The sequence below is a fragment of the Pleurodeles waltl genome, chromosome 2_2, assembly GCF_031143425.1.
Source record: "Pleurodeles waltl isolate 20211129_DDA chromosome 2_2, aPleWal1.hap1.20221129, whole genome shotgun sequence".
NCBI classification, from domain to species: Eukaryota; Metazoa; Chordata; class Amphibia; order Caudata; family Salamandridae; genus Pleurodeles; species Pleurodeles waltl.
The window spans coordinates 840192896-840264984 of record NC_090439.1 but is presented as its reverse complement, the minus strand read 5'-3'; positions in this window follow the sequence as shown (position 1 = coordinate 840264984).

Here is a 72089-nt window from a genome sequence, read left to right as displayed (position 1 = left end):
CACACCCAGCTCTGCACACCTTTCAAGAACATGTGCAGCATGTGAGGACCACACCCAGCCCTGTCTATAAAAGGCAGCCCCCGACCCTCACCCAGTGCTTGTGCTCGTCTACCTCCCGCTTACCTGAGGACAGATCCCTCGGCGCTGGCACTCCTGCTCTCTACAGACTTTCATTGGCTTCAATGGGCGCAGTTGCTGGCTCTTCCTTCTTCCGGTTTCCGGTTCCTCCTTGCCTCAGCCTCTCTCCTACAAGCAACCTGCAAAAGAGAAAGAAGACAAGGTTAGACTGATCAGTATCTCTTGCCAGCAACAAGTAAGTGCAAAACTTTTATTACCTGAAAGAACTTTGACAACAATTTCTGGATTCGAGTATAGACAATTTGAAACAAGATACCTTCCACGAACATTGTGATTCAAACTCTTTGTTACAAGAATACTTTGCGGAACTTTGTGAAGCAAACATTTTTTTTATGGAACTTTTAAGAATCGAACCGTAGAAACCATTAACAGCAAGGCAAACAGTAAATCAAGGACTTGCACAAATTACATGCTGTATTTTGACGTGAAAGTACAGTATTTGTTTTATAAAAGATTCTGGAAATATGGGAAAAGTGAGTCTGCTATTGGCAATTTAGGCTTTAGTTATATTAAGATGAATGTTTGATATTGATATTTCTGATAACGGTATTTGTTTAATGTTTTAGAAGCTTTAGAGTAATAGAAAGCACATCCCAGAGCAGTAACACATTCCAAACCTGGAAACTAGAGACCAGGATCCAAGAGGTACTTTTAGAAGAACATTTCTAATAAATAAAGGGATAGTCAGGAACCCAGTTAGGAATAGGATGTACTTATCTGTTCTTTGTTTATGTTTCATTAGGCACCAGTTTCTACAGAAGTCAGAGAGGGCCACAGATTTGTGCAGCACTTCAACAGTGGAAACGCAAGAACGCTGTTGTCTCTTTATTTTATTTTATCCACTTCCCCCCTTCCCTTGAGCTTCTGTTCTTAGTACACTGTTTTAAAAACTAGTGTGCTGGAACAAGCAGTTTCAGGGTGGGGTCGGATTATCTTCAACCTCCATCAGAACTGAACAAGGACTCAGGTGAGCTGGGCTTTGACAGATACTTGGCCCTGGTCACTTCAGGGCTTAAAACTGAAGCACTCAGGTCCGAAGCAATGAGTGATGTCCCCCCTCGTCACGAGGAAGAGGGCCTCAAGGTACCTTTACCAGGCTAAAGATGTCACACCCACAGTGCTGTGACTTCTCCAGACCAGAAAAGCTCAGCTCAGGCATCCAGGCGTCTGCACATTTAGCCATGTCTAACTCCTGGCTTCCTGACCTGAACAAATCAGCCTGACAGATACTCTTCAGGTCAGGAAAAAGGTAGGGGGGGGCGTGTGGCCCCTCAGCCCTTACAGACCGGACGCTGCTGTCCTAGACTGTGTGGAAGTTTTCATCTTCTTGGGCTCATTCTGGCAGAACAACACACATATATTTTGCAACAGTGTAGAAACTCCTTATTTGTTATATAGCTCAGGCAGTTATACCAACATACAACATATGCATAGTGTTGTATCACGCTGAAAGCCTGGATTCACAAAGTGATATTTCACAAAAACATGTTTCGGAATGAAGCCATTCTCACTTTTTTCTTTCTTAATATTCTGACATACTCTACTCTCTAATCTATCTTTTTTTAATAGTGCAATATATCTCCCCTTGGTGCATTAATTACAGTAGAAATCTCACCAAGATTACAAAAGGCGAATGAAAGATGCACTTCCCTTCTGGATCCTAGAGGATGGACCTATCAGGCAGCAGTGGTGAAAACGACGACATCACAGAATCACATAAGGCTCCGACTAGAAAGTTATTTGCACAGGGCACACAATTGTATTTGGCTGAGGCAAGGCAGGATCTTCCAGGATTTTTCACCAACACCAGCCATCTAGATGCCTCCGGCCAACTTTCCAAAATGAACTATTTGTACAGATATCATAATATAAACATATTTATGTGCATTTATATTTGCACACAAATGTTCAATAAAATACCGCAGGTCAGAAGACCACACCCGTTTTGTGTGTTTAATACAAAATCTGCATTATATGGGTATCCAATCATGGAAACAATGTTCCATGTGCTCTTTTGGTAGTTACTGATGCAGAGTTAGCACTAGGTGTTTGCTGACCTGAAGTACCATGGTTTCCAATGCATGCTTTAACTTTTCTTCAAACCACAAAACATATTTAAGCAGTGTAAACTGCTGCAGTAAAATTAACAAACCTTTCTGACACTTCTGAGTAGAAAATCTCTTCCAGCAAGCTTTAAAAGTATAGGACATTCATTATCTCTGTTCCCTTCTAAGTACAAGTATTGGAAAAGTTTAAGGAGGTGCAGTTTTTTGTTAAGGGAAAAGGAGGATGCTTGTTTCTCCTTTTATTATTAAATTTTGCATTAAACCTTCAAAGAATGTGCTTCAGAAAAGGCCTGTTCACATAGCCTTGATTTTTAGAAGTAAAATCACTCTAGGCTAACTTCCTTTAGCACCGAAACACACCTACAAGAATATTGCAACTAGCCTCTGAAACACCCCCTCCTTACTAAGAACAAAACCAGACCTCTTTTGTTCCTTTAACTGTTAAAAACACATCTGTATTGTCTAAATCTGACCCAAACTCAAACCCTTAGGTCTTGACTGTAGTCTCTTTCCAATTTGGGATGGTTTCTCAGATAATTCTTAAAATGTAAACTTTCCACTGATTACAATTTCCCACAGTGTCAATAGTAACTCTCCAATCGTACCTACAGCACACTAATCAGTGTTTAGTTTATAAATTAACAAGTGCAGAGGTACCAAGGGGCATATTTATACTGCATTTGCACCCAGTTTGCGTTAATTCTTTACGTAAATTTGGCGCAAAACTAACTCCATATTTATATTTTGATGTATAACGTCAAAATATTGGAGTTTGCACCATTTTTTAGATGCGTGAACCTACCTTGCGTCAATGAGATGCAAGGTAGTTGTTCCTATCTAAAAAAGGTGCTAACCCTATAGCCCTATTTTTATACCCTGTGCTAAAATGATGCACGGGTGTAAGGAGGGGCTACAAAATGGTGCAAAGCTTGCTTTGCACCATTATTTAACGCCTGGGTCAGACCAGGCATTACGGGACCTTTGGACCCATTTCCACGGTTAACCACCATGGAATGAGTTCACAGGTGCCCTCCTCAAGCCCCAGGAACACCCACACCAAAGGGACACAGGAGGATGGGGGACCCCAACCCAGGTAAGTAGTATAAGTATTTTATTTTTTTAATTAAAGTGCCATCAGAGTCCCAACTTGGGAGCCCCTGCATGGCAGGTCCCCTGTGCTGGCCATTGAGGGGGTGGGCATGGTATGGATGGTTCTGCATCAGAAAATGACACTAGGCTGGTTAGAGGCATTTTTTTGGCTCTAACCAGCCTAGCATAATTTTTTTGGTGCAATACTCCCTTCTCCCATACTGCAACTCCCACCCGGCTAACGTAATTGTTTTTACGCTAGCCCATCCTTTGCACCGGCTTGCACCATTCCATAAATATGGCACCCTGCTGGCACTCAGGAATGGTGCATGCCGGTGCTAAACCTTTTGATACAAAACTGCATTAGTACAGTTTTGCATTAAAAAGTATAAATATGCCCCCAAGTTTGTTTAGTTAGGAGTCGCCTGTCAGCAGTGTTGAATGCTGTGGTTCTGAAAATCAAGGCTATCTATTCATTTTTCCACCTCACCTTCCTTCTTCCATCCTACACTTTCCTTCTTTTTATTTTCCCTCTCACAAGTTGTTTTTCATCCTTGCTTTCTCCCTTTGCCATTATATTGCTATTTTTCCACTGCTCTTTCTTTCTCCACTGTCTGTTCTCTCTTTTGTATTGGGTCTGATGTAGAAGTCATGTTATTGCTACTTTGACATCACAGTAATCACCTACACGTGACCATCTTTGCATTTTGTTATTTGAAAAACAAACAGAATAATTGTAAAGTGGTCACTAAAAGCCTGTGTTTTTTTATTACTTTTACTTTACTTTTTGATTGAAAAAAAACAGACAGCAGTATACATGATATCTGATGCATGATCTAGTAGGTCACGAGATAGAGAGACATCGAAATGAGCCACAATATATATATGTGTGTGTGTACATACATCATTTTTCTGCATACCTTTTCGGGTAATGTTCATGATATACTATTCTTCCAATGAGTCGACCTCAAAAATCAAGCCCAAAGCCCCACAATTTTACTTCTTCCTCTGAGGACCCCCCTGGGACTCTGGCTGCAGGAGTCCATCACATAAGCCCCTCCAAACCTCGAGGTCTTCCACCACTTTTTCGCCCCACTTTGATTGCATTATGTGAAGTTCTTCAGCTAAGGTCCATTCTCTAATATCACTGTACCACCTATTTAGATTAGAAGCCGTCTGTCCCATCCACGTGATGGCTACTCAGCGGCTGGCAAGAACCAGTGCCACTTTCAGGAATTTACACATCTTTCTTTTTGGGTGAGGTATGTTCCATAGGAAACAACATTGTGATGTTAGTCCTAACTGGGCGTTCACAGTTCTCCTCAAGTCCGCCAACACCCATTCCCAAAATATATGTATTTCTTGACAGTGCCGTGCTAGATGGAAGAAACCTGCTGCATCATCTCCACATTTGGGGCACTTATCTGAGTGGAAGGCTATAATTATGCGAAGAGCCACCGGGGTTACATATGCCCTGTGTAGAAAATTGTAGTGAATTAATTTAAAGCTAGCGTTACAAGAGACTGTGTGCATGACAGTGTTAAACAGGACCAGTCTACCTTCCCCAATGGTTCAGTTAAATCCAGCTCCCATGGGGCCCGTGAACGTGGGACATGTCCCCACTGTCCAGTCTCATCGCATTGTATAATAGTGTGATCAGGTGGTGACCTGCCCCACATGTTAAGAGTATCCATAGGGTGTGCATAGTTCTAGGGGGCCTCTGGGCATGTAGGCAACATTCTCTTGACTTCATCCCCCAGCCCTGCATGTTGTAGGAAGTGACCCTGATCTAATGAGAATGTTGTGCATGCCTCCTTGAATAAGATAAAGGTCTCCCCAGGGTAGAAATCCCTGAGGGTGTCACCAGGCCAGGGAAGATACTTCCTCCAGTAGTTGTCTGATGGGATTCAGTGTCCTTATGGAGAGCTTCCAGTGAAACAGGGCTATCTTCAGCAATCTATGAGCAAACTGTTGCCCGAAAGATGCCGTGCTTCCCACTATGCATGGGATGGTCAGTGGGAGACCCGACCCCCCCCATTAGGAGCTCAAGTAGGTTCATCCTCTCCACACTCCCCAATAATAGGTGTTTCTCCCAGCTATCCTCAGGATCCAGCCAATGAGCAGCATGCTGTAAGAGTGCTGCTTAATAGTATAGGGAAAAACTGGGTGCCTCTAGGCCCCCTTCTTCATATATGTTCTTCAACTTCGACAGTGTCACCCTACAATCCCTTCCTGCCCATAAGAGTGATGAGAGCAGGGAATCCAACCATTTGCAAATCTGTATTGGGATGGGGCATAGTGAATTTTGCAGAGTGTAGAGACACCATGGAAGCATCACCATCTTTGATATGGCTAAGCGACCCATCAGAGAGAGCAGCAGTGTGTTCCAGAAGCAAATCGAGGACTTAAGGCCCTCTAGTACCCATTCCACATTCAGGTGGATCTGTTGTGCAGTTGTATGCACTACTTTTATGCCCAGGTATCCAAACTGCTCCGTTTCCCACCTAAGGCCCAACAGAGGCAACTTTGTTTAAGGGGTGGCTGAAAGCGAGGCGAGTGGAAACAGTAAGTACTTAGTTCTGTTTATCTGAAGCCCTGAAAGATCACCAAAGTCACCCATCAACTGGAGCAACCGTGGCACAGAAATGCAAGGATTGGAGAAGTAAAATAGGATGTCATCCACGTACAGAGAAACAATATGTTGGGCCTCCTCTAGAGGTGTGTCCCACCTCTGTAGATCCTGGCTCACCCAAAGTGCTAGTGGCTCAATAGCGAGCACAAACAGGAGTGTCAATAATGGGCACCCCTGTCTCAACCCTCTACCCAGTGTCCACACCTCCGAGCAGGTACTTTCCCCACCCCATTGCCTGCAGGACCATTTGTAAGCATACCCAATCCACAGTATCTATAGCCTTTTTTAGATCGATGGCGACCAGTACCATCTTCTCACAGCTGTCTTCGACCTCATGCAAAATGTGTGATAACTGCTGTAGGTTCAATTCTGTATTTCGTACCAGTGTAAACCCGCATAGATCTTCTTGGATGTGGGTGGCGAGCAATGCACATACCACCTTCATATCAGAATTGATCATAGTGATGGGTCTCTATGCGACCGGATTCTCTGCCCGAAATAGGGTCGCCCCTATTTCAGGAGCAGGCAGACCTCACGCTCCCTCATGGTCAGCAAGAGCATGCACTCCTCCCTCACCTCCAGGAACACTTCCAGCAAGTTCTGTGTCACTGTCGCTGAGAATGCCTGGTAGAATTTGGGTGGGAAACCATCGCCTCCCAGCGTCTGAGCGTATGAGCATTGCAAGGGCTGCCCTGATCTCCTCTAGGACTAGATGGGCTTCCAGGGCCTCCACTGCCCCCAGGCTGAATTTCGGGATATCAAGTCCTTCCAGAAACCTCAAGCATCTCTGTACCTCAACACTCCGATCGGCTGAGTACACAAGTTACAGGTGCTGTTTGAATGTTTGCACTATGCTCATCCTGGGGGTGACACTATCCCCCTCTGGGGTCAATAAGTGTGTAATGATTGGGGGGGCTGTCTCCGTACGTAGGATCCAGGCTAGGAGTTTACCTAATTTATCATCCTCTCAGTGTAATTTCTGTCTACAGTGCTGTGTTGCATATTTATCCAGTCTATCTCAGGTTTCAGCGATCCGTTGCAGAGTAAGGTGTTCCCTGTTATGTGTCTCTGCCAGTATGGGCTCTCTGCTTCGCACATGTGAGCTCTGCCTTCACCCAATGGAGGGCCGACCGCAATTGCCTACGGACCTGTATGTTAATACCGTCAAGTGCCTCTCAGCACCACCTTAAGAGCTTCCCATTCTGTGGACCTACGTGTTGTTGAGCTCCAGTTTGACTCAAGAAAGTCAGTGAGTGCTTTCAAGTCTCCTTCCCTCTGGATTCCCTAGGATATCTATTTGTATCTGCCATGATCTCAGCCCCTGATCTGGTCCTTTCCACATAAGCCTACATAGAACCGGAGAGTGGTTGGATAAGAATCGTGCTAAATGAGTGATTTTGAGATTCTCAAGGCCAGGGACTCCTGACACCAGAGCCCTATCTAATCTAGTCGACTATGGGTGTTGTGAGTCAGTGAGTGGCATGTGTATGCTCCTTGTGCGAGGTGTTGCAGTCTCCAAACATTCTGCAAGTCAAGGTTTTGCATTACCCTACGAAGAGTCTCAGTCATAATTGGTTTTTGGCCCGTCCGTGGGGGATTCCTGACCAGGGTGGAGTCCAACATGTAGTTGAAGTCTCCTAACCACAATATTGTCATGTCTAGAGCTTGAGTCAATAGGTCCTGTGTAGTGGTAAAGAACCCCGGGTTTTCTGAGGGGGGGGGGCGTAAATATTCAGTATGGATAGCAGTAAGTATGGATAGCAGTAAGTTGTCCAGAGTTCCTTGCAGAAGGATATAACGCCCCCCTACATCAGCCTTGGAGTAGGTAAAGAAGAACGGAACCACAGGGGCAACCCATATTAGTGTCCTCATGGCATGCATGGAGCAGGAGGAGTGATATAACTGACCTCACCACTTTTTTGCCAGTTGTACAGCCTGTGTATCATATAAGTGTGTTTACTCAGACAGGCAGTGTCTACATTGTGTCTCTTCAGGAAGATAAACACTCTATAACACTTTACCTAGGTGCTCAAACCCCTGAAATACTGAAAGCCAATGTTAATGTGTATTCACTGTACAGTAGTAATTTTAAGGGATCTGGTATAGCTCTAAAACTTAATGTATAACCAATTAATTCAATTCCATATAATTCTTCATGATGTTATTTAATACTTTGTGCTGAAATGATAATATGTTACTGAAGAGAAATTTTTTAAATGGTACATGCAAAAGTCCAAGATTACAGTTATGCACCATACTGAAAGCAATGTATTAACAAAGTTGTTTCATTTTAAATCTACTAATACATTAACACTGACAAAGCTTATTAATGTTGAATTTATAATTTGCATATTTTATTTGCCTTGCTTAATATAATTGAATGTGCTATTTTAATTCATTTCACTTAGGTTTTCCAGCGTCTTGAGACCCTCAGGGAGAGTAGCCATGATTTACAAATATTGATTGGTTGATTGATTGCGCTTAAGTGAGGCCTGCAAGACCCTGTTTCCTGACTGTGTAGGACAATGGGTAGTCATTCTCGCCAAAGTCATGTTTCTTTCAGATTTTGTTCCCATGAAATGCTATCTTGAAAATAGATGGCCTATTGTTTTATGCATAGTAGGCCTGAGAATGTAACCTTGAGCCCATTGCATTGAGGATCTGTGGAAGTAGACTGTATACAATTGTTTCAACAAATATCAATGAGCTTAGATGGATGCCTTTCCCATGTTGGAAATGGGATCTCTCCTTATTTTGCAGTTCAGTGTCGCATGATGGACTTTGATTGGACAGTTACATCTCCCAAGTCATGTGGAGTGATAGATGAGTGAATCATCTTGCACTTTGGACTTTAATTTACTGCTCCCCTGCTGGATCAGCTGCTGTCTTCTTGCCCTTCCTTTTAGGAGTAGATCTCTTAAACTCTGAGAGGCACAGACCTCCCTACCCTTATTCCTTTATTTTAATGCTTTGCTGAGACTTAAAAACTTTTCCTCTGCCCCTGAGAAGAAGACTCTTTACCAAGCTTCTGCAATGTTGACGCTTTTCCTTTTCTTCTACCTTTTGCCAACTTTGGTTAGTCACCTTTTGCCCCAGATGTTGTTTTTCCAAATTCTTTTTGTCCTTTTTATTTTTACTTTTTATCCACCTGTTTTAGCCCAGCATGTTAACATGTGACTTGCTAATCTGAAGGGATTTCCCTAGCTAGCAAAGTTTAGATGACTTTTAATGCTTAAAAGAACTTGACAACACTTGTTTTCCACCCATCAGATAATCCTTTGGATGTTTTGAAGTTTCATTGTCGAATGTTTAGTTCTTTTGATGTTAGTTTGTTTTAATCTGTTTCATCGCCTTGGTCAACCCATTGTGATTCTGTATCTTTATGACTTTTTTTTTTAGAATTGTCTACATGACTTTGAGTCTGAGCTTGTAATGAAACCTCTTAACTTTAATTCAGACCGGAGTTTTCCTTGTATGGCCACAATGGTCATACCTTCATTTCAAATTGTGTTGTTTGAAGGGATCCGGATTGAACTATTTCTCTACCCCTTCATGCTGGATGAAAAGATTTATTGACCTTGTTTAAAGCATAACTGAAAACAGCTTTATCAGGTCAAAGTCTGATTTTGGAAAATAAGTCCCATTGCCAAAAATGAGTATTTGTACCCAGCACCTAAAACCACCAGCTCACCTAAAGCACTGATGCTAATGAAATTAATTTCTAAACACTCTCATAAGTGGGCTTCAGTGCACGTGCAATTCAAATGAAATGAAATCCATAGCTCTGATTCTTTCTTTTTGTATAATTCATACGTGAGGTGTTTTAAGCATATATCTATTTGCAAACCATAGGGTTTTCTGGAGAATTCAAAGTGTTTGATTTGCACCTAACATTGCCCAAGTAAGTTCACTGTAGAAAGCAGAAAAACAAATATTTGACTTGTTGGCTGACCTATGTTCTGATCAAATGAGTGATCTACCAACCACTCATTGAACGTCAAAGGTGTTTACATGGTCACACTACCTTGGTGGCTAATGCTATCACTTCCAATTTTTATAATGCTGAAGTTGAATTGGAGCTTGCCGTAGTTTGCAAAATGCTTTAATTATCCTCATGCCTTTTAATCTTAGATGCTTTATTTTTTTATATTTTCTTCTCTTTCGTCCTGAATGCTTTCCACTCGCCCAGCCTTTCCTGCAATGTTCTTGTTTTAAGCATGCACACTGTGCAGTTTCTTATGTGTTCTTACTGTGTTTTGTTTGAGGAATAGCCACCCACACCAGATCACATGCGTTTCTTGGGTGATAGAATAATGATGTGAAAAAGTGCTTGCCACCTGCTGGGACCAGGCAGTCACCATAACACAGAAGATGTTTTATTTTTGTTTGCGCTGGAAAAGTCAAGAGACACGTTGGGGAGCTCATTGGCCAGGCATAGTAAATACTAATCAGGATAGCAAACTTATGTAGTTCCCAAAGACCCAATCAAAATATACCCATGATAAAGCAATATCTTTGCACAATGCACCATTCAGATTCTTTCAAACAGTATAGCGGACACCTTAAACCTGCTAACATGAAAAGTAGTTAAATTAACAAGAGATTGGAGATGCTTAAGTGGTTGAAGGATATTGCCATATGTTGCGCTTCTATTGATTGGATCTTTAAACACACATTTTTTTTATTCAGAATTCTTGAATTTCATGTTGCTGGACATTTCTCAAGATTTTGTATTATCTGATTTTGCATAACATTTTCTGAGTAAGTGACCCTCTCATAAACAAATGTTGCAAGGTACCAGTGCAAGTTTGGTTCACACAGAAAGTATTTAGCCAAGAGCCATTTTCTGCTCAAACTAGTCTCCTGCAGGTAGTCAGTAAGACTTTTTAGGTATACTGCTGGCTTGTTTAAAAGAATCAAACAAAATACATGCAAACCACATTTGCTATGAAAAAAATATTTTGTAAATGTTTGGGAAATTTCACAATTATGTAATTTCGCATATCCTAGTTATGGTTGTGAAGCCACCTCTTGAGTATTAGGCTAAGGGCTGTAGACCACCTCTTCTGGCACTCTGGGGGTCATTCTGACCCTGGCGGTCGGAGATAAAGCGGCGGCCAACCCGCCAACAGGCCGGCGGTCAAAAAAATGCAATTCTGACCCTGGCGGGAACCGCCAACACAGCCCGCCGCATTAACACTCCGACCGCCACGGCGGAACAAACAAACAGCGCGGCGGTCACCGCCAACAGCCAGGCGGCAGACAATGTACCGCCCACCCTATCACGACCCACCAATCCGCCACCTTTTCCGGGGCAGGAGCCCCGCCGATAAAAACATGGCGGAAACAGACATTTCCAATGGAAAACGCTCACCTCGAGACACTCCACGTGGAATCCGGACAGCATGGAACCCGAATTGAACATCATACCTGCTCTCGTCTACCTGCTCATCTACCACGAGTACGAACTCCGGCGCAGACGTCAACGGTGAGTACTGCACCTACGACACACGGGAGGGGGGAGGAAGAAAGGTTATGGGCATACACATATGCGACCCCCCCAGCCCCCCAATATGTACACACCAATGCAGAGCAGGAAGTCACAGTGACACCACACAAAGACCCTTTAAAAATACAATGACACAACCAAATTTGGAATAAATTTTCATGTACAAAAAAAGCACCTGGAAATAATTGAGCAACCGTGAAAAATATTTACAAAAACCAAAAAGATATACACATCAGTGTATCACTGAAGTAACAAGTCCTACACATCCTACGAATCTAACATGTCCGTGGGCCAAGGTTCTGCGAAACAAGGGCAAAGCCCACACACAAGACCTGAGTCCTTTGGAGAGAACACTGCAAGGGCATCCGATGTCAAAACTACAGGCACCTCAGGGGGAAGGGAAGGGGGGGCCACCACAGCCACATGAGTCCACGACGCCAGATCCACGAGGAGCCACCATGCCCACTGTACCATCCTGGGGAGTGCAAAGCCACAGTCTCTCAAGTCTCTGCAGTGGGTGGGTTGCCCACTGGACCATCCTGGGGAGTGCAAAGCCACAGTCTCTCAAGTCTCTACAGTGGGTGGATTGCCCACTGTGCCATCCTGGGGAGTGCAAAGCCACAGTCTCTCAGGTGGATTACAGAGTCCACTGGTCAAGGAGGAGGCATGGTGGGCACAGTGAACCATAAACAGTGCCTGAGACGGTGGGACCCAGCGCAGCGGTGCATGACATGGCGATGTCCAGTGGAGCGGTGCTTGACAGGAAGGGTCCAGCGGAGCGGTGCTTGACAGGAAGGGCCCAGCGGAGCGGTGCTTGACAGGAAGGGCCCAGCGGAGCGGTGCTTGAGACGGCGGGGCCCTGTTCAGCGGTACCTGTCTTCACGGCGGGGCCCTGTTCAGCGGTGCTCTTCTGCACGGCGGGGCCCTGTTCAGCGGTACCTGTCTTCACGGCGGGGCCCTGTTCAGCGGTACCTGTCTTCACGGCGGGGCCCTGTTCAGCGGTGCTCTTCTGCACGGCGGGGCCCTGTTCAGCGGTACCTGTCTTCACGGCGGGGCCCTGTTCAGCGGTACCTGTCTTCACGGTGGGGCCCTGTTCAGCGGTGCTCTTCTGCACGGCGGGGCCCTGTTTAGCGGTGCTCTTCTGCACGGCGGGGCCCTGTTCAGCGGTACCTGTCTTCACGGCGGGGCCCTGTTCAGCGGTACCTGTCTTCACAGCGGGGCCCTGTTCAGCGGTGCTCTTCTGCACGGCGGGGCCCTGTTCAGCGGTACCTGTCTTCACGGCGGGGCCCTGTTCAGCGGTGCTCTTCTGCGCGGCGGGGCCCTGTTCAGCGGTGCTCTTCTGCACGGCGGGGCCCTGTTCAGCGGTGCTCTTCTGCACGGCGGGGCCCTGTTCAGCGGTGCTCTTCTGCACGGCGGGGCCCTGTTCAGCGGTACCTGTCTTCACGGCGGGGCCCTGTTCAGCGGTACCTGTCTTCACGGCGGGGCCCTGTTCAGCGGTGATCTTGCAGTATGTCAAGGGAGTCATACCTGGCCTGGACACCCTGGTCATTCGCCCTCCGACCGTGCTGTGTCAGGCCCCTTCGGGGAGTGAGTCCTGGGCCCTTTGGTGTCGTCCCTTGCAGCCGGGATGGGGCTTGTGGGGACCTCCTGCTCCGCGCTCCTGGTGGTTGTCCTCTCCGCCCTGCTGTCCTTCCGCTCCTTAGATGGGGCTCTCGGGCCCTTGCCTCCCCTGGCTGCTGTGGCCGGTGAAGTGGCCGGAGTCACCTCCTTGGGGGCAGCCGTCTCTGTCCGCTCACGGCGGCCCTTCAATTTCCGGGTCCTCTTGCCTGGAGGGGGCTGGCTGTCCCCTTGCTGCTCACCGAAGTGTTACTGCCGCCAAAGGGTGGACTCCACATGCCATGCACCACTTGCACTGTAGTAGTTGGGCTGGTGGTGGCTGAGGTGCCCTTGGGACTTTTCCCAGTTGGAGGGGGTGGGTCGGGGGAGGGAAAGAGGTCAAAACTGGAGAGGTAATTTTTCTTGGGACCAAGGTAAGGGGTAGGAGTAGTGGTGAGAGAAGTGGAGGAAGAGGATGTGGTTGTATGAGAGCCAGGTGTGCTGTCCTTGGGTGCAGGTGACTGGGACGTAGGCTGTGGTGAGGTGGTTGGCTGTTGTTTGGGTGTCTGCCTGCGTTTATGTGTCTTGGAAGAGGGGGTGACAGACACAGTGGGAGAGGACACAGGGGACGTGTAAATGCCAGTGGGGGTGGTGACTGCAGGTGTGCGGACTGTAGTGGAGGGTTTGCTGGTGGTGGAAGAACTGGCTGATGTTGGGGTGCATGCAGGTGTGAGTGTAGACGTCACAGGGAGGGAGGAGGGAGACGAGGAGGACGTGGACACAGAGGTGGTAGTGACTGTTGATATGTCTGCATCTGTGTGTTGCTTGGGTGAATGCTTGTGTTTTCTGTGGTGCTTATGTTTGGATGAGCTGGCCTTGGGTGTTGAGGTGTGTGCAGGCTGGTCTGATGGTGTGGATGGGATAGGTTGAGGTACAGGAGACAGAGAAAGGGTGGAGGCAGATAGAAGAGGGAGACTGGAGACAGGGACAATGGCTGCCGTCAGTGCTGAGGCCAGAGCAGTGAACGCTCGTTGATGGGCAGCCTGACCCGAATGAATGCCCTCCAGGTAGGCATTGCTCCGATGCACCTCCCTTTCCACCCCCTGGATGGCATTCAGAAGGGTAGTCTGCCCAACAATGACCGTCCTCACCAGGTCAATGAGCTCCGCACTGAGGGCAGCAGGGGTAACAGAGGCAGGGGCTGAGGTGCCTGGGGCGAAGGAGACGTGCGCCTTCCTGGCCGAGCGGCCACGGAGCGAAGACTGAGGGGCTGCTGGGAGGGCGATGCTGGTGCGCTGGGTGGCGGCTGTACCTGTTGTTGCGGGGGGCACAGATGGTGCCGCCACCGCTAGGGAGCTCCCAAACGAGGACGTGTCCGTGTCGCTGGTGTCTCCATCGGCCCCCGTTGTGGTGCTCCCCTCGCCCTCCGGATCACTGGTGCCCTCGTGTCTGTGTCAGTGCCCACCGGGGCCTGGTGACCTGCAGCTCCCTCCTGCTCCGACGCCAAATCTCCTCCGCCTGATGATGCTAAAACACAAGAAGACAAAGATTTAGGGTGGGGGGAGAAATTAAACAAAGTTGAGTGCATGCCTTAGCAATACCCTTTGCGGAGAGGACAGATACAGGTGCCTCGTGCACTAAGTCGCGAACTTGGGGTACACTACTCAGTACTTCTGATAGGCAAACAGGTCTAGGGACAACACACGCGCACATGTGTGATGCTGGAGCATGGGTAGCTGCACTTGGCACCCTACAGAGGTGGGGGGAGGGGGCACAGGGCCATGCCTAAGGGAGCGGACTACACTACAGAGAGCGCCCGGGCCTAATGTCACCCACAGCCCTCCTCCCCCACCCAGACGCCTCCAATGCGCATACAGATAGGAGAATGTGAGGATACTCACCCCCTTGTGTCTGCTGTGCTGTCCTCAAGCGCCCATCCAAATTAGGGTAGGCCACCGCCAGGATCCGGGACATCAGGGGGGTCATGGTGCGACTGGCACCCCTCCTAGGTCGGGAGGCCATCCCCAGCAGTGTTTCTGCGGTCTTCCTCGTTCCGCGGCGGATGTCCTCCCACCTCTTGCGGCAGTGGGTGCCCCGTCTGTTGTGGACCCCCAAGTTCCGGACTTCCTCGGCGATGGCACGCCAAATATCGATTTTCTGGTGGGCGCTCACCTGTTTGACATGTACAGGGTGGGAAAGAGAAACCGTCACATATCTGCATGTTTGGAGTACATGCCCCCCCCTCCCCAACCTTGTCATGGTTCCCATTCTCTCATCTGTCGTGCGTTGCACTCCCCATTCCCTCCACACCCCACCAACTTACATCCCCCCCCCTCCACACAGGCATAACCCATTCAATGTGCACTGAGTGTACTCACCTGTTGGTCTGGAGGACCGTAGAGTTGCGCATACTGGGGGAGGACCACGTCCACGAGCTTCTCCAACTCTTCTGAACTGAAGGCGGGGGCCCTTTCACCAGTAGCAGCAGCCATTGTCACTTCCAGACCGAAATTCACAGCAGCACTTGCAGTATAGGTCCTCTCCTGTGGATGATCAGGTCTCGAATGATTGAGCAGATAGAAAATGGCGGTCACGCCCGCGGCGGTGCGTACCGCGGCGGTGCGTCCCGCGACCGCCGGCGCACATCGTCATTGGCTCCTGAAACCCATAGGCTTCAATGTTAACCAATGCGTCTTCGCACAGCGGTCTTCGACCGCCTACCGCCACGGTGTGCCCCGCCAGCGCAGTGACCTCACATCCCATTGTCCCACTTCACAGGTCAGGCATCGGCCATTTCAAGGGCCCACATGGCTTAATTTCTAATGCGTCACACAGGCCTAGGCCTTGCAATGGCACACATACAAACAGATCAAACCATACATTTACCTGTACTGTGCAAGCTGTGTTGTACGTACCTGTGAGTGGATTGACTCTGTACTCCATATTCTCCTTCCTAGGCACCGTCCGCTGGGACTAGCGATGAGAAGGAGGAATCCTCGCGTGTACCGGCCGCTGGTGGACCTGTCCACAATGGAAGAACGCCATATTATACTACGATACCGACTTGACCGTGCCTCCATCCATGAACTGTGTGCCCAGCTGGAGCCAGCCCTGATGTCCCCCATCCGCCAACCCACAGGAATTCCCCCTCTAGTGCAGGTTCTGTCTGTCCTCCATTTCTTTGCAACTGGCTCATTCCAGACAACAGTGGCCATGTCATCTGGGATGTCTCAGCCTATGTTTTCCAAGATCTTATCCAGAGTGTTGTCTGCCCTGATGAAACTCATGCGGAGCTACATAATTTTCCCAGAGGAGGGTGATTTGCCTACAGTGAAAGCTGATTTCTATGCCCTTGGACACATCCCCAACATCATTGGTGCAATTTATGGGACCCATGTGGCTTTAGTCCCCCCAAATGACGATGAACAGGTGTACAGGAACAGGAAGAATTACCATTCAATGAATATCCAGGTGGTCTGTTTGGCTGACCAGTACATCTCCCATGTAAATGCCAAGTTCCCAGGGTCAGTGCATGACGCGTATGTTATGCGAAATAGCAGCATTCCCTATGTGATGGAACAGCTACAGAGACAGCGTGTGTGGCTAATAGGTGACTCTGGTTACCCCAACCTGCCGTGGCTATTGACCCCAGTGAGGAATCCCAGGACCAGGGCAGAGGAACGGTACAATGAGGCCCATGGGCGTACTAGGAGGGTGATTGAGCGAACCTTTGGGCTCCTCAAGGCCAGGTTTAGGTGCCTGCATATGACAGGTGGATCCCTAATGTACTCACCAAAGAAGGTGTGCCATATCATAGTGGCGTGCTGTATGCTCCACAACCTGGCTTTGCGACGCCAGGTGCCTTTCCTGCAGGAGGATGGTCCAGATGGTGGTGTTGTAGAAGCCGTGGAGCCTGTGGAGAGTGAAGAGGAGGAAGACTCTGAGGACGACACAGACAATAGGGACAGAGTGATACAACAGTATTTCCAGTAACACACAGGTAAGAATCACCTACGCCATTTCACAATTGCTTATTGCCTCCTGCATCTGTACTTTCTGTAGTTCCCCACAGATGTTTTTCATTAATTTTTGCCTTTCCCTTCCCTTCTCAGTGCTGTCTGACTCAGTACCTGACTTCTGCTTGGTTCGCCCATGAAATACAGCGTATTGACATTGGTATGTTGTCATGACTAATTGACAGAACAGAAATTGAACAGTAATATGTAATACATTTGTTAATAATACAGCATGACTCAAAACAGATTTGTGTGCAAAATGTGATTTATTTACAGTGCTAGATATCGGTACATGTGATTTTAAGGGTGATGGGTGGGGGTGGAGGAATATCCATGGCAGAGTCCAGTTCTCAGTCTCACAGGTGCATTGTCCTTTTGCCTGTGGAAGGATGGAGCATAGGCAGTTCATGGTTGGACAGGGTGGCAATGTGGGACAGTGGGAAGACTTGAGGGGGTATGTCCTGCTGGCGGGGGTCTTGACATCCTACTCTGTCTTTTTTTTTGGTCTCAGGCTCCTCTTACGGGGTGGTTGTTCTTCAGCAGGAGGTGGGGTTCTGGGGGGCTGTCGAGGTGTTGGGACCTCCTGTCCACTAGCGCCGGCGGAGGTGGTAGGCTGTTCCTGGTCCGGGCTAGTGACAGGGGCCCTGTGTGGTGCACCATGGTCCCGCAACGCGTCCTCTATCCTGTGGAGGGCCAGGACGATGGTCCCCATTGCGGTCCCGATGATTCTCAGCTCCTCCCTGAACCCCATGTAGCGTTCCTCCTGCTGTGCCTGGATCTCAGTGAACCTGGCCAGTACCGTCGCCATCGTTTCTTGGGAGTGGTGGTATGCCCCCATGAGGGTGGTGAGGGCCTCTTGGAGAGTGGGTTCCCTGGGCCTCTCCTCCCCCCCCTGTCGCACAGCAGCCCTCCGAGCTGCCCGGTTTCCCCCGGCCTCTGTCCCCTGGACGGTGTGCCCGCTACCACTGCCCCCAGGTCCCTGTTGGTGTTGGGGTGTTGGGTTAGCCTGGGTGCCCTGTAGTGGCAGACACACCGCTGATTGAGCTGTCCTAGAGACAGAGGCATGGGCCCGCTGGGTGGGAGCTGTGCTGGTGTTGGCAGAGGGGGTCGGGTCTGGTGTGGCCTGTGGCTGCCTGAGGGGAACCGACTGCCCAGAGGTCCCCGATGGTCCGGGCTGGTCATCAGGTTCACTGTCGACAGAGCTGCTATCCTCAGTGTGGGCCTGTTCCGGTGGTGGGATGGACACTTCTGGACCCTCCTGGCTGGTGTGTTGTCGTTCGGGTCCTGCATGGGTTAAGAGAGTTTGGTTATTGTTTCTGTGTGTGCAATAGCGTGCGTGTTATGGGTGCCCTTGTCCCCCAGTGCAGGCATTCCCTTGAGGGAGGTGTTGTGAGGGTAGTTAGTGGGGGGGGGTTAGTGCAGTGGTCATGCTTAGGTGATGGGTGCCCATGATTTGTGTTGGCATGCAGGAGTTGGTGTTGGGATGGGTGGGTTGTGCTGGTGAGACATTGTCAGGGAGGATGTGTGCTGGGGGGTTGGGGGTGAGGGTGGGGGTGTGGGTTGGCATGCTGGTGGGGTGGGGGGGATATAGTAGTTGAGATTGGACTTACCAGAGTCCATTCCTCCGGCTACTCCTGCGAGGCCCTGAGGATGCAGGATGTTCAAGACGTCTTGCTCCCACGATGTGAATTCGGGAGGGGTGGGTGGGGGTCCGCCGCCAGTCTTCTGGACCGCGATGTTGTGCCTGGAGACCATCGATCGGACCTTCCCCCGTAGGTCGTTCCATCTTTTGCGTATGTCCTCCCTATTCCTGGGATGCTGTCCCACCGCGTTGACCCTGTCCACGATCCGCTGCCATAGCTCCGCCTTCCTAGCTATACTGGTGTGCTGCACCTGCGAGCCGAAGAGCTGGGGTTCCACTCTTAGGATTTCCTCCACCATGACCCGGAGTTCTTGGTCCGAAAAGCGTGGGTGCCTTTGGGGTGCCATGGGGTGGTGTGGGTGAGGTGTGGGGTGGTGTATGTGATGATAAGTATGTTGGTGAGTGGTGCTTTGTGCTACTATGTGGTGTGTGTGATGGTGTAGTGTGCCTCAGTGTGTCTTGCTTTGGATTGTCTGCTGTGTCTCTCTCTCCTTCTCTCAGTAATTATGGTCGCAGGGGTTTGTGGGTGATGTGGGTGTGTGTTTTATAGTTGGTTGATTGTGTGGGAGTGGTGTGTGTATGTGTATCAGGTGTGTGTATTTCAAATTGTCCAATGTGGCTGTGTTTTGGTGCTGTGTGTGTATTCTGACCGCGGCGGTGTGTAGCGCCAATGGAATACCGCGTTTGAATGACCGCCGTGTGGATTCGTGGGTCGTAATGGCATGGGCGTATTTCTGTTGGCGTGACGGTGGAGGTTTGGTCATCTCCAGTTTCTCGCTGCCCGCTGATGTGGCGGGCTGCAGTGGAGGACGGAATTTTGGAGGTTTGGCCGTTTTGGGTCAGAATGACCGTGGCGGTTAACCGCGGCGGTGTTATGGCGGTCTTCTGACCGGCGGTAAGGGCCTTTTACCGCCGAGGTCAGAATGACCCCCTCTGTGTCTAGTCTGGTGTTTTTCTTCTATACCGTTCTATCTTGTTTTGAGTCCTCATCTGAAGCATTTTGACCGTTCTAAGTAAGTTAAGTAGATTTCTAGAACCCAGCTTATCATCTAGTAGGGTATCCTGGTGCTAGAGCAGGTATATAGGCTCAGGATGTTGAGAGCGAGCTAGCCTCAGGAAATTAGTCAAAGAGCCAGATCTTCAGCATCTTGTGGAAATCAAGAAGTGAGGAGGAGATCCTGATGTGTAGATGGAGGTCATTCAATGATTTTGGTGCAATGTAGAAGAATGCCAGACCTCCCGTTCTGCTTTTGTGAATTTTGTGGGAGCAGATGGGGTTTGCGAGTGATGCTGAGCTAGATGTCCTGTGGGTTTGTGGAAGTTAAGGCAGTTGTTAAGGTATGTAGGTACTATGTTGGGCAGTGGCTTGTATGTGTGCGTGTGAGGAGTTTGAATTGGCACGATTTCTGTATGGTGAGCCAATGGAGTTTTCTGAGATGTGGTATGATGTGGGTGCATCATGGGAAGTCTAAGATGAGTCTTGCCACGGTGTTCCGGATGGTCTGGAGTTGGTGGATGAGGTGGTAAATTCTGTCATAAAGGGCATTGCCATAGGCTAGTCTGCTTGAAATGCTATGACATGTGTGTGTATATGTGTGCAGAAGTACATAATATGTTACTTTCCTATCTGGTTTGCTCATTATAAAAGTACCTTATTTAATTATAAATCTTTACATGGAAATTAATTAAATGTTCTCTACACCCATGATCACTGTTTAGAAATGATATGATTATCTCAGTGAAGTGTACCTACCAAACAAAATAAGAATTTAATCAGAAAATTCAAAGCCTAGGATGAACCCTTAACACATAGCCGCAGCCTTAATCTATAAACATTGAAAGCCTGCATATAAATGAATCGGGAAGCAAAGATGAGGATAAAGAAGCAGTGGTGAAGGGGAAGGATAGCATTGAGGTCATGAAGACGTTAAGGCTGTGGTTGAGGAGACAAGTAGGAGAAAGTGAGATTAGTTGAGGTGATATTAACGTGAGATTGAGTTTGATACGAAGTTGAATTGCAGTGAGGTTGAAGTAAAGTTGAGGTGACGCTGGGTTTGAGATGAAGTAAGGCTGAGGTTATATGAGGTTGAAGTGAGAATGAGATGAGGTCGAGATTAGGCAGAGGTAAGGTGGGGGTTGATGTTAGATAAGGCTGAGGAGAATCTGAGGTTGAGTGACAATTAGATAAAGATGAGGTTGATATTTGGGTGGGGTTGTGAAGTGGGATATTGGGTTGGACTGTGGAGAGCTTGAGCTGAAGTGATATGAGAGGAGTATGAGGTGAGGTTGTAGATGAGATTGATGTTGGTTTCCCTTTGAGAGTAACGTGAGGTGAAGCTAAGGTGGTGTTGAGGATGAAGCAAGTTGATGGATGTTTGAACTGTTTTCTTAGCTTGGGTGAAATTATTCCTGGGTGAGATGAGAGGGATTTGAGGGAAGGTGAGACTGAGATGACTTTATCTGAAGTTGTATTCACCTTGAGGTTGGATTGAGGTGAGATGGGCTCAATTTGGCTGTGTGGATCAGGATGAGATGTAAGTGAAACAGAAATGATGTGAGGTTGAGGTGATGTTGAAGTTACAAGGGGGGAGGTGCAAACTCAGATCAAGGAATCAGATGAGGCTGAGGAGAGGTGGAGGGAGATAGGAGGTGGTGATGGATTTAAGGTGAGTATAAGTTTGGAATGCAATTACATTCAGTAAGAAAAGGTTATGGTTCAGGTGGCAGAGAGGTGTTTAGGAAGCAGGGTTGAGGCTGTGGTGAGTTGATGTTAAAGGAAGACTGAGTTGAGGTGAGATGTGTTTTGATTTAGCGTAGACCAGAGTGATGTTGAAGTGATATGAGGTTGTGGTGAGATTGAGGAGATGTGGTTGAATTTAAAGTGAGCTTGAAGTGAAGTTCAGATTGTGGTTGAAGTGAAGATGAGGTTAAAATGAGGTTATGGTTAGATTAGGTGAGGGAGAGAAAGAGGTGTGATTGAAGTTGCATGATGCTAACATCACATTGAGCCTAGGATTGTGATGAGAATAAGGTTCAGGTCAAAATGTGATTGAGTTTAGATTGAGGTGATGGTGTGGTTGAAATGAGGCTTTGTTTGAGGCGAGGTTGATGTTGAGACTGAGCCAATATTATAGTAAAATATGGGGAAGTGAGAATGAAGTGAGCTGGTAGTTGAGAGAAGAAGGACTGTAGTAGAATCAAGAGCTGATTATCAGTCACACCTCTTCTGATGAAACTATAGCTACTGTATACAGGTTTAAATATAAGAACTATGTTCACAATTGTATGGGTGCAGAATCAATTCAGTTGTTACTCAGACGAAATTCCATCTATATAAGTGTAGAATTTGCTGACAAAAACAGAATTAAAATGGCATGTCCCTTCCTTGATACATTGAAACATCAGAGTCATCTTGGATTATAACATGGGTGTGAAAGTAAGTGGAGTGTTTCTTCTGGAAAAGAGTGGAAGAACAACTTCATGTTTGAGAATGGATAGTCTCTCATTTTACGATGACTAGGCATTTATATACACAAGCATTCTCTGAGTCAAGATGAACTGAGGTGTGCTTCAAGATGCATGTAATGCACCAAGCTCCCCCATAAAGGGGGACCCCACATATGGCAGGTCCACATTGAGCAGGGAGTACCTGTTGGGGATGGGGGTGAAATGCACCTGTGACCCCAATACAGTGCAAGGATTGGAGGAAGCAGCAGCACATCACAGAAGCAATTCTAGTGCTTCAGGGCCATGTCAACGAAATGTGCTTGTTTGGCCCCGCCCATAAAAGGGGTTGTGGTCCGCAAGCAAGTCTTTTTCTCCCACTCACTGACCACAGGAGGATCTCCGCTACATCCCTTGGGCAATTTAGGATCCACCCACCTCCCCTAAGGCACTTGGTCCTATTGTTATGCATGCTATATGGGTTTTCTATATGAGGCTGGTAATTGTGTGCTACTCACCACTGTTTTGTTCATTGACAGAACGGATGGCAACTTCATGAAAGTATGCTTTGTGTCATATTTTATGCATTTTTAGTGTGGGTTGAGAACATGATTGATGGGGCAATTCACCTTATATTTCTTACTTGAGCAGAACACCAAGGTCACGGGACCCTCCAAGGGGTGATGGCAGGGAATCAAAGGCAACATGCAGGGGCAAAGGGGGTTGCGAGCTAATACTGGCATCTGGTCCCGCGGGCCGACCACCCAAACATGTGCAGTGGGCACAAAGCTAACATTGGCCCTTGGGAAGGGAGTCTGTGGGGTGGAGAGGGCACCAAAGGGAGTATCCTGGCAGGCAGGTGGGCCCCTGCACAAAGTTTTCACCCAGAAGAGTTGCAGGGGGCTCTCCTATAGCCCTAGGCCACTTAGCCAGAGGGGTGGATCGGGACTGTGAGTCACCATCGGGTCAGTCATGATCTCATCCACAGTCACTGAAGTGGATACGCAGCAACTAAAGTTAGATAGAATGAGGAATTAGTGTACTCTGTTAAGGCTAGACATCTTCACATGTAAATTCACCTGTAAATATGATGGGGTTACTACTATAAATGTTTTTAAGTGATAATTGATTTTTAATTGCTTTGTTTCACAAATAAAATACGACCGTGTGTTTACGACCCCTAACCCAAGAAGTGTGTTTTTTGACGATTAAAGGTTGCGATGGGGCCTATGGGAGGAAAAACTCGGGAGTTTGCGGGAGGCCTCGGCAGTACCAGGCCATATGCACTGCAGGCACTCTGTGGAAGAAAAGAAGAGCAAGCTGTGCAAAGAGTCCTCCAACTTCCAGCCCTAGAGCCAATTTTTAGAAAGCCTTACAAGTGGATCTACGCAAAATCCAAAGAAATACATAATCTGACAAGAGCATGTCTCTCATAAAATGAGGGAAGTCATGATGTGCGAGATGGAGAAAGCGGATACGGGAAAGAGTTACTGTTTTTCAGTTTCTGCAGGTGTTTGTTGTTTTTCTATTTAACGGTGATGCTATAACTTTGCATTAAATGGAAGAGTAGCAATCGCTGCCGCTTTTCTGTAACACAAAAATAAACGTGTAGAAGGAGATTAATTTACAAATAAGGGTGGTTCACGAAATGCGAGTAAAGCCTGAGACACTCACGATAATGCACATATTACGCGATACCCTCACCATTTCTAATAGGCTTTACAATCATAAGCGAAGCCTAGCTATAACATTTATACAATTTAAATAAAGGATGCAGGCGGGCATCCCATTTCTACAGCGCATATGGGGAGCTGAACCTCCACATCTCATTTCAGGCTGCCTCGTGTAAACACGCTCCTCATCTTAAATTCAGCATTTCCGATTATTTCTTGCACACCTTTTATTGTTCCCACTTACAATGCACCTGAAACACATTGCATAGTTGGCAGGGAGCCCAGACTCTCCATTTAGGAATGCGTTGATGGTTCCACTCTTCCTTCTTTTTTTAGCAGCAGGTGCTCTGCATTGTAAACAACGCCAGCCGCCATAATATTATTAGCTTTTGCATTTTTATTACAGCCTTGCCTCTTTACATATTTTTAAACTTCAACGTGAGACAGTCTTGGCTCCTTCCCAAGACAGCTACTTAATTCCGGAGGAAGATGGATAAGGGTGAACACAGTTCTTTGTTGCCATTCAGGAGATGGCACAAGATTTACTTAAACACAAAGCCCTGCTCTGCGTACGGGTTTGTACGTTGATGTCCTAAGTAATGTGCTTATGTCTGTCCTGGGTGGCTCATGAATTATTTTCAAATCGTATAGGCTCTCTTCACCTCTCTTTGTTGTACCCGTCTTCGTTTTCACGTTTATAACACCTCTCTTTGTGACGCAACGCAGAATTACCTCTGAAAGAACCCAATGCCAGTTCAATAAACAACCAGGGGGCAGAGCAATCGTTTAATAATCTAATTTATTTGCCAGCATACCAATGTTTCATTGCTTTTCAATTAAATGTATACATCTAATTACACTGCAGCGCCATTCATTATAAAAAGCTTTGTCGACTACAGACAGATACAAGCCAGCCAGCATCATTAGACTCGTAGTAAATACATTTAAATAAACAAACAAGGGGTACGTACACCCAAATATTGAGCGTATAAGTAGCAAAAAAACAGGAGACTGGATGGCACAAAAATGACTTTCCCTTAGCATTAACGTCAATTCACCAAAGTGCCGGGTGTAGTGGAAGTGACATCGCGCGCTAACACGCTTCCTTTATCCTTACATTTCACTCTAACACGCGTGATTACACACACACTGACCTCTACACACAGCCTCTCACGTAAACACACACCTGCAAGCACGCACACGTACATTTACAAGCATTTTGTTTTAAAATATGAGCTGCCACTGTCTTCCAGGCACTGATTTTGCCACCTCCGAGTCCAGGCGTCGCAAAGGCAGTCTTGGGGGTCAGAAGGGGCAAGCAAGTGGCCGTAGCCGCGACCCCAAAATGACGTTTTGCCCCTTAGCAAATATACTTTGTACCGTGATATATTTCTAGATGCTTGGATTAGCGTTTGTTTTTAGAATAAATGTGAAACACCAGTATTTTCTCTTCTTTTGCAGATTGTTTTGCCGCCTTCTGAACTATGCTGTCTTCTTGTAGATGTAAGTGATAAAAGGAACCCGACTAGGACTGACGCAGATCAAACAGGCGAGGCGAGAACAAAGAAATAAATTCTTTGTTCTGGCTGCTGAACATCCGCGAATCTATGAACGCTGATTTGCTTTCTTCTCTCTTCTTTTTTGCATCCTGAGCCACATCTCCAGTCCTCTCAAGCAATTCTTAATCAAGCTCCCCACAGGCCTGCGACTGCATGCAGCAATTTCTCCCTGCACTCAGCACAGATGTTTGGAGTACATTCCATTACACCTACATGCCATTACGGCTAATGGCTTATTCTGATGAAGAAAGCTGCTTTCTGCTCAGTGCAGCAAAGGGGAAAATGTCTTCCTGTACAGTTCAGAGACTGCACAACAATAAGACGTGGGGGCAGGTGGCATAAGAGCTCCCTGGTGTTAATGGCCTACCGTGTTAACCACGAATGTGGCTGGTTGTTAATTATGCTAATTTAAATCAGTAAAGTAAAGCCAATCAGTACACACATAAGGGACGTCTTTTGAAATTAATTTTGGGATAGTCTCTTGTCAAAGTGGTTCAGTACTAGGGTATGGTCACTCCTCACTCAATACAATCAGGGCTGTGCAGGCCCTTTATTCCATTGGGCATTTCCCCTGGTTGACTGGAGGCTGGTTTTACAGTGAAAACCTGGGGCCATTCCTGGAGCCTCTGTCACTTTCCCCAACTCACAAAGGTTAATTGCAGTAGGCAGGGGAAGGCTTCAAGAGAGAAAGCTATAGAGGAGGAGAAAGGTAAAGATACAACGATCAGAGAGGGGCAAGGGGAAGAGGAGAGGCGGGAGATAGGGGGAATGGATACATAGAAAGAGAGATTGCACATGGAGACGAAGGGAGATGGGGTTGGTTTGATTATTTTTGCCTGGGATGCTTTTGGTTCCCCATTGAAGCGCTGAATGTAATGACCTTGCATCATCTCAGTCAAATAAGGTAGCACGTCTTACTCTGTAAATTAAGAAGGCGAAAAGATCTGCAACATGGTACTGTGCTAACATTAATAACAAAAGAACAATCTTACCAGATACTGAAAGAAAATAAAATAAAATTCCACCAGCTTTCCATAGATATATCTTAAAATATGAAAGGGCAGCCTACCAGAAAAAAATGTAATTGTGTCCAAAGTTAGCTAGTTCAATACTAAGCTGAATGGGGCTAAAACAGACTGAGATGGCTCTGCTACAGGAGCCAGGCAACCTAACTACTAAGATTGAAGTCAGTGCAGACAAATGGGATGAGTTTGCCAAACTTATACAAGATAACAGACATAAGATAACATAAATCAGATGTCAGGGTGTCTGCTCCTCTAGCATGGATAATAAATGTATGCTTCATGGTCTAATTTTCAGCAAGTTACAGAGGACTTTGAAAAGATATTTGATATCACAAGAAACCTTCCCACTATGTGGCTGACCCAGTGCCATCAAATCCAGTCAAAAACAAATAACAATCAATCCCTGATGCCAAACAGGCTTGTGATTAACAATTATCATTGGAACATGGCTGTGTTTGTGACCTGTTGAAAATTGCACGCTAACACTTCACCTAAAAACAACAGCTGACCAAAAATGTCTTGAGAATTTTTGTCCCCTGTAGGACTAGCATTTTGCATGAAAATTTAGAAAACTGGGTGTATCCGAGCTCAAGAATGATCTGGAAGTACATGATCTTATTGGCAGTTTCCAAACAGGTTCGCACTCGAAATGCAACAACTGTTGACATGATATATTATACCCTAAAGATTTTCACAACACTGACAATGGCCTCCTAATTATTTTATGTGTGCCCTCAACCACTGATACAGTGGATTGTATACTCATTTTTACAATTTCTATAAAAGTCTCAGAAGAAATGGCACGGTCCTAAACAAATTTTAATCCTTTCTTGCCAATAGACATCAATGTGTTAAAATTGGTGCTCTCTCTCTAGGACAACCCACATTCCCTGTAGTTTAACCAGGACTCAGTGTTGTCCATCTTACTCCTAAATATTTATATTGTGCTCCCTGCATTTGGTATGACTTCTACGGAGAATATACTTGATCATACCCTTAGAATTTTTACCAGGTCCGTCTTACACCGCTGCCTACCCAACATTGTTTTAAAAATCAACATTTAAGAAGAAATGACGCAAAAACAGAAGGTTTCCTCTATCAAAACCTGACTATAATGCAAGTGAAAATTGGATAAATGTGGTCAGATTTGTGAGTCATTCTCACATGTTGAATCTGCCAAATCCCTTGAAGTCCTATTGGGTAGGAAAATTTGGAACTTGAGTTTTGCAGAAGAGTAATTCCATCACAAATGTGGCAAATTTCCCTTCTACGCATTTCAGGCGCCATTGAATGCAATCGACTTGTAAAACAGTGAGCATCACATTTGTGACAGAGTAAGCTGTCTGCCAAACACTAAACTAGGCCCATCACCTTCAATCCTATATTAATCCAATTGAAACTTCTCCATACCTCCAAACACTTTTTACCACCAAACTGCATTATAATTTGCAGAGCAAGACATTGTCAATTCTCACCTGGACCATAAAAGTGCTGTTATAACTGGACTTCGGAAGAAAAGACTTACACCTCCACAGGCTATCCTATGTGCTCCAGTCAGTTTTGTTTGAAATAATTTGAAAGTACAAATTATTATATTTTAAACAAATGCTTTTTTTATTTTAAATTGTACACAAATAGCTCATCAGGCATCAAAGCCTAAAAAACTCTCTATCTCACTCCCTCTCACTTTCTTTATCTCTTTGTCTCTCTTTCAATCAATTTTCCCACTCACACACTCACTTATGAACCCAATCACAGTTCCACTCAGACACTCACCCACCCACTCACAGACTTACTCAGACCCTCATGCACTAACTCAAAGCTCCAGCCAGACCCTCACACACCCACTCAGACCCAATCAGACAGTTACGTACCCACTCAAACACCTAGTCAGACTGTCACACACCCACTCATAGACACACTAACACCTTGATACACCCACTCACAGACCTGCGTACATACTGATTCACCCACTAAAACGCTGATGTATGTCCTATCACACCCAGACAGACACTCTGAAAGCCACTCTTACCCCCAGTACAGCCTATCCCACCTAGTCTCACACCCAGAGAGGCCACAGACAACTTCCTCCGTGCATGAGCAAAGGGCAGTGCACAGCATTGTGTTGAGTAGTTAGGGGGGTTGGCCGCAGGGACTGGCTACAGGCCAGCCCATGCAAGCGACCTCTACTGCACACAGGAATAGGCTGTGCATGGTGCAAGGTTGGTTGCTAATAAGGGGTTGACCTCAGGGCCTACCTCCAGGCCAGGTCCTGTGGCCCACCGCTGGTGGTGGTTGGATTCATGTATAGCAATGAAAATTACTAAACTTTAAAAAAACATAGAAGTTCACTGAAAAAAACAATAGGTTACAGGGACGTTATAGTTAGGTTCTGAATTTGCTCGTACAAAACCATAGAAATTCAGCAGTCAAAGTCAGTTCTTTCAAGTAACTAAAACTCGCACCTTACGGTAACTATAACTCACGCTTGTACCATGCACAACTTCTTGCTCCACATATTGTATCATTGATGAAATATTCTATGCCATCTTTCATATGCTCACTGCAACATTTACAGTAAAATTATTGATGAGAAAACTGTGCATGACGTTTGCCTTAACAAAGCATTGCTCAAGTTCTACTTATTGGATTTTTGTTTTGGTCTTGTTTTAGTTATTAAATTAAGTTCAATTTTATAACCTGGTCTGGGATCCTTTTTATCTGGTGTTTTCACTGTTTTACTGTTTGAAGTGTTGCAGAAATACTTTACACATTGCCTTCAATTGAAGTCTGACTGCTCTGTGATACCAGAGGGTGAGCACAGTTTAAGTTGAAGTTTGCTTGTGTCTTATCCTGACAAGAATTGTGGTTTCTGATTGACCAGGGCTCACACCTCAGTCAACCAACAGCCCAATTTTTTACAAATGCAGTAGTACACAATAATAGAAACTATTTTAAAGTAATTAATATTTCAAACTTTTGCATTATAGGAAACCCATAAAAAATATACTCGCTTTTGATATTTTGAACCACAATATTATGGCCAGACAGCATTTTAGTTTCAGTATTTTTGTCAAACACCCTGCTGGCAATGTTATTGGAAGTCCTTGACCAGGCAGCCCATCAGTCCTAGAACGACCGACTCTCAAAGAAGATAGCCCAAACCTAGTTAGAGTGGGGTCACCACCTCAGGTTTTTCCTACATGGGTCTGCCATGGGAGATCTGGCAGATCTGTGCAGGGAACACAAACATTGGCTCCGATGCAGAGAAAGTCTGTTAGGACCATTGTGATTTCACTTTTCAGAAACAAATCTCCGCTTTTGGTGTTGTGTCTAAAAAAGGAACCCAAGAAGCAAAATCAGCAAAAAATCATAGCATCCTTGGCATTGAGGTGTGTGAATATTCCTCCACCAATGCAACCGACAAACGTTTGTCAAACAGATATCTGCCAGGCAGGGAAAATCCTTAAATGTGGGAGACGGTTCTCACTAGGGAGAGAGAAACCAGGACATCTTCCTTACTGGCAGGCCAGTATGACATCCGACAGACATTTAATAATAGTGTAAGTATCTACACCTATCAAGAAAGTAAAACATGGTGTAAGTTCATGCACATACATCTGTCTTTTCACTCTGTTCTCTCTATTACACAAAATCACTTATTGCAAAATTAAAATACTCCATCTGAAAATCTCCGAAATGTAAAGTATGTAAATATAAATCTCTCTTTTTCCAACACTTAATGCACATGTAGTTTAGCTTCTCTGCATTTACAAATGCAGTGTTGATGACATAATTGTGTGTGTGAGTGTGTGTGGATACACATGTGTGACCTACAAACATTTATTTGTGACAGTTGAGTTTAGTGGCCCCATTATGTCTGGATGGTGGTCTGCATAGCTATTACTAGGTAGATAGCGAACTGCATAGCTATAAATTACCAGAACACAGCAGTCGGAACTTATTGTACTTAATGAAAAGGACAGAGCACTGTATATTACGTGATGGGTTGCAAAATGACTAGCAAGATAATGTGCATTAAGTGGGGATTGCACAAACACGTTTTACTCATAGGGAGATTGTTTGTGTAGCATACAATATTGAATCGAGCGCCAAAGCTGGGATTTGAACCTGTGTCCAGAGGTTTCAAAAGTAGCAGCTGTAGCTGCTAGGCCACATCCCTGCAATGAAAAATAAGCATTTGCAATGCAATAGGTCTTGCATTTTCTTGAGTTAGAGCAGGGGTCTCCAACCTTTTTAAGAGCTACTTATGCTCGATAAAAACCATTGCGAGCTCCTAATATTGGTGATGACCCCATCCAAGATTTTCAGCAGTGAACACATCAGTGCATCCGGCAGGGTTATCAACACTAAAGTAAATAAAGAATTATCAGTTTGAAATGCCTCTACATGGGTAATACATACCAGCCATAACTGTAATCCGAGTAGCATCCCAAAGTAATAATATGAGTAATATGTCTATCCAACAACACATGATTTATCACTCAAATAATATCTTTAAATACATTTTGAATATTTAACCATTTTTCTATAAACATCAGCTTATGAGTTCTGAAAATACACAGATTTCTGTCTCAAATATTAGCTTTTTTATTTTCCTAAACATATATTAATTCAACCTAGCAAATGCTTGTATGTTGGTAGGCTAGGATGACCACAGGAGAGCTACTTAAAGGTAGGTGGAGAGCTACTGGTAACTCACAAGCTACTCGTTGAAGACACCTGAGTTAGAGCTATTGGCATTGTAAATTCATAACTGGACCTTTCTTGCCATATGAATTGATCAACCCGTCCTCATACGTTCATCTTTTCCTGTCATATAATTCCAGTGACCTAGCATTTAACTAAAGCACTTCCATTTACCTTCTTCCTCTATCCTAAAACATATACAATTATCATATAAACCTTTATCAGAAATAAACATTTGGTATTAGAGTATAATGCTCAAAACACCATAACAAAATTATCATTAGGGACTGATTGGTTGGTGAAAAGAAAGAGGGAGTAGAAAGTAAAGATGGAGATGACAAGCGGTGTAGTAACTGTGTCATGGGCCCTGCAGCAAGGAACGGAAATGGTTGACTGGAATTTTGGTAGGAAAATACAGCAGTAATTAGAGATGAGTGAGGTCTGTAGGTCTCTGGGCCCCAGTGCACTGGACCTGTTGCTCCATTTATAGCTAGGCACCAGGAGAGAAAGTGGATGTAGCAGAAAAAAGAAGCAAAGGGAATACATCAGACAAAAGGAAGAAAGAGAAGGGGTCACAAAGAAATAAAAGAAAGAAGGAAAAAAGAATGAGCAAATGAAATTACAACTAAGAAGAAATAGAGCAAATGTGTGAGACAAAAGTAAAAAGGGAAGGAAGCTAGCAAACTACAGATAAAGAGGAAAAAATAATGAAAAAATTGTGAAACGAAAGAAAAATTAACATTAGAGAAAAAAAAGAGAGATGGTGAGAGAAACAATTAGCGAAAGAACCAGGGCAGGTATGTACTGACACATTTCACACTTAATGGGAAAACCACTTTGACACTTTGGGTCCTGACAAGTGACTTGTGGCTTCCACATCCAAACCGGAAAAAAGGGATTTATAGTAAAATGTGGACTGACAAATAGAGATAAGAAAAACACCAGAGAAAGGAAGGAAGAAAGATCTAAGAAAAATAAAGTGAAAGAACGCATGCCGAGTCAAAGGAAAGAGCAAATACTAAAGACAAAGAAAGAATGAAGGGAAGAGAAAAAATTGTGAAATAATGAATGCTTGATGAAGGAAAAAGAGGGGAATGAAGCAAGGAAAGAAATAACCAAGTTTCTGCAAGCATAAAAGCGGAGGTAGCAAGAGGAAGAGGGACATTACAAAAAGGGAGAGGAGTAGAAACAAATAGTTGAAATAAAGAGTGAATGTGGATTTTAAGAGCTGGAGAGAAAAACCTGGGGGAGAAAGAAAACATTGAGAGTAAACAGAGTAAAGGAAAGAATGGAGTGAGATAGGTAAAACAGACCCTCCCAAATAAAGATGGCAGCTACGAATTGATTCACCCCACGTCCTCAACTAGAAGTCAGAGTGTGGAACAACATGGGGCACTGCAGAAGAGTAGGAGGTGCATTCTCAAAGTTGAATGTGAACCCCAATATAGTAATATTGGAGCACTTCATATTAGGACTGGGGGTATAGACAGAGCTGTGTCCCAGCCCAGTGCTGGAATAATAGAAAGGCAGTGGACAAGGAATGAGAAACAGAGCTCCATTTAATTCCTGGTATAGGAATAATGAAGTGCTGCAGGTTAGGGTTGAGGTGCACTGACAGAGTTGTATGTGGGCTGCAGTACTGGAATAGTAACGTGTACACAAGGTCAGAAGTGAGGTATGTTAATGAAGCTATGTGTAGAACCGAGTATTGGCATGCGAGTGTTCCTGAGTGTTAGCCTGGAGGTGCCCTGGTGAAGGTGAGAGTGGAGCCCAGCACGTGAGTGGCATTGCCTCTAAATTACACAAGTGAGGAGTCCTGAGAAGAAATATGCACTGAATGCTATAATTGATGGATTCTGGGAAGCGGTGGTGGTTACTATCAACAGAGGCGTTGGATGTTAATCTTGAGGTGCACTGGCTGAGCTGTTTTTTGCTCTTTGGGGTCCAGTATTGGCTTGGCAGTGAGACTGAATATTAGAACTGGGCTGCTGTAATCGAACTGTATATGAGCGGGGTCCCAGTATAGGAAAGGAAGTGACCTTGCCTGGATAGAACTGAAGAGCACTGATGGAACAGCAGAGTGTACTGACTGTAGGAACTGAGGTGCTCTGGGGGAAAGCATGTGTGGGGTTCTGGCATGGCTGAGCGGCATAGAGTGTGTGAACTGAGATGCACTGATGGAGCTGCACCTGAGATCCCAGTACTGGAGCAGCAATGTGTACTGACTGGAAGAACTACGGTGCTCTGGCACGCAGCGCATGTGGGGTTGTGGCACTGGCACAGCTTAGGGGCTTCAAGTGAGTGAACTGAAGTGCACTGATGGAGGAGTACCTGAGGTCCCAGTACTGGAGCAGCAGAGTGTACTTACCGCAATAACTGAGGTGCTCTGGCAGACAGCGCGTGTGAGGTTCCTGATACTGGAAGGGCTGAGGGCTTGGAGTGTGTAAACTGAGGTGCACTGATGTAGCTGTGCCCGAGGTTCCAGTACTGGAGCAGCAGAGGGTACTGACTACAAGAACTGAGGTGCTGGGCCAGACAGTGCATGTGCGGTTCCTGGCACTGGCACGGCTGAGGGCTTAGAGTGTGTGAACTAAGGTGCACTGATGGAGCTGCGCCCGAGGTCCCAGGACTGGAGCAGCAGAGTGTACTGACCACAAGGACTGAGATGCTCTGGCAGACAGCGCATGTGCGGTTCCTGGCACTGACACAGGTGAGGGCTTGGAGTGTGTGAACTGAGGTGCACTGATGGAGCTGCGCCCGAGGTCCCAGTACTGGAGCAGCAGAGTGTACTTACTACAAGAACTGAGGTGCTCTGGTAGACAGTGCATGTGCAGTTCCTGGCACTGGCAAAGCTGAGGGCTTGGAGTGTGTGAACTAAGATGCACTGATGGAGCTGTGCCCGAGGTCCCAGTACTCGAGCAGAAGGGCGTATTGACCACAAGGACTGAGGTGCTCTGATAGACAGTGCATGTGCGGTTCCTTTCACTGACACAGCTGAGGGCTTGGAGTGTGTGAACTGAGGTGCACTGATGGAGCTGCGCCCGAGGTCCAAGTACTCCAGCAGCAGATTGTACTGCTCTGGCAGACAGCGCGTGTGTGAGGTTCTGGGCACTGGCAAGGCTGAGGGCTTGGAGTGTGTGTACTGAGGTGCACTGATGGAGCTGCGAGTGGGATCTCAGTATGGAGCAGAAGTGGACACTGCCTCTAATGATTGCAGAGCCCTGGTAGAGCCCTGGTAGAGCTGGATGCCTAGGCTATAAGCAATTACAAGTGATCCTTCGCCCTTGCTCTCAGCACCCCACAGGCAGGTCCATTTTGTAAAGAAAATCCAAGCCAAGAAAGGGCGGGAACCAGGCAGCTGAGAGAGGGTGTAGAGAGCCCACAAAGACCAAATGTGATGAAGATAACAGCCTGATTTATAGACTTGTTTACAGCTGTGCTCAGAGCAAGAATGTTTCTGCAAATGAAAAGGGAAGCTTCCCTGGAAAAGAGCAGGAAACAAAGTGAAAAAGAAGTCCACTACAGACCAGATAAACTGGACAAAGCATACTTATACAGAAGTTGGTCCCTGCTCCCAAACAGAAGGAGAGACAAAGAGGCATGACTGACCACTAGCAAGCAAGGATTTTTAAATGACACTGAAACTAACAAATAAAATAGCTGGAAGCCCACAGAAGAAATATACTTAGAATAATACAAGAGGTTGTACGCTTACACCATCTTAAACAGAGCTCTCAGCCTCTAGTGCACTATTTCTGTTGCTGCTGAAGACAAACACATTACAATAGGATTCAGTTTGCAATACACTGCTTTCCAGGTACCATTGCTTCATTGATCCCCACTATTACTTTTGGGCAATTTTTATAGTTCTTTTTTATTCTCACCATCACGCTCTCATTCCCTCATCTTGGAAAGGTGAACTAAAAGCAACAAAAATGGCTGCAGCAAAGTCATTATGCACACATGAGCATAGATGGCGATGTGTGAGTTCAAATACACCATCAGGCTATGTCCCATAATGTGCTTTATTGCACTTTTTATATTTTTTTCCCAATCCAAAATAGGCACCTGGGAATGGTAAATTAAAATAGAAAAAAATGTCTGTTGCATCATCAAGTCACATACGCGGAGACACTGTTGTGGCCATTTCTTCTGTTTTGTAGTTTTGGTAATACAAACATTTTTTTCATTTTGCTGAGCTTGTCATCATTAGAAACAAGAATTTGCAAAGTCAAAAGGTTTGCTAATGGCTTTCAAAGACGAAAGCTATTACCTTTGACAATGTTTTTTATGGGTTTTCCTTTCTGGAATGGGCTGTCCAAAAAGGCTAAGGCATTTTGTGAATAAGGAAAAATGTTTCATTATTACATTTCTAGGTTTTGCTGATGATGTTCATATAGTCCTGTTGGTATGCTACAGTTGCAACATGACATTTAGCTTGCAATTCGGACTTAGAGTGTTCTTTCGTGTATTTACTTTAGTGACACGATGACCTTTTAACTGCTAGTTCATGGCTTTTTTGTTTAGGAAGTGCATGTTATTTGCCTTGATTATAGGCTAAGGTATCCTCAGTATTAGGCCAAAATCACCTTTCTTTCTTCATTTTTTTTTATTTTGCTATCATGGTACTATGTTGTTGGATTTACAGCTGTTTTGTTTCCAAGGAAAAGATGGATGTGCACATGAGCTTGCTTAAATACAAAACAAATTACTGGCTCTTTGTCAAAAGTACGTACTACCCAATACTTTGAAGTATGTCTTTTAATCCACCACTTACAACACTTGTCACATTCTACTCATTTTCATGACATCGTTTATTGAGGTCACATACCAACTCGACTATTTCAGTCTGTCACCGTTTCTGTACTGTTATAGCCATAGATGGTAATTCATTATAAGGTTTTCTTTCTAAGGCAGGTTTGAGCAACACACACAAAAGCTGCTCTCCAATTTTCATTATTCCTCCTGCTTGATATTTCGGCTCTTATTCGTCTCTCTCTCACTTCACAAGTAGCAATCTCAATGAGGAACAAACAGTGGTGAAGCTTATAGGTCGGGCCACTGGAATTGTGTGGCAGGGAAGCTCCAAATAATGTGGCAGGGTTAAATAAATTATGCAGAGTTAAAAGACAAATGATGCAGCATAAAGTTGCACGTTTTTTGACACTATTACTAGATTATTTTGCCATTTTTGCCCATGGTAATATTGGCTGGCCAGATATTTCATTAGTTCCAGTTTAACAACCAAATGCAGAAAATAGTAACCTAAAGCTGGCCAGTTAACCTTTGAGACAGGCCATCCAATTTGCGCGAACGTGAATGACAAAAAGATAATTGCTGAAACAGAGAGCAACCAATACCACAATGGTTGACATGGAGTGATCCAAAGTCCACTCTAAATATATTTTTAAGTACATAGAACAGAAAAGGTATGTTGCTTGCATTTTTCAGACTAATGTAATAAAACCTAACGTAACTTACTATAAATTCACATCGCTTTCTACAAGCTAATTTTGTGTTCCTCCCCCCACAAGTACAAGTACTTGTTCCATTCCAAGATGATCATCACATTGAGTGTGCGCTTCACATTTAGACACAATGTGACTGCTATCTTGGCCTGGTACAAGTATTTAACAAAAGCATCATTTCAGGATGGCTGATTACTGGTAGTGCTTTTGCTAAACTGACATTTGGGGTGCAGCATGAAGCATGAAGCGAGAAAACGCCCGGACGAAGAGCAAAAGTCGAGGCCTCTAAACGTTGGCCAGGGGACTGGGAGCACTTGCATGCGGGTATAGAAGGTGGGGAAGCGGAAGGAGAAAGCAAGAGATGGGAAACGACAGGAGAACACTGATAAACCGCTAACATGTTAAGGGTCTCGTTTACACCTGGTGCAGGTAAAACGTGACACAGGATTTTACAAACTGAGGCACTGAGTCCAGAGCGTCAGTTTGTAAATCTAAAGCAGTGGAGTGCACTGTTAGGGCTTGTAAGTGAGGCCCTTAGAGATGTCCTTCATGCAGTGCAATGTAAACACTGGGAAGGAGGAAGAAGGACATTTAAAGCATGAAGTGAGAGAGTGCCAATCGGCAGTGGCCTTATCTAAAACGTGAATGACAAAAAGAGAATAGCTAGACCAAAGAGAGACCAGTAAGACAATCGTTGAAGCGGAGTGACTCAAAGTCCGCGCTAAGTATACCTTGAAGTATCTTGGATTCAAGAGGTATGTTGACGGCAGACATCTACAGCAGTCTGAAGGTGAGATCTAAAAAAACAATGGCAGCATAAGACTAACATAATAAAACTAACGTAATTTACTGAATTTACTGTAATTTACCATCCCTTTCTACAAGCTAATTTAGTTTTCCTTTGGAGCCCCGGGGTACTTTCACAGAGCAGACTTGTACTTTATTGTAATTGTCATTGTGCTTGTTTACAAGCCACTTGCACCTTGTGGTGCCAAGAAAAGAGTTAGTTAAATTGTTAAGGAGGCGGTTCGCTCAATCTATGCCACACTCAGTTAAAGATCGCTTTGTGTTTAAGGTTTTGTTTTGCAGAAGGGCCTCCAATATAATAGTTACGCTCATTGGGAATGCTTCATAACCTTTTTACTGAAGTGTTAAAGAAGGCCACATATCTTCAGAAGTATGCCTACGCATTCACAGCCTGTTTAGTGTTTACTGTATCATAAAAAATGAATGCCTTTCTCCGGCCAACAACGTTTAAAGTTATGTTGCATCGATTAAAAGCCCAATAAAGTACCTAGAATAGGTTATACGTCCTAAGATATGGATCTGGTGATTTAAACGCTGTTTGCTCTTCCTTGCGGGGTTGATTTTCCATGCGTGGTAAACACAACGCCTGCGTAATGCGTTGAGGAGCGCGCATCTCTGTAGCTCGAGGCTGTTGTTTCCCTCGATCCATCTCCAAGAAACCATCATCGCATTAACATAGATGGCAATCTGGGAAGGAGGTGCTGATCAAAGATACATTTCACACTCTCACGTCGCATTTTCTAATTACACCATCTGTGTCAGACTCCTTCGTGGCAGCTCTGTCCAATCTGTCAAATGCTGCATGCCGATGGGAATGCAGACAGGCAGAGGAAACCTCCCGCGCTCCCACACAAGTCGATCTATCACCCCAATCGGAGCCGAGTGGATGTATTAGACTAATTGGAAGTTGAAGGAAGGTTCCAGGTTGCACACAAAATGAGGTGGATGGGGGATGCAAAGCGCTGGGATTACCGCGCGGATGCTAATAAAAGCCTCACCTAGCTTGTTTGGTAGCAAGTGGAGAGCAGGGCTTGCATCCAATGTCAACCTGGAATTGAGCGCCGGAGAGCCCCGGAATGAAGCGCCGGAGAGCCATGCAGACAGAACTCAGACATATGCGCTCCATACAGGGACTGCGCTATATTAACAAACACGATTGGAACAGAGAATGAGTATTTCTTGATATTGTAAGGGAAACTTTAGGCGCTTTGTCTCATCATTAGCCTCGGGTCCTTTCATGATGCCTACTAAAGCCCAGTAAAGACCACCTGTCACCAAGTCAGGTTCTGGATAGTACATTCTTTTAAATCTGTTCTTATTATAGCTGTACGTCTTCTATTCTGCGTTGCAGCACATTTAAAGAATACCTTGAGAATGCTACCTCCTCCTGACCCCCAGTTCCTACTTGGGACGATTCCTTTATTGGCGTTTAATTCCCAATTTATTCAAGCTAGAATGAGGGGTCTTTTGGGTATCAGAGAATTTGGTGCTCATGAGTGAGTCAGCAAACAAGCATCTCTCCCATGAAAATTGTACCTCTGCCCCGTCCCCCAATCATGGTATTTAAAAAAATAAATTGTAATGAATGCATAGTTTTAACTATGTTTAACTGCAATTTTAGAACGCCGCTTAGAAATTCAAGTGTCAAGTAAAAAATCAAGAAGTCCGTCAGTCAATCAAACATTTATAGAGTGCGTCAAATCATCTGTGAGGGTCTCGAGGCATTGGAGCTGTATGCTGCTGCATGGAGGAATGATCATTCGAACATCCAGGTCTTTAGTTCTCTTCTGAATCGCTGGAATGATGGTGTGGTGCTGAGGTGCAGGGGGAAGTTGTTCAAAGCTTTGGCAGTCAGGTGCAAGAAGGAGCGTCCTCTGCTGTTTGATTGACAAATCTGTGGGGTGCCTGTGAGGGAGAGGGAAGCTGATCGTAGGTGTCCGGTCAGTTGGTGGAATGCAGGCATTTGATGATGTTGCTGGTCCTTCGTTGTGTAGGGCCTTGTAGGTGTGGATTAGCATCTTGAATCGGGAGCCAGTGAAATTTTTTGAGATCGGGTGTGATGTTGGTCCTTCTGGGGAGGTTGAGCATGATTCTTGCCGCTGAGTTCAGCATTGTCTGGAGTCTCTTCAGGAGGTGAGCTGTGATTGCTATGTAGAGCGTGTTTCCATAGTCCAGTGGATGAGGGCCTTCATGAAGGTCCTTCTGGTATCTGCTTTGAGCCACCTGAAGATGTTGAGGAGCATGCAAATGGTTTGGAAGCAGGTGGATAAGGCTGTGGCAACTTGTTTCTTCAGAGTTTGCTATCCAGGATGATACCAAGGCTGCAGGCATGGTCTGTTGAGGCGGGGGAGTGTCCAGCTCTGCGGGCCACCATGTGTCATTCCACACCAAGGTGTTGTTCCCAAAAATGAGAGCTTCTGTATTTTCGGTGTTGAGTTTTAGACAGTTGTCTTTCATCCAATCTCCTACATTCATAATGCATCTGTGAAAGTTAGCTTTTGTGGTGGAGTAATCTTCTTACAGTGAGAGGATGAGTTGTGTGTCATTAGAGTAGGAGATGATGTTGAGTCTGGATGATCTGACGGTGATGGCCAGGGGGTCATGTAAGTGTTGAAGAGGGACAGGCTAGGGGGTAATCCTTGGAGGACTCCACAGATGATATTTTCTGGGGCTCTGAGGTAAATGGTGGGAGACTGATCCTTTCAATTCTGCCGGTGAGGCATGAGGTGATCCATTTGAGGGTGTTTCCTTGAAACTCAATGTGGTGGAGTCCGTTGATCAGGATGTGGTGGGAGATGCTGTCAAGCGGGTGGACAGGTCTAGGAGGATGAGGGCTGCTGTTTCCCAATGGTCAAGGAGGGCTCCGATATCATCTGTGGCTGCAATCAGGACTGTCTTGGTGCTGTGGTTAGCTCAAAATCCGGATTGGGACTACAAAAAGGCCACACAACAAGAAAATCATGCTCACCTAAGGTGCACCTGTGGAAAAAGTGAGTAAAGTAAACGTGCTAACAATAAAATACTAGGGCTGATTTAAGAATGCTATGGGTCACTCATAATTACTCTACTTGATTCTTTTTTAATACACTCTTTATTAACGTTGTATAAATTACTGACATGCGTACCTCCTCTACCACCACCCACTCAGACATGTCCTTAAGCCAGTCCCCATACCTCAGAGGGTCTACCCGCAACCACTTTATAGCTATGCAGCTTTTCACCAGCAGCAGGTGGAGCAGAATAAACTTCCTACTAAGTACTGGCATTCTTAAATTTCAATTTCAGATTACTCTTTAGCCATTAGTACACCATGGAAATGTATTGTTCTTCTTGCTTATTCCGAGTCATAAGTAAGTAGAACAATAGTGATAAAACAGGCAAACCTGTGCAAAGTATGAGATCTTAGAAACAAAGAAGCAGATTCATTGATGGTTGGTGCTGGTGATGTCACTCAAAGTGACACAAAGGGGCACAAACTTTTGCCAAGGTATCTACTTACTAGCATAAAGCATTTTGCGCTGGAAAGATGCAGGTTTTTAGTCTAAATAATGCTTTGTGCTGCTGTGCACCTCAATGCTTCAAGGGATGGGCATTACTTGGGTGTTGCAGCACAGGTGCTCATAATGTTTTGATGCTAAGCCTGATCTACTAAGATAGTCAGGCTTGGTTCTGTGTAAACAAATAACACCTCCCTAAAGCAGGCGCAAACTTGGAGAAATGTTTATTGTTTTTATTTCTTGAAATGTTTCATACATTCTTGAATATTTCAATATATCAATATTGCAATATGTCCCAAACAGTACAGAACTTAGCAAATATGTGTGTTTTTTAAATAATTTGTCTAGACATAGGATTTTGTTCGGGAGGATAGGCTTCCAGTACAAAACGTATGGTGCAAATGTTGTATGAGGCATTAAGAAGCCTGTTTGTGGACCAGTGCCGGGGATGAGAACCACAGAAGATCATTTTAACTAAATATGGCCTTGCACTGCTTTCTTCCCCTTTCACAATGCAGGGCAGCAGCTATGGATGATGTGCTGTGTTGAGCAAAAAAAAAAAATATAAATCTGCAACAAAATGTGTTAAATACATACATAAATTAACTGTCATTATTTAAAAAAGTAATTAGTGTGACACATAAGCATTGAATATATACAGGCATTGACAAATCGTTTACAAAATAATTTTTGGTATGCCTTTAAATCACAGTGGAACTAGTACAAATAGACACATTTCATCTGAATTATCAACATTTTTTATTTTACTTACTTTAAATAATCCATTTCACAAACAAGTTAATTAAAATATTCAAATGAAAATATAAAATAGAAAATTGGCTGTGGCATTAAAGATTATCTGAAGAAAAGTGAGGGAGGTAAAAAAAGGAAACATTGTTTTTCAAAAATGTCATGTCTACTGCATAAAAGTAAAGCTGGTGTTAGTGAGAGAAAATAGGGGAGGAATATGGTGACAAAACAGGTTGCACAAACACCACTTGCACACAAATACTCACACACAAACAATGTCAGCCATTCCCAAATATGCTCTAAGAAACGAAATGCAGGACAAATATGTAACATCGAAACCAACAACGGATTAGTCCAGTTATGTATTAAAAGTAATATTAAGTATGAAAATGTCCAAGGCCATAGGCCAGTCCAAATAGAAATAGTGCAGCACGCACCTGATGCACATCTGTGTGCCCCAAACTTGACTCCTGACTGCCATGTAACCTCCACAGGTAGGGGCATCAAGGAGGCAGGCAGGCACCTTAGAGATTATCAGAGGTGTATGGGGGGTTTGGGCTTAGTCTTGGAAGGCTGCCTTTTGGAATTTGGCTTGGGGGGCTTAGGTCAAGGCTTAGGGGAGGGTTTCCTTTGGAGGGGTAGACTTCGTGATAGGGGCATGGGTAGTTGCAGGGGGGTAAGGGAGGACTTGGAAGTAGAAGGGATGGGCCTGGGGCGGGAAACAGAGCTTTTAGGGGAGTAAGGAAAAGGTCAAATCATTAAAGGAATACTTTTTTTGGACACACAGAGACGGTCATCAGAAGGGTATTTGATAGTGGAGGGTGAGGGAGTGGTTGTCTGACATGTCGGTGTGGTTGTCATGGGTGCATGTGTGGGAGAGGTATGCTTGTAGGTGGTGGGTGTCTGCTGGGTGAGTGAGTGAGGGCGTTTATGTGTACGGGACTGAGGGGGGTGGAGTTACTTGGGGATGCCTGTCTGTTGGAGTGGTGACTGCAGGTATGGTGGATGTGCTGCATGTAGGAGTGTCAGTGGTTGTGATGTCTGAGGGTGTGGTGGCTGGGGTGGATGTCTGAGGGTCTGCTGTGGTGCTGTCTGCGGGTAGAATTGGTGCGGTGGCTGGTTGGTGTTTTGTCTGCAGGTGTGTTAGGTTTGCTGTAAGTGATGCAGGAGGTGGTGGCAGTATCAGGGTAGGTAGTGACTTTTGCTATGTGTGCAGGTGTATGTTGCTTGTGTGCATCCCAGTAGTGTGTCTTGTGGTGCTTGTGTTTATCTGAGCTACCCTTGGATGTTGAGGTGGATGCATGCCTGTCTGTCTGTGTGATTTGGCTGGGTCGGGGAAGAGGGATTTGGGTTTGGGAAGAGGAAGGTGGGGGGACAGGAGACAAAGGGTGACTGGCTTCAGTGTGGAGGCCAGAGCTTGAAAAGATCTCTGTAGACCAGCCATTGCACTGTGAGTGCCCTCCAGGAACACATGACTCTGTTGTATCTGAGTTGCAAGTCCCTGGATGGCATTCACAATAGTCAACTGACACACAGAGATGGACCTCAGGAGGTCAATAGCCTCCTCACTGAGGGTCAGGGGCAGAGGTGTCTGCAGCAAAGGAGACACCCACCCTCTTGGGTGAGCGGGCACCACCAACTGGATAGGGAGATACAGGGAGGGCAATGGTTGTAAGGGGAGGTAAACTTAGATGGTGCAGGGGTGGTCCCAGATGTGTCCGCCACCACCAGGGAGTGTCCACTGGAGGAGGATTCTAATGATGAAGTTGTGGATCCTGTCTCTTCCGTGGCACTCCACTTACCCTCAGGGCCACTGGGTCTCTCGGTGTCTGTGGTCTCAGCACTCCGAGTCACGTGGCCAACAGTTAACCTACTCGGCTGTGCTCAATTTCCTTCGCCTGCTGATGCACAGAAATAAAAAGAGAGAGAGCGATGGTCATCACATTCTTAACATACACATACATTACAACATACACAACAGTAACAACACATCCATGTCAAATAAAGCCCCAAGTAGAAACCATTCAGAGCCCACATCATGTCACACCTAGAAACTTCCATCATTCCCATATGACCCCAGTCTGACCCACAACATAAGCCAACCATTTGACCACTACATCACCATCCCATGAATTCACAAGTAACTCAAAAGCATCACACACAAGATGAATGGGCTACATCTAAAATCTCTCCCCATGCAGATCATTACTGTCTAACAACAAATCATTTTAAGGAAAAGCAGTTTACTGACAACACAAACTCATACCTGCCCGTACTCCACACCTGCCCAGCCCATCAGTAACAGTACTTTTTCATGAAAGTAAACTCATCTCACTTTAAATACAACACAGCATGTTGCTTTCCAAACACATGCCTAACTTATCATTCCATACACAACTTATGCAATGTCGAACACTTCAGATGAAGACACTACATATGGCATAACCAAACAGTGTGCCTCACAAAATGGCATAGCATGTCATTGAAATATATATCTGAATACTAAGAACAGATTCCCAAAGAGTATATTGACCCACTTATCCAGCTCATTGACACATAGACAACTATTCTATGTTCCGCAATACGGGCCTACTCAGCAGACAACCACAGGGAGCATAGGGGCACCACCAATACAATGGGCACCAAACAATGTGCATGAAGGGCTCATAGCATTCCACCATACATGCTGATTAGAAACCTCTACATGACTACATCTAAACACCCTAATCACTAACAACTGTCCGGACATGTGATTTGTATTACTTTAGTCCAGAACTAACACTTAAACAAGTAATTACTAAGGTAACCCTGAGTGACACATACATCTAGAGTCAAGCAAAATGAATGACAGCGTATCCCATAACACCAACAGTGTATGTAAAATTCAACACCTGCTACACCATGAAGCCAGGCAGAAATGAGCAGATCCAAAACTAAAACTGTCCAGATAGTCTTAGATTCACAAAGATAAGTCTGGCAAAGAAGAGGTTTTAACATTACAATAGTCACAACGTATCAAATGACACGTGATGCAGCCAGGAAATAGTTTTTGTTGCAGTCATATAGTTATGGTATTTCCCTATGTAGCATTGAAAATATACATGGGCTATGGGGGCAGCAAACTTGCCACTTATCCTCTCAAAATCATATACATTAGACTAAAGGTATTAGGACACATGACAATGTTATGTCTTACAATGTCAATGTATCATTACCAACATGATTTCCAGTATGTAGGATGCACACCCTGATCAAAAGTCATCTTTCCCAATATTTAAGTTCGACTTGACCTGACAATGGGAATATCGCCTTAGGGAGTGTAGTCAGTTTGACATAGCTAAATCCTGCTTGGGATGACAGCCTCACTTGAAGTTTCCATCTATTTCAGGACACAGGATTACTTGGCCCTGTTGCTTATCTGCAAGACCCAATGTTGCACACAGAGCAACATCCAGTGGAATAAGACTGATCTTAGACAAAAGAGCCATACAACTGATCAATTGAGTAAATTGACTTCGGAACATTAGGTGGGTAAGATGAAACAGCTGGTTACAGATATGTAGGGCTGAGTAGAATTAGACATATGACACAGTCACAACTGCATCTCCACATGAAGTTATACTATTTGGTCAACATAGGTTATGAACATGTCCTTATACACAATAATGGCCACACCTGTGTTTCTATGTTGCCAACTGGAATACTATGTCTACCTAGGTGACAATTTACCTGTATGCCTTACCACATTGTCACAGATGAGATACTTACACATCATACACTTAACTTGCAGAGGCATATACATGGGTTGAGTCAGTATTTACCCTCTTGTGGCTGCTGTCCTGCCCTCAAATGCCCATCTACCTCAGGGTAGGCCACCATCAAAATGCAGACCATTAGGGGTTCAGGGTCCGACGGACACCCCTTCTTCATTGGGAGGACTTCCCAGCTGGTCTTCTGTGGTCTTCTGTGGTCTTCTGGGCCTCCGGGCCTCTCACTGCTTCCTACAGTGGGTGCTCTGCCGGCTGTGAACCCCCAGGGTCCGCACTTGCCTGGAAATGGAATGCCAAATTTCCTTCTTCTGATGTTCATTGACCTGCAGGTATGACACAGACAAAAGGAAAAGGTCATGCCCACATGCACCATACCAATAGTAGTGGACAGAACTGTTCAGTGACAGCAAGTAGGAAAACATTCCCACCCTCTCTGCTCACACTCATCTACAAATTAGCATCTGCATGCATCAACACCTTCACTACTTTACATGTCAGGTACAGCATGATACACCACACTTACTACACATTGGTTTTGCATTGGACTCACCTGCTCCTCTGGTACACCATATAGCTGCCCATCCAGGGTAAAGGCTGGGACCCCCTCACCTGCTGGATGTGGCATGATAGCTCCCAGAGGCAGGACACAGCAGCTCAGGTAGTGGAAGTGTTGCTGGCAATAGCGTCAGGAGTCAAGTGAGCAATACTGCAGAAGATGGTAGTCACGTCTGCCATGTACATGACCGTCACCCCCGGTGGACATCACCATTGACCCAAGTATACCAAAGGCAGCAATGTCTTCCAATGGCAATTTCCACTGTGGTTGTGACTGCCTACCACCATGACAACTTCCGCCGGCAGACATTGGTCACTTCCACATGTCCAGTACAATAGGTCAGGCGGCTGCCATTTTAAGCACATTTCACGTATGGAAGAGTTTTAAAACCTGTGTCATGTACTATACCCCCTTATTGTGCAGTATATCTGTAAGTACTGCCTTCATGTTTAATGGTCTATTAGTGCATCTGTGCAGTAAATGCTGTGTAACTAGAGGACATGTGGTGATAGCAATGTATACCTACTCTGAGGTTCCTGTGTGCTTTGAAAATGTAGAAAATGTGCAACAATATCGGTAAGACATGTCAAGTCGGTGGGACTTACAAATATTTTCAGTAACAGATGAATATGTATGTGTAGTTCAATAGTTAGTTGAGGGAATGTGCACCAAGGAGGGTGTCATCAGATGCATAGCTATGTGCTGTACTGTAAATATGAGAGGTTGTAACCGGCCTCAACAGCAGATATGTGTGAGTTGTTTATTTAACTTTACAAGATGTGTGCATGCTGCATGTCACTTACTATGTTTACATCTTTTCACATAGTTACCCTGCCATGAGGATTGGAAGACAACCACCAGCGTACCGTCCACTAGTAGACCTGCACACCATGGAGGAGAGACATCTTATCCAGACATATCGGCTGAATCGTCATACTAACATGATCATTTGGAGCCAGATCTGATGCCTACCATTCGCAATCCCTATAGCATACCTCCTAACGTTCAAGTCTTGTCAGTGCTACACTTCCTGGCCACTGGGTTGCTTCAGAATACAGTGTCCCTAACTTCAGGGATGTCTCAGCCCATGTTCAGCCTGCTTTTTAAGGATTTACTATGTGCATTGTTGAAACACCTGGACAGCTACATCAGGTTTCCCCAGCGGCAGATTTTACCTATGTGAAGGCAGAACTTTATGCAATGGGACGTATTTCACAGATGGTTGGAGCCATAGATGGCACCCATGCAGCCTTGGTTCCCCCCCCAGTGCCAATGAACAGGTGTATAGGAACAGGAAAAACTACCACTCCATAAACGTTCAAACGGTGTGTCTGGCAGACCAGTACATTTCACAAGTCAGTGCTAAGTATCCAGGATCAGTCCATGATTCCTTCATCATTCGGGACAGCAATATCCCACTGCTGATGACACAATTCCATACAGAGAGGGCCTGGCTGGTTGGTAAGTTACAATTGAAATGAGTGTTTGCAATGTATGTTTCCTGTCATCACAATGTTGCATGTCCCACATACATGTTTGTGTTCTACCAAATTGTTCACAGGTGACCTTGGCTATCCAAATCATCCTTGGTTGTTGACACCGCAAAGGAACCAAACCACGCCAGGGGAAGTCCGCTACAATGAGGCCCACAGGAGGACAAGGCGTGACGTTGAGCAGACCTTTGGGCTCCTGAAGGCAAGATTTAGGTGCTTGGACATGTCAGGAGGAGCCCTCCTCTACTCACCCAACAAGTTATGTCAAATAATAGTTGCCTGCTGCATGCTCCACAATCTTGCCCTGAGACGACAGATACCATTTATTCCAGATGAGGGGGAGCCAGCAGAACCTGTGGGTGGAAATGCATATTCGCCAAGTGATGAAGAGCCAGGGGAAGATGAAGCAGGAGACTCTAGGGCAGATTTAATCAATCAGTACTTCAACTGACTAAAAGGTATGTGAAGATGATGTAATGTTGTGATGCAATATTGTAACCTGAAGTAGATGGGTAGCATGTCACCTCCTTTCTTGCATCATCTGTGGGGTTGTAGATAGCTCCAATGCATATGAGTGAGTTGTGCATGCAGACTGAAAGTTTGTACTGTGTGCAGGACACAGTGGTCTACATTATCATGTATTGTTACAGCAGATGCAAGTCACACTTGTGGACATGACTTCTCTGATTTGAGGAATGTATTCCGCTATGTCCTATCCCTTTTCTCTTTTAATCACAGATTTGCCTAGATCATGTTTCGCTCATCATTCTTGGCAAATGACAGTCAGTGTCAGAAGTAGATGGGAATTGCAGACAGACATGAGAAGTGGACATGGCTGAAACCAGGTACTATTGGTCTTGATTATATGGAGAGTAATGCACATTGTTAGACTCTCAGGACCATGGGGTGGTAATGTGTTTTCCCGTCAAGTTCATCTGTAGGGTACAGAAGGTTGTCAAATGGTGTCATTTGTGTCTGGATATGTGTCTGGCAAATGTGTAAATGTAAGCCCATCACAATGGTTTCTGTTGTGTGTAAACTACTGTGAACCTAGCTATCAGTGTGTTCCTACTTTGCAGACCAATGTGCATGTCACTGTGGCCTGACATAAGTGAATGACAAGCCCAAAGGTATGTGACCAATGTAAGTGAAAGGTTCCAGGACTGGGAACATCAGTACTAATCACTTTCTGTACAATGGAATATGATTATTTGGAAGCTATAGTATGGGTATGTGATAAGACTTTATCAGGTGATACAAAGGACCAATATGCGTGCCTCCTGCCTTGTTGGTAGACTAACATGACCCTAACGTCTGTATCCTGTGGTTTAGCATTGTGTGATACCTTAGCAGACATCCCGAGGCTACTCTCAGCCATGCTGTATGTGCTGTTTGCATATCTACCAATGATTGAGTGTAGTTGTAGTTCACAACTTTTTTGGAATATGTCCTGTTGCTATCCTATTGTAATGAGTCTCCTGTTGATGGAGTCCACGTTTGGTGTCCATAACAATTGGTGTAGAATACACATGGACATATTCAGACTAGAGTTGGCATGCATAACTATTGTACATGGATGATAAATTACACATACACGGAACCACCACATGCCTGTGCCCCTGGCTCAGTGTGTCCACTCCCAGTGGTGGCAGGTCCATCATTGTCGGGGTGGCAAAGTAAGACTCAGGTGCCTGTACTGTGGGGCACGCAATGGATGAAACAGTCCTTGGGACACAAGTTTGGGGGAGAATGGTTGCCAGGGATGCAGATGCAACAGGGCTGGGAGGCATTGATGTGGGCAGAGTGAGGCTGACCGTTGTTGACTGACCAGGTGTCCCAGATGGGCCAGGTTCATTGTCAATGTCCAGACATCCAGGGTTGTTGTCCTCATTGGGTCTTCATCAAGAGGGGTAGTGACAATCGCTTGTATTCTCTCTATGGTGACAATGGGAAGGTTACCTGTGGAAGGAGTGAAAGACAGAGTTCAGGTTAAATTGGGGGTATTGTTGCAGTTGTGTGAGATACAGACAGTGCCTTAACATGATCCTCAGCAATGACATTGACAGCTACTGCACAGAATTACTTAGTACAACATATAACTCTGTGACTCAAATTCAATACTCTATGTATTGAGTTGTTAGACTAGGTTGATGCTGTTTGTACTGCTGATGGAATCTGATATAGTCTGATTATTGACTTGGCTGTACACCTCTGTTACCCAGTGAACTGTCTGGTATGACAGAAATCACACATAAGAGCTATACAATGCACATTGGTGTCCTTGTAGGAACACAGTATGTGAGTAAGCAATGGACATTGACCTGTATCAGGATGCACTGCATGAGCACCCACTCAGCCATCTGAATTTAAACCAGGTGAGTATTTTTCTAGCTTGGGATCTTTCATCTGTCCCCATTTTTACTGGGTACCAAGCTATAGCTGTGTTTTGCTTGGGATGCTAGTGTGAGTGAGCCATTTTATTGCTGTCATTGCCATGTACTCTTCCACACTTGAACAATCAAGATAGCATAGATAGACAATTAGTTTAACATGCATGACATGTGATATTTGGTGCAGTGTCCAGGTTTTGAAAATGTTGGGATATTGCATTCTGGGATTTGAAGTGCTATAATTAGCCAGTATGTCACATGCCATTTCCAAGGGCTGTGGAACCAGATGAATTTAGTGGACATGTGGCATGCCAGAGAGGGGTATTAGGTTATTAGGACAGAGTTGTACTGGGTGGTGTGTTAACTGGGGTGGGTTTCAGTGGTGAGGGAGCATGCAGGACTAGACAATTGTGTGATAAGAATGTTGTGGGTCCTTACCAGACTCCACCAGGTATTCCTGTCAGGCCCTCAGGATGCAGGATGTCCAAGACCTTCTCCTACCAAGATGTGAAAGTAGGGGGAGGAGGTGGAGGCCCACCATTAGTCTTCATTACAGCAAGCTGGTGCCTGGATGCCATGGAATGGACCTTCGCCCAAGGTCATTTCACCTCTTCCTGATGTCCTCCCTTGTCCATGGATAACTGCCTTCAAATTTCACCCTGTCAACTATCCTTTGCCACAACTCCATTTTCCTGGCAATAGATATTTGTTGGACCTTTTCTCCGAACAGGTGTAGCTCTACCCTGACAATTCTATCCACCATGACCCTCAACTCCTCATCTGTCAAACGTGGATGTTTTTGTGGGGACATGGTAGTGGTTGTGAAGAAGGTGTGGTTGTGTTCAAAGTGAAAGGGTGCATAGTTAGGCAAATGGTGAGGTGGTGGTGCTATGATGTGAGTGGGTGATGGGTTTTGTAGATTGTGTGTGGTAGTAATATGTGTGTTTAGTATGTTGTGCAGGTATGTGATGTGTGCATAGTAAAGTGTAAATGGGTGCCTATTCTTGCTAATTTGAACTCTCTAGGATGGGGGTTGTCTGTGGCTGTGAATGGCGTTTTGATTGCAAAGGATTGTGGGTTGTGCAGGTGTCAGATTCCTTGATTTGATTTCCTCAAGAGCAGAAGATAGATCCTCAATCCCAATCCAGACTACTCGCAACAAAATAAATCTCCATATTGAGCACTCTGGAAGGGGAAAAGGGGAATGGGATTTAGAGAGACTGCCTGGTGATAGGCCATCAGGATATGCAGGGCACACCTCAGCTCCCTTTGTGTGACTGTCTACGGTGAATGCACAAACAGCCCAGCTGTCATCCTGACCCAGTCATGTGTTCCACAGTCAGAGGCACAGAATAGTTAAGTAAGAAAATGCCCACTTTCTAAAAGTCACATTTTCAAATCTACAATTCAAAACCCATTTTCACCAAAATATGTATTTTTAAATTGCTAGTTCAGAGACCCAAAACTCCAGGGCTCTATCTGCTCCCAATGGGAAATTACACTTAAAGAGTATTTCAAGGCACTCCCAATGTAACCTTATGGGAGAGACAAGTCTTGCAATAGTGAAAAACACATTTAGCAGCATTTCACTATCAGGACATGTAACACAGCCCAGTACGTGTCCTACCTTTAAAATACACTGCACTTTGCCCATGGGGCTGCCTTGGGCCTAGCGTAGGGGTGACATACATGTAGTAAAAGGGAAGGTTTGGGCCTGGGAATTGGGTGCACTTGCCCATGGGGCTGCCTTGGGCTTACTTTAGGAGTGATATACATGTAGTAAAAGGGAAGGTTTGGGCCTGGGAATTGAGTGCACTTGCCGCGTTGAAATGGCAGTTTAAAACTGTGCCCAGAGTCCTAAAGCCAGCAAAAATGAAATTCAGCACAGGATCAATAACAGGAGGTCAGAAGCAAAAAAGACAGGCGAAACCAAGAGCTGACAGGTCTAACATATCTGAATGGGCGGATGCTGATATTCATCAAGTGAAACATATTTTGATTGGAAAATGTACAGTTCATTACAGTAACAGCGTCGAATGACATGGAAGGTTAGGCACTATACTAGAGATACATTTTTCTGTTTATGGTAAGTTTGCAGATACGATGATTAAAGAATAATACTATACGAGTTACATGATTTTAAGGACCACTAAAATGACTGAACAGCCAAGCAAACTGTATGCCATAACCAATTTGCATTTCCAGATGAACAAAATAAACATCCCTAAATGTTGAACTTTGCAGTTTCTCACACCATTAATCATTTTAACTTTTAACAGTTGCACTCCTGTATAAAGAAATCACAAACCCACAACAGTATGTGTTTATGAACAGGGCCACAGGAAATGTGTCACAGTAGAGGATCATACTATCCAGTAAAGTGAAGTAAATTATTCACTCATGGAGGGATGTCAAAACTCAGCAGGAATAGTGAGGGTAGCCAGAAGTGGAAGGTGCTGCCACTATGACGAAGAATGTGAAACGAGTCTGCAGTGGAGAATCACCATGCAAGAGAGAATGTGTGGATCGCTATCGTGTATGGGCCAAGTGATAAATGTGAAGTGACCATACATGAGGTGACCGGGGCTCTTACCAAATATGTTTCTGTGGGTTTGATGCCCCATAATGTATGCATTGTTTGTGTGTGATGATGTACACCTTCCCAGTGGCGATACTGAGTTGACGTGGATCCTCATCCTGAAGAGAGGCAGGAGGAAAGCTTTCCTGGGATTCCCTTTTCTGTGGAGCAAACACCATCTAGCAGAACAGGAGGGTGAATTTGTGCTCGTTGGTGGAGCCACAGTGTGGGAAAAGGGCAATGCCAGGCTGCAAGGAGTGCCAATACATGGAAGTCTCCCATTTCTTTCTTGGTTCCTGGTAACCCCTTGAAAGCCTATCACTTTGACAGACTTCTCCCAGCCACATGCTGCGATCTGGGGACACTGTCTTGCTCTTCTGTGAGGTGATAATATGAAATAAGTCAGAATGTGGAGAGCCTCAGGGGAGTTCCCCTGGTGAACTGTAAACTTTCTTCTCTGCCTTGGGTGGTGGCTCATGTTGTTATCCTTATGAATAACACAATGATGTTCTACCAAAAAATAAAATGAGTCTTCTTATGCAATCTGTTGTGCCATGTGATCACAATTGATATACCTGCTTTTGTGCTGAGGTACTCAGACATTGCTCATACAACAATTATGTGTCCTTTTGCCTGTCTTGTGGTTCTGAATAAAAGCTGCATAGTGCAGATGAGGGCAAGATCTGAGAACACACTGTGGTTGCCATCGCTCATGCACCACGTAAAAAGGAAGATGAGGCCCTCAAGTCACACCAAAGGTGTTTCACATAAACTGTTTGAAATCCTTCCGCTGGAAAAATGTAATGATTAACATGCTGGCAATGGCAGAAAAGGTTGAGAAGGAAAGTGAGCCCCTCCCAGAACTATTGCACAGTGATGAAAAAGACAAGTTTACCTTTGACCCGGACCTGGCTCCTAAACAATTGAAGGAGTGCTGCAAGGTTTTGCAATGATTTGTTCATTTTATTCACTCATCCAAAGTTAAATTAAATCTCTGTCCATGAAAGAGAAACTGAGGATAATCTGCATGTGCAAAGTTTCAGCCTATGTCTAGAAGTTCATCAAGACAGAGGTGACTAATATGTTGGGAGTGATTCGGCATTCCTGTAGTTAATTAATCTGCACTTTTGCATGTATTATCAGTCCCTCAGACAGTGATGAAGACCCATCCTATCACCTGTGCTGACAACCTGGTGCGAAGATTGGGAATAGTAATTCAGTACTTAGTACATTTCTTAGTACATTTCTTCTGATCAAGGGCTACTGACAGACTACATTGCTACCCCAGAAGACCTCTATATGTTAAATGGTATGCCTTTTAGGATAAAGAATGTGCTTGTCATTTTTTAACACCCCAAATTGCCAGATGGGTTACTCTGTCACAATGGTGATGGATATCCCGTCCGGCAAAATCTAAATCCCATAGGAAATAATGGCCCTCATTACAACCGTGGCGGGCGGTGTTCAAACGGCGGTAATACTGCAAACAGTCCGGCGGAGAAAAAAATGGGATTACGACCGTGGTGGAAACCGCCAACATAGAAAGCCACTTTAACACTCCGACCACCATGGCGGTACAAACAAACAGCGCGGCGGACACCACCAACAGACAGGCGGAAGACAATGTACCGCCCACCCTATCACACCAGGCCTATCCGCCACCATTTCCTGGGCGGAACCAACGCGAGCAAAAAGATGGCGGAAACAGTACACAGAAGGGAAAACACTCACCTCTCCACACCCCACGAGGAACCAGGACGCCATGGAGCCCGAATTGCAGATACTGCCTATGATGGTCTTCCTCCTCCTCTATCAGGAGCTCCAACGACGGTGGCGACAACCACAGTGAGTACTGCACCTACAACACAGGGGAGGGGGAGGGAAAAGAGAGTGACACACACACGCAACACGCAACACCCACACCCCCACCCTCACCCACAACACCATACACACAAATACATGCTGCAACATAACATATACACCCCCCAACCCCCTGGAACAACGCAAGGACAAAAGGAAATGATTTGAACGAATGTAATCATGTGAAATATCATTATCAAAATTAAAAATCCAGTATATACAATTATGTACACCAACTACACAAGTCCGGATAGTGCACCAATCATTGTTCGTGGACCACTGGGCCCAAAATGCATGGGTGAGGCCCACACATGATACCTGACTCCAAATGGAGAGAACACTGGAGGGGCATCAGATAGAAAATATACAGGCACCTCAGGGGGATCGGGAGGGGGGGCACCTCAGCCTGATGAACGCACAACGCCACTGCTCCACAAGGGGGCTCCATACCCACAGTTTGGTCCTGGGGAGTGCAAAGCCACAGTCTCTCAAGTCTTTCCAGTGGGTGGTTTGCCCACTGCTGTATCCTGGGGAGTGCAAAGCCACAGTCTCTCAAGTCCTTCCAGTGGGTGGGTTGCCCACTGCTTTATCCTGGGGAGTGCAAAGCCACAGTCTCTCAAGTGGATAACAGTCTCCACTGGTTCTGGAGGGGGCTTTGTGCCCAGAGTGCTTCATCCTGCCAAGGACTGAGGTAGTGGATGTGATTCTCCACTGGTTCTGGATGGGGCTCTGTGCCCAGAGTGTGTCATCCTGCCAAGGGCTGAGGTAGTGGATGTGATTCTCCACTGGTTCTGGAGGTGGCTTTGTGCCCAGAGTGCTTCATCCTACCAAGGACTGAGGTAGTGGATGTATTTATCCACTGGTTCTGGAGGGGGCATGGTGCCCAGAGTGCTCCACGTGAGGTGTGGCTGGAACAATACACTCGCCTGGGTGTGTGTGCCATGAGATTGCTGAGGTACAGGTAGCATGATACGACATGGAGGCAGAGACATACCCCACACTGCTGCGGCTTCGCATTCCATATGCAGGTGACAACTGTGATGACAGTGATGCTTCATGGAAGCTGCCCAGGGTCCTTGACCTCACCACCAGCCTCGGACGACTGACCACTGGGGATGGTAGCCATGTCTGCGGTGGTGCCACTGTCTGAGGATGTCGCGGAGCCGCTGGCGGTGCTTGCGGCGGTGTCAGTCATGACGGTGCTTGCGGCGGTGTCAGTCATGGTGGTGCTTGCGGCGGGGTCTGTGGCGGCGGTGCTGGCTGAGGGGTCTGTGGCGGCAGTGCTGGCTGCGGGGTCTGTGGCGGTGGTGCTGGCGGCGGTGCTGGCGGCGGTGCTGGCGGCGGGGTCTGTGATGGCGGAGCATGTGTCAGCACCAGCTGAGTGAGAAAGCAGGATGTCTCCAGCAGCCTCGGACGGCTGCCCACCGGGGAAGAGGCTGGGGACTGTCGCAGGGGCTGTAGACGTGCCAGAGGCAGTGCAGGGAGCGGTGCTGATGGCGGTGCAGGTGGCGGTGTAGGTGGCGGTGCAGGTGGCGGTGTTCTCCGCCATACAGGTTGGCGTGGACGTGGACAGAAGGTGTGACACTGGTCCCTCAGTCAGTGCCACCATGCCCTCTCCTGACCTGCCCTTCAGTTTTTGGCCCTTCCCCACCTTTGATGGTGGCACAGTTGTCTTGCCACTATCCCCTTTTGTTTTTGCTGGCAGGTGTTTTCGGCTTCTCCCTCCAGGATGTGGGTACCTTTTTAACCTTGGCAGGTGGAGGAATGTCCTTGCCCTCGCTCCATGGCACACTGGCAGCCCTGATGGTTGGTGCATTCCATGACCCCGCAGTTGCTGGCACCACGGTGCCTGGGCATGTGGTGGCTGAGGTGCTGGGCTGGGACCTGGAAAGCCTGGCCCTAGGGGAAGGACAGGGGGGGAGGTGTAGGGAAGAGGTCAATGATAGCCAGGAAAAGTTTTTTAGACACACTGGGACGGGTAGATGGAGGGGGTTTGTGAGTGGAAGAAGAGGTAGTGGTTGTAGGAGGTGTATGTCTGCTGAATGTGGGTGAATGTGCATGGACCGGAGGCTGTTGTGAGGTGGATGGCTGTTGGGTGGGTGTGTGCCTGCGTTTGTGCACTTTGGGAGGAGGGCTCACAGACACACTGGGAGAGGACACTGGGGATGTGTGAATGGTAGTAGGGGAGGTGAGTGCACATGAGCGGTCTGTGGTGATGGGCGTGCTGGTGATGGAGGTAGTGGCTGAGGATGTAGTCCATGCAGGTGTGAGTGGGGACAAGACTGGGAGGGAGGAGGGAGATGTGGAGGAGGGGGACACAGTGGGGGAAGTGGATGTTGGTATGTGTGCATGGGATGTTTGGTGCTTATGTTTGCCTGAGCCACTATTGTGTGTTGATGTGTGTGCATGCTGGTCTGATGGTGTGCTTGGGATAGGTTGAGGAACAGGGGATTGGGTCTGGGTGGAGGAGGTTGGAGGGGGGAGGCTGGACACAGGGACAATGGATGCCATCAGTGCTGAAGCCAGAGCCTGAAATGCTCTCTGTTGGGCTGCCTGGCCAGAATGAATGCCCTCCAGGTATGCATTTGTTTGGTGCAAATGCCTCTCAACACCCTGGATGGCATTCAGAATGGTAGACTGCCCAACAGTGAGGGATCTCAGTAGGTCAATAGCCTCCTCACTGAGGGCAGCAAGGCTGACTGGGGCAGGGCCTGAGGTGGCTGGGGCGAAGGAGATGCCCACCCTCCTGGGTAAGTGGGCACGGGACAGATGCTAAGGGGCTGCTGGGAGGGCGGTGCTGGTGGCTGTACCTGTTGATGCAGTGGGCACAGAGGGGCCCGCCACCGCAAGGGAGCTCCCATCAGAGGAGGAATCGCTGTCGCTGGTCTCTGCTCCTGTCCCCACCGTGGAGCTCCCCTCACGCTATGTCCCACTGGTGGCTTCAGACTCCATAGTTTCGCCCTCCAGGGCCAAGTGGGATGCAGCTCCCTCCTCCTCCAGTGCCAATGCTCCTCCGCCTGATGATGCTATTGCACACAAGAACAGGGAGACCACAAAAAGGGATGGGGTGAGACAGGAGAAATACATGTTTAGTGCATGCAACACCACTACCGTTGGCGGACACAACAGACACAGCAGCCCTCTGCACTACGCCATGCACTTATAGTTTATAGATTAATCACATGCCCATGGGGTACAAGGCCTAATCCCGATTGCTGAACACCTCGAAGTCACAGGAGCCTGACTAGGTGTAGATGACACTAACCACTAGTGGGATTGGGGTGCCACAGAGCCTGCCTCACAAGGGACCTTGCCTACCAAGATCGCCCTGGCCTAGGGGAACCCACTGCCCACCTCCCCCACCCAGACACCTCGTAATGCACACAGAGTCAGCTGAATGAGAGTATACTCACCCCCTTGTGGCTGCTGTGATGCCCAGAGGACCCATCCAACTCCGGATACGCCACCGCAAGGATCCGGAACATCAGGGGGATCATGGTGCGATGGGCACCCCTCCCACGTTGGGAGGCCATCCCCAGCTGGGCCTCTGCCGTCCTCTTGTTCCAGCGGTGCAGGTCCTCCCATCTTTTACGGCAGTGGGTGCTCTGTCTGTGGTGGACCCCCAGGGTCCGGACGTCCTTGGCGATGGCACGCCAAATAGCCTTCTTCTGGTGGGCGCTGACCTAGAGGAATAGTACAGGGGAAAAGGAAATTCTTTACCCGTCTGGACCATCATACTCATTGGCCCACGTTCCCACCCTTGCCCTGATGCACATACACTCACCGTCCGCACATGCAGGACTCAGCCCCCCCATGCATCTTCCATCCACACCACTCCAAACAGGCATTGGCCATGCAGCATGCTCACAGTGTACTCACCTGTTTGTCTGGAGGACCGTACAGTTGTGTGTACTGGGGAAGGACCCCATCCACTAGTTTCTCCAACTCCTCTGAAGTGAAGGCAGGGGCCCTTTCCCCAGACACATGAGCCATCGTCTCTTCCAGACACAGGTCACAGCAGCACCTCTCATGTTGAAGGTCAGGTATCAAGTGAGTGAACAGAGAGAAAATGGTGGTCACGTCTGCGGCGGTGTGTACCGTCACCGCCGGCGTACATCGTACAGCCATAGGGTCCAATGTTAACCAATGCAGAATTGCGCAGCGGTCTTCGACCGCCCACCGCAACGGTGTACAACGCCAGCACAGTTACCTCATATCCCCTTGTCCCACCTTACAGGTCAGGCAGCCCCCATTTCAGGGGGCCACATGGCAGTAATAATAACTGCGTCACACCAATGTATGCCTTGAATACACACAGTTACAGGCACAATGTGGATGAATAAATGTGTGCAAATTACATTTTGTGATGCCTCAGTGTTGGCTGACTCTCTGCTCGCTGTTCTCCTCCATAGGGCATGTCTGCTGGGGCAGGTGATGAGATGGCGGCAATCTCCGGTGTACAGACCACTGGTGGACCTGTCGACAATGGAAGAGAGACACATAATAGTCACCTACAGACTTGATCATGCAACAATCCAAGAACTGTGTGCCCAGTTGGAGCCAGACCTGATGTCAGCTATCTGCCATCCCACAGGGATACCCCCTCCAGTGCAGGTCCTGTCAGTACTCCATTTCCTGGCAAGTGGTTCATTTCAAACAACAGTGGCCATTGCATCAGGGATGTCCCCGCCAATGTTCTCTAACGTATTGTCCAGAGTGTTGTCTGCCCTGCTGAAACACATGCGCAGCTACATCGTGTTCCCTCAGGTGGAGGATTTGCCCATAGTGAAAGGTGACTTATATGCCCTGGGACATATCCCCAACATCATTGGTGCCATTGATGGGACACATGTGGCATTGGTACCCCCCCGCAGGAGTGAACAGGTGTACAGAAACCGGAAGAGCTACCATTCTATGAATGTGCAGATGGTGTGTTTAGCAGACCAGCACATCTCCCATGTGACTGCCAAGTTTCCTGGCTCAGTGCATGATGCTTACATTTTGAGGAATGTAGCAGGATTGTCTAGCAAATGATGCTGTGGATCACAAGGAAGTTATATCTGATAATCCAAGATGGCCACAGTCACTGTGCAAACAGTTTGTGTCCTGTTAGAAATTGTCATTTAATGCAAGCATACTCCGGTAATACTCCTGTTTAGTACATCCTCTGTGTGCACCCCATTTCACTCCAGAAAGCACCAGCCTTTTGTGATGACAGCTAGCCTTTTGGTTACAGTGCAAGACCTTGAGTAGTGCCTCTAGAAGCATGGACCGCATAAAGTGATAAGAAGCCCCACTTCCAGACCTCATTCATATGAGCAAACACAAAGTGGAACCCAGTGTGGCTACAGTCGCATGCATCATACTTGTTTTCCACATGCCTCTTCCACGCATGTTAAATGGTACACTCATACAACATCCATGTTCTACGTGGACGAGCAAAGGAGCTGGTAAAAAGCCCCCTCTTGCCATTAGAAAAGATCTTTCTGCCGTATTATGGATCTCAGTCTGTGTTACAACTAACACCTCCACATATATGCCCCTCATGTATGATAAGGTGGAGAGGAGATCAAAACCATTAGCTTGTTATAAGGAACTCAAGACAAGTGTGCGTGCTTCTCAGAGCCATGCAAGAGGCGTTTGCTGTCCCCTCCACTATTGACCCAGACCCAAATTCCCTGTGACTTAATCCACCAATGGAGAAGCTGGTTCTTCAGGTTGGGAAAACTGGCAAGAAAGTCCATCGTCAGTCCCACATTGTAACTCTGCCTTGTATTCCATTGTGAAGTCCAGTCATTGCAAAGTGATTGCCCACTGGCATAACTTAGTGTTCTCTCTTGTCATAGCTGTTAACCCCTAGCATGGCTTGTGATCTATCTGGACCATAAACCTGGTACCAAACAAGTAAAGTCTGTAACTATGGAGGGCCCTCTCTATGGAAAATCACTGCATTTTATTTGCAGTCCAGACCTGTTCTCTACGCAGCAATATGTAGCTGATAAAGACAACTAAATGCTCTCTGGCCTTATCTTTAAGCTGCCATAACTCCCTCATCAGAATCACTGATTTTCACAATGAGTAATTAACTGTAGTCAGGGGCCTTTGAGACTATTGCAAGCACAATGCTGCCTTTAGGTCCTCAAAGGCATGCTGACACCCTCAGTGCAGAATACCACATAGGGATACTTATTGGAGGACATGGAAGCTAAAGGGGCAATAATAGTTCAATGGAGATCCACAAAATCCCTGCAATGACTGCTGAGGGCTAAAACATACCCTAACTTGTGTCTGAGTTGTAGGATCCTCCCAATCCAGTACAGCTTGTACTTTCACTTCCAAAGGGCAAATATACCTATTTCTTTACTTGATGTACAAGATAGATTATAGAGGACTGACTCACATGCCACTTTGTATCCCTGATGGTCAGCCACCCAGTTCATCTTCAAAAACACCTGCTCTTTGTGCTTCAGGTGGTCCGCTCAAGAACTGTTGAAGACAGTGATGTCATCCAAGAAGGCCACAGAAAACTAAATTAGATATTGATTGATGGGTTACGTTGTCACAACGGTAACAGATATCCCATCCGCCAAAATTTAAATCACATTGGCCCTCATTACAACCCTGGCAGTAAATGCCGCTTACCGCCGTGCAGAAGACCGGCAACATACCGCTGCGGCAGCGGAATTCCGCTACAGCTATAACCACCCACAGCTCGGAATTCGCCATAATACAGACACCCACACAAGTCCGCCACACCAAAGGTCAGTGATAAACTGGCGATAACAAAACCGACACCGTCACGCCAACAGGAATACGCCCACACTATCATGACTCATGAATCAACGCGGCGGTCTTTCAACCACGGTATTCCATTGGCGGTACACACTGCCGCGCTCAAAATACACACACATTTACAAAACACAACCACATTGGACAAATCAAAATACACACACCTGACACACATACACAAACCACACCCACACACCCAATCCAATATAAAGCACACACCCACATCACCCACAAACCCTTACTACCAGAATTTAGAAACCACGCCAGAGAGAGACACCACCATAAACAACACCAGCCTCCACAGACACACAACACCATCACTTACACAACATCCACACACCTCAAACAACACACAACAACACATCCCCTCACACATCACAACACACACCACCTTACACATCCCTTATGTGATGGGGCAACTCCAGAGGCACCGTGTGTGGCTAATAGGTGAGGACAAGGACCCTATACAGTGAGAATAGCTGTCTGGGTATGGGGTTGTTCATAAGGGTTAGTGTGTGTCTAACAGTTGTCCCTCGATATTTGCAGGTGACTCTGGTTACCCCAACCTGTCATGGCTACTGACCCCAGTGAGAAATCCCAGGACAAGGGCAGAGGAACGCTACAATGAGGCACATGGGCGAACTAGGAGGGTGATTGAATGAACATTCGGCCTCCTGAAGGCCAGATTCCGATGCCTCCATATTACAGGTGGTTCTCTCTACTACTCACCAAAGAAGGTGTGCCAGATAATCGTGGCCTGCTGTATGCTGCACAACCTGGCTTTGCAATGCCAGGTGCCTTTTCTGCAGGAGGATGGGCCAGATGGTGGTCTTGTGGCAGCTGTGGAGCCTGTGGACAGTGAAGAAGAGGAGGCAGAAGAAGAGGATATCGAGAACAGAAACAACATAATCATGAAATACTTCCAGTGAGACACAGGTGTGATGTCACTGTCCCCCATATCTAATACTATTATTGGAGCTAGCATAAGTCTGTCATTTGTACTCAGTTTATGGACCCTGACTTGTCACTTTGCCTTTCCATTTCACAGATGTGGGTCCCACTTTGTGCCCTCTGCTATATTTCCTCCAGGCCTACAGCTGTGTTACATCGGTATGTGCACAAGTACATTGACATTGCTATATTCCATGGTTATTGCAATTACACGTTTGTGAAAGCACAGACTGATTCCAGATTGTTTTTTGATTGAAGTGTGTTTCTTTCTGTGCAAATAAGTGGAGGGGGTTGTAAAATGGGCAGGGGGGATGGTGGAGGAATGTCATGGCAGAGTCCAGTCTATTTGTTTCACAGGTGCATTGTCCAAAGGGGCATAGGAAGTGGAGCAATGGCAGTTGAAGGATGGACAGGGTGACAAAGTGGGACAGAAGGGTGACATTCAGGGGGGTCTCATTTCCTGGCAGGGGTCTTGGCATTGTTCTCTGTCTTGTTCCTGGATCTCAGGGACCGTTTGCAGGGTGGTTCTCCATCTGCAGGTGGTGAGGTGCGGGTGTCGTGTTCTTGTGGCGGTGCCTCCTGCCCACTAGTGCAGGCAGAGGTGGAGGGCTGTTCATCGTCCAGGCTAGTGTCAGGGGCCCCTTGTTGTGCCACAGTGTCCCTCCTGGTGTTGACAAGGTCTTGCAGCACCCCTGCAATGGTGACCAGGGTGGTGTTAATGGAATTCAGGTCCTCCCTGATCCCCAGATAGTGTTCCTCCTGCAGCCGCTGGGTCTCCTGAAACTTGGCCAGTACAGTTGCCATTGTCTCCTGGGAATGATGGTACGCTCCCATGATGTTGGAGAGGGCCTCGTGGAGAATGGGTTCCCTGGGCCTGTCCTCCCCCTGTCTCACAGCAGTCCTCCCAGCTTCCCTGTTTTCCTGAGCCTCTGTCCCCTGAACCGTGTGCCCACTGCCACTGCCCCCAGGTCCCTGATTTTCTTGGGTTGGTGGGTTTGCCTGGGTTACCTGTAGTGGTGGACACACTGCTGATTGACGTGTCCTGGGGACAGAGGGAAGGGCCCACTGGGTGGGTGCTGTGGTGGTATTTCCTGAGGGGGGAGGCTCTGTGGTGGCTTGTGCCAGTGTCAGGGGAACCGACTGTCCCGGGGTCTCTGATGGGCTGGGCTGGTCATCTTGATCCAGTTGTGCAGTCTGCTGTCATCACTGTGGGTCTCTTCTGTGGGGGGACTGGATGTGTCTGGTACCTCCTGTCCGGTGACGTTGGGTAGTGGTCCTGCAGGGGTGTAAAGGCATGATTATTTCATCTGTGTGTGCCATCGGGTGCAATGGGTGAGTGACCCTGTACTCCAGTGCTTGCATTGTTGTCTTGGTCCTTGTGTGATATTTGGTTTGGGGTCTGTGTGGGTATCTGTAGTGGACATGCTTTGGTGATGGATGCCCATGCTTTGGTGTTGCATGCAGGGCTTGGTATTGGGATGGGTGGGTTGTGATAGTGGGGCATATGTGAGGTGTCGGAGTAATGGGGATGAGGGTGGGAGAATGTGATGGCATGCAGGTAGGGTGGGGGGATAAGGTAGTAAAGAGTTGAATTACCACAGTCAAGTCCTCCTGCTACTCCTGCGAGGCCCTCAGGATGCAGTTTTGCTAAGACCTGCTCCTCCCATGTTGTCAGTTGTGGGGGAGGGCGTGGGGGTCCACCCCAGTTCTCTGTACAGCAATCTGGTGTCTGGAGACAACGGAACACACCTTCCCCCGTAGGTCGTTCCACCTCTTCCTGATGTCATCCTGTGTTCTTGGATGCTGTCCCACTGCGTTGACCCTGTCGACAATTCTGCGCCATAGCTCTATATTCCTTGCAATGAATGTGTGGTGCACCTGTGATCCGAATAGCTGTGACTCTACCCGGACGATTTCCTCCGCTATGACCCTGAGCTCCTCCTCAGAGAACCTGGTGTGTTGTTGAGGTGCCATGATGTGGTGTGGGTGATGTGTAAGGTGGTGTGTGTTGTGATGTGTGAGGGGATGTGTTGTTGTGTGTTGTTTGAGGTGTGTGGATGTTGTGTAAGTGATGGTGTTGTGTGTCTGTGGATGCTGGTGTTGTTTATGGTGGTGTTTCTCTCTGGCGTGGTTTCTAAATTCTGGTAGTAAGGGTTTGTGGGTGATGTGGGTCTGTGCTTTATATTGGATTGGGTGTGTGGGTGTGGTGTGTGTATGTGTGTCAGGTGTGTGTATTTTGATTTGTCCAATGTGGTTGTGTTTTGTAAATGTGTGTGTATTTTGAGAACGGCAGTGTGTACCGCCAATGGAATACCGTGGTTGAAAGACCGCCGCGTTGATTCATGAGTCATGATAGTGTGGGCGTATTCCTGTTGGCGTGACGGTGTCGGTTTTGTTATCGCCAGTTTATCACTGACCTTTGGTGTGGCGGACTTGTGTGGGTGTCTGTATTATGGCGAATTCCGAGCTGTGGGTGGTAATAGCTGTAGCGGAATTCCGCTGCCGCAGCGGTATGTTGCCGGTCTTCAGCACGGCGGTAAGCGGCATTTACTGCCAGGGTTGTAATGAGGGCCAATGTGATTTAAATTTTGGCGGATGGGATATCTGTTACCGTTGTGACAACGTAACCCATCAATCAATATCTAATTTAGTTTTCTGTGGCCTTCTTGGATGACATCACTGTCTTCAACAGTTCTTGAGCGGACCACCTGAAGCACAAAGAGCAGGTGTTTTTGAAGATGAACTGGGTGGCTGACCATCAGGGATACAAAGTGGCATGTGAGTCAGTCCTCTATAATCTATCTTGTACATCAAGTAAAGAAATAGGTATATTTGCCCTTTGGAAGTGAAAGTACAAGCTGTACTGGATTGGGAGGATCCTACAACTCAGACACAAGTTAGGGTATGTTTTAGCCCTCAGCAGTCATTGCAGGGATTTTGTGGATCTCCATTGAACTATTATTGCCCCTTTAGCTTCCATGTCCTCCAATAAGTATCCCTATGTGGTATTCTGCACTGAGGGTGTCAGCATGCCTTTGAGGACCTAAAGGCAGCATTGTGCTTGCAATAGTCTCAAAGGCCCCTGACTACAGTTAGTTACTCATTGTGAAAATCAGTGATTCTGATAAGGGAGTTATGGCAGCTTAAAGATAAGGCCAGAGAGCATTTAGTTGTCTTTATCAGCTACATATTGCTGCCTAGAGAACAGGTCTGTACTGCAAATAAAATGCAGTGATTTTCCATAGAGAGGGCCCTCCATAGTTACAGACTTTACTTGTTTGGTACCAGGTTTATGGTCCAGATAGATCACAAGCCATGCTAGGGGTTAACAGCTATGACAAGAGAGAACACTAAGTTATGCCAGTGGGCAATCCCTTTGCAATGACTGGACTTCACAATGGAATACAAGGCAGAGTTACAATGTGGGACTGACGATGGACTTTCTTGCCAGTTTTCCCAACCTGAAGAACCAGCTTCTCCATTGGTGGATTAAGTCACAGGGAATTTGGGTCTGGGTCAATAGTGGAGGGGACAGCAAAGGCCTCTTGCATGGCTCTGAGAAGCACGCACACTTGGCTCTGAGAAGCACGCACACTTGTCTTGAGTTCCTTATAACAAGCTAATGGTTTTGATCTCCTCTCCACCTTATCATACATGAGGGGCATATATGTGGAGGTGTTAGTTGTAACACAGACTGAGATCCATAATAGGGCAGCAAGATCTTTTCTAATGGCAAGAGGGGGCTTTTTACCAGCTCCTTTGCTCGTCCACGTAGAACATGGATGTTGTATGAGTGTACCATTTAACATGCGTGGAAGATGCATGTGGAAAACAAGTATGATGCATGCGACTGTAGCCACACTGGGTTCCACTTTGTGTTTGCTCATATGAATGAGGTCTGGAAGTGGGGCTTCTTATCACTTTATGCGGTCCATGCTTCTAGAGGCACTACTCAAGGTCTTGCACTGTAACCAAAAGGCTAGCTGTCATCACAAAAGGCTGGTGCTTTCAGGAGTGAAATGGGGTGCACACAGAGGATGTACTAAACAGGAGTATTACCGGAGTATGCTTGCATTAAATGACAATTTCTAACAGGACACAAACTGTTTGCACAGTGACTGTGGCCATCTTGGATTATCAGATATAACTTCCTTGTGATCCACAGCATCATTTGCTAGACAATCCTGCTACATTGTAGACAACTCCAAGATCACAATACATGGATTCCAGATTTCCTTGCAAAGGCCCATTGTTTCCTAAGGAATAGTTTGTAAGAATCATTGAAAAACAGAGAAGTACCCTAAAGATGTATTTTTGCTAACAAAAAAACTTGACCTATTCTCTTGAACATTTGTCCAAACTGTTAAGACTGAGGCTACAGTCTTCTAAGGTAGTCTGTGAAGGAAAAGAATGAGTTCTTAAAGACGATGATTGCACATGTGTTTACATGTGTCATGTTTAAGATATGAGAGTTTTAGTAAGGATATACCATTGTTATATTAGGGAACAACATGATATTGACTATGTTGGTTATTTTTCCTGTTATCCATCAGCCAAGTAGGAAATGTAACTCATCTTCCATTAGGGGGCATGTAGTGATGAAGCTTGAGGCATGTATTGAAAGCATAGTAAGAAATAGTAAGAAATACTAATATATGCATGTTTTAGATACACTTTTTATCTGTTTAGTTTTCAGAAATTACTTGTTCCACATGAAAATAGAAAGTGTTGGTAATACAGAAGTAGCGTTCAGGGACATCAATTCTCAATTGCAGTAACATTTAGGTCTCTGGACAACCAAACAGCTAAGATATCTCCTTAGAATTGTAGGAACTCACTAGACTCCACAGACCCTACTGACCAGCTGAGTGACAAGCAGAAGTGGTGGAGTCCTGTGTCTCTGTTTTCTTTCTTGTCCCATTCCACTTTCTCCACTTCTACTATTGACCCTTATAATTCCATATATGTAGTCATTGGTGTGAGTGAAATAGACAGTAGAGAGTATCACTTCCATTGGATTCTGTGCACAAGGTTTGTGCAACCTGACATGTGGTAGCTAAGATGAATGTTTGGAGAAGGGGCCCAAAGAGTAGATGTGAATGCAAGGCCACCGTCAGAAAATTATGGGGATCCTTTGTAGGTTAGCTTGAATCCAGTGGCACAGTGAGCACAGGACCCTTGTCTTGGCACAACCTTCTCACTTCGAGCAACAATAGGAACACAAAAAGATGATGGGTGGAATGCTGAACATTGTGGAATGCTGAACATTGTCAAACATTCACCCCCATTAAGTTTGTGCCCTTATTATGCTAAGAGGAGGCTGCTGCCTCTGCTCCACCATCCTGCTAACAGATGTTGGCAAAGACTTTGGCTGGCTAAGCCACCTAGAACAAGACTTACAATTGACAGCTGGAAAGCTGGATTTCAAAAACATCATATACAACTTTGATGTAAAGATAGGACAAAGACTTCCAGTTGGTGGGCCAAGATGTCTCTACTGTATTCCAATGTGTACACAGCAATGCCAACAGGAAAGTGTCATTGTGTCAGAGTTGAGATATCACCCTCCATCTAGCCATACCAGGTTTGGGGTCAGACACCTGGGGCGGCACTTTGACCTATCAGGAAAGGCTGCCTGACTCTACTTTGAAAATGAACACTGGCTGATTCATCAGGATGGACACTGGCTGAGTCCTGACAGAAGGAAGATGCTGCTCAGAAGAAGAGAGTGCCATGAAGGAGTCAAGGTGCGATGATCTGAATGACCTGCGCCGTTCAGCACAGGTGAAGTCAGGGGAGTCTTAAAAGTGCTTATGTAGTGTAACCTGACTGTGTACCTCCATGGATGGTGTTACTGTGAAGCTTGTCTGTCAAAGGTCTGATGCTACAATTTACCACCAAGAAGTCATAAGATGCTGCAAGCAGCAAGACTGCATTTTGCTGAAAACTACAAGGGAAGTGAGAGTGCTGCAAGTGTACATCATTGATGAATAGGCCTGCAACAACGACTAAGTAGTCCCCATGACAAACAAGGGAGGACTCTTATCTTGTTTAAGTTAGTGTAACAACTTCCTCCCAGGTAATTATGGACTCTGTTTCCAACCCTGAACTTATGTGTGATAGCCTAAGGCATTCTAGGTGTTTTAGTTTTGTATTATTTTAACTGAACTAATTGGACAAATAAACCTGAAGTCATTGATTTGCATGTGAAAAGATCAGGACTAGAGTCAGTGTCTTTAATGACCTTGGGTGAAGTGATCACCCCAGATATGAGGGGGTGGTTTTATGTCTGGGTTGAAGGAAACCAAATCCACAATATCTGCCAAGCCATGAGCAAAGTAACTCGAGAGCCTCCTGGTAATTTGTATGCTCTCCTGTGACATCACACTGGCACCATGAACACAGATCTGTACCTATTGGTTGGGCTGGGGCATACCATGGAGCTGCGCTGCACTGCACTTCTTGTTGACAATCTGAAAAGTGCAGGTTCTGACTTCTTCACTGTCCATAAGATCAAGTACTAAAGAGGTGTACTTAGTGCTCAGTTTTGAGTCCGATAGTAAGGTAAAACCCAAGACATGTGAAAAAGAGGTCTGACTGTTGCAATTTGAGCACAATTGTAACCCCTGATTTCCCAGAGACTCCTGAAAGAGTCGCCACAAACTATCAGTGGGCATGCTGGTGGAAAGAACAGTATATGATAGCCAAGGGTGTCCAAAGATTTTGGGCAGGTGAACCAAACATTATGGCTTAGACTAGCCTTTTCACTCCTGGTGGGTTAATTACTGAGAGTAGTGTATTCAGTGGGTTGTATGATAACACATAATTATTTTGGGCTCATTTGGTACACTTTTATGCACATGCCTTCTGATGATCTAGAGCTGCCGGCATTATGTTGATGGACTGATGTTTTCACAGTAGGACTTTAAGTTGATAACCACACACATGATAGCAATGCAGTGACTTGTAACATTATGTTTTCTTTACAAAATGAAAAGAACAATACATGTATGTACAAAAAGCTTTTGGTTCACATCACTTCCGGCTGGTGGAGTGTAGTTAGAAAGTCAGTTGATTTGCAAGAGCTGTTGAACTAGAGGGATTGACCAAGGCTAGGATTTATATTCTACAACATTAAATCTGGGTAATTGGCCAAAATAGATGGATATAGATTTCTGGGTGCTGTCAGTTGATTCGACTGGCAGGCAGAAACCTGTTTTGCCAATAACGTTGGTGACATTTCACAAATCTAAAACTTTCTGAAAAAAGTTCATCCACCTCAGCTTCTTCCTGAAAAGTCCTGTGCTTATCCATTAAGCGAGGGCCAAGAAAATGGTGGGGGGTCCAAAATGCAATTTCTCCATTAAATTCCTACAAGGAAGTTTAGACTGAGCTGCAGCAAAAACAGCTGAACGGAGTTACATCAATTTTGACAGAAATCAAGATCTTTAAGTATAAAGTGTGCTTTTAGTAATTTGGTGTAAATTTGTTCAGTGGTTTTGAAAAATTAAGGTTTAATGCTGGGCAACTAGGGCTTTTTTCCTGCTCCCCATCTTGCAGGAACAAGAGGCTTCTGCATGTCCTGGAAACGGAAATGTTTTGGTCACCATTACAGGACTCAGGGACATGGTCCCCGTGTCCAGAAAGTTAAAAATAATGACGGTATAAGAGGGCAGGGATATTATGACTGCATTGGCCTTGTGAGGGAGGACTATGATGGACACCGGGGTAAAATGTGAAAAAAAAACTTTTTTTTAAGGCACTGAGATCTCACACGAGTCTCTCTGGAGCCTGCGCGGTTCTCTCTTCCCCTGAAAGTGGTTTGCAAGAGAACTGACTCCAACCGCAAGAGTCCAGTGGGGTCAAGAAAATAACTGTGCATAGAGGGAGTTTGGCCACATGTGGGGGTTGGGAAAATGCTCGGCCCAAGGCCTTGCATGGCAGGGCTTGTCTACCTGAAAGGGATCGGGCAGAGGGCCTAGCTTCATGCCAGGCACTCCAGCCACCCCATACCGGCATGGCCAAATGCTGGGGGGTTGACATAGGTACATGTGGTAATAAAATCTTACTTTATGTTTAAGAAACATAGAAAATGAAGAGGTGAAAGTAATGTTATACTGAGGTATGGTCATAATATTTTACTTTACATTTAAAAAAACTTAGAAATTCACTGAAAAGGACATACGTTAAAGTGATTACATAGTTAGATGAAAATGTCAGTTAAAACGTAACATTTTAAACTCCAAAAAACACTGAAATTCCCCACTCACAGTTACCTGCAGAAACTGGAACTCATGCCTGCACCAAGCACTGCCTATGATCTCACATAATTCATCACTCATGAAATGGTTTATGCCATCATTTATAACACCACTGATGGCATCTGAAATTACATTATTGATTTCAACACTGTAGATTCATAAACTCAGACAAATTTCTGTGTTGTTTTAATGTTGCTGTGGGGCTGCTGCATTCCCTAGGGCAGTGGTCTTCAAACCTCTGTTGCACTGCCCCCTCCCCAAGAACAATATTTTGGAGTATGCCCCACTCAAACCTTTGAAGTGATAAAGTAGCCCTGCAGCCTATGACAACCCAACCCCGCACCACTCATGAATTGCCTTTTTGTTTGGTGGAGATGTGATCATATTCCTATGCCTCAAGACCATGTCTCCAAAATCCGCAGGAAATGCACTCGGGGCTATTTTTAGTAAGCTGTCCATCATCCTAGTGTGAAGTCATTGCATACCACTACTCTATATGGGGTGGGGCCAAAACGGTGGGGCTTCTAGCCCATTTTACATACTTGCAGTTTTTAAAAGGGAGAACACAATCTCTGGTCCCAGTGGCAGATGACAAGAAAGAACTCACTCTTCACAGTCACTAAATATATTGGGCTTGAAAAAAGCAAGGATGCAAAGACCTCCATCAAGGTTGACAGATAACTTTTCTAAGTGGAAATGCAGAAAAAAAAACAAGAAATTAGGATGATTAGTACTTTACACAAGTGGAGCTTCAATCTGGGCACCTGCTTTGTTTATATCTGTAAATGCTTCTCACTCAGGTTTAATTTCTGTGAAATGAGCATTGTGCCAGAATGAAACTTGCCCTGACTATTTATCCAAGAATCGTTTTGTGGAGAATGCTACTCAACTGGAGTACTTTCTACTGGCTAATTAGTAAGTGCTACCTCATTGGATAAATGTATAGTGCATCTTCTACACTACAGTTATGTAAAGGATGACAAGGTAATGTCTCCAGGGACCTTGTGTGACTGTAACATTGCCAATGTGATTGTTCTTCAAGCATCTTCCTCAGATATCTTTTCAGGGTGTAACTGTAGTGAAAACACACTTGTATGATTTGTACTTTACAAAAGCAAGTGCTTCTTTGTTTCATGGAGATGTGATCATACTCCTAGGCATCTAAAATGTAGGACCGCTGGTGGAGCCTCAAGGCCTCTGCAGTCCCATCTAGCTCCCCTCCACCTGCAGGAGCAGGCATTGCTTCCACACACAGGGAGTTGCTGGAAATGCAGCTCTATATGTGAGGGAGCAATGCTTTCATCTCTTTCCCTGCAGAAACCAGGAGCATCTTGACAGTTCCTGCATGGTGGAAGTGGAGTTAGTGTTTGGTTTGGCTTGGTGGGAACTGTCACAGCTCCCACCAAGCAAAAGAGAACATCTATCTCCCTGGCGTGGGCACCTCAGTAGAAATCAGGGGTTGGCTCTGGGGGGCTGGCAGTTCCCAGGGCAATTAATCACTCCAAGAGAGGGGTTGCGTGCCCCCTTCTCTCTTTTTGAAAGGCCGCCCAAGGGGGATTCCCGGAAAGGTGGTTGTCCTCAGGGTGTGCAGGGGTGTTCGTGCAGCCCCCGCATTTATTCTGCTTTCTACCCTGGGGAAGTGGTGGTCCCTGGGGGATTTGAAAGCCTCAGGAGGGGGAGGCAACCCCCCTTTAAAAAAAAAAAAGGCTCAGGGAGGTCGTGGTCCCTGGGGGGGCGTTTGCGCAGCCCACCTATATTTTTTTTTAATGTGACCCCCGTGAGATGGTGGTCCCTGGGGCTTCACAAAGCCCTTTTGAGGG